Genomic DNA, 72,089 nt, shown 5'->3' on the forward strand with positions numbered 1-72,089 from the left:
GCCCTAGTTGTCCACAGGTAACACAGGTAACACAGTTGTCCACAGGTAACACACTCGCTCATGACGCCTGTATTGGCCAAGTTTCTGGTCCTGGTTCACTTGCTTGCTACTCACTCAGTGCTTTCTTCTGTTAACTCTAAAATACAACTATTTGAAATGAAATCCCCCCTCTCCTTTTTTTAGCCACATCAGTCAGTTTGTGGTATCTTAGTTTCCCCAACCAGGGATTGAACCTGGGACCCCAGCAGTGAAAGTGCAGAGTCCTAACCACTGGACCCTCAGGGAATTTTCTGAAATACAGTCCTTGACTCTGGGTCTGCTTAGGGAAAATCTAACCTAATATTTATCCTAGGACTAGTGGTCTCTCCTTTGATGGGTGGGCAGTACCTATCCCATTACTTTTTCTACATAAATAAAGCAGGATAGAAGATCAAAGACACCTTTGCTGGAGGTAAGAGTGAAGAAAAAGAAAGAACAAATTATGCTCTACTCCTCTTCCAAATGCCCCAATCTGATGAATTACTCTCTTACCTCCTGCTGAAGCAATTTCACTGAATTTCTGCACCTGTAGATACTATACTAACTTTTGATTTTTGTATCTCTGATAATGTTTGATTTTGCCCTCACATTCAAATAGTAGTCTATCTGGCTATAGAAATCTAGATTGATATTTATTTTGTCTATTTTTTTAAGCTATCAGGCTGCTGAATAATCACTTCAATTTTTTTTTTAAATAAGAAAACTGATTTAGGACAATTACTATTGTTTCTCTGTTATGTTTCCCTCTGCAGCAGATTGAATTTCTTGTGTGTCCTCCTCCCAGTTCATAATTTGAAGTCCTAAGACACAGTGCCATGGCATCTGGAGCTGCGGCATTGGCAGGCACTTAGAGTCAGATTTCATCCTGAAGGTGGGGGGTTCATAAGGGGGGACTAAATGCCCTTACTTAGACAGCATATTAAAAAGCAGAGACATTACTTTGCCAACAAAGGTCCGTGTAGTCAAGGCTATGCTTTCTCCAGTAGTCATGTATGGATGTGAGAGTTAGACTATAAAGAAAGCTGAGCGCTGAAGAATTGATGCTTTTGGACTGTGGTGTTGGAGAAGACTCTTGAGAGTCCCTTGGACTGCAAGGAGATCCAACCAGTCCATCCTAAAGGAGATCAGTCCTGAATGTTCATTGGAAGGACTGATATTGAAGCTGAAACTCCATTACTCTGGCCACCAGATGCGAAGAGCTGACTCACTGGAAAAGACCCTGATGCTGGGCAAGATTGAAGGTGGGAGGAGAAGGGGACAACAGAGGATGAGATGGTTGGATGGCATCACTGACTCAATGGACATGAGTTTGAGTAAACTCTGGGAGTTGGTAATAGACCGGGAGGCCTGGTGTGTTTCAGTTCATGGGGTCACAAAGAGTCGGACATGACTGAGCGACTGAACTGAACTGAACTGAAATGCCCTTAAAAAGAAAGGAAGAGACATTAAGAGCTCTCTTTCTTCACCATGTGAGGATGTAGCAAGTTGGTCATCTGTAAGACTAAAAGAATGCTCTTTTCAGATATAAATTGACCAGCTACTTGATCTTGGACTTCTCAGCTTTTGGAAGTGCAAGAGATAAATGTTTATTGTATAATCTATAGTATTTTATTATTTCAGTCTTAACTAGATATTTTCTCTAGCATCTAAAAAGTTTGATCTTTGTATTTATTTTTAATTTAATTTGAAAATAAAATTATATAAATGTAAGGTATAAACACAAAGATTTATTCTACATATAGTGAAATGATTATAGCAATAAAGATTACTAACACATCCCTATCCTATATTTATTGTATGACTACGTTTAACTGTCATTTATTATACTTTTCAACTCCAAATCTATTGGTTCCATTTATAATATCTTGTTGATATTCTCTATTTGTTGAAAAAGGATTCTCAATATTCCTTTAAACCTTTATTCTATATTTAATTAAATTCTTTTTTTTTAAATTTTATTTTATTTTTAAGCTTTACAATATTGTATTAGTTTTGCCAAATATCGAAATGAATCAGCCACAGGTATACCCGTGTTCCCCATCCTGAACCCTCCTCCCTCCTCCCTCCCCTACCCTCCCTCTGGGTCGTCCCAGTGCACCAGCCCCGAGCATCCAGTACCGTGCATCGAACCTGGACTGGCGACTTGTTTCATACATGATATTATACAGGTTTCAATGCTATTCTCCCAAATTTCCCCACCCTCTCCCTCTCCCACAGAGTCCATAAAACTGATCTATACATTGGTGTCTCTTTTGCTGTCTCGTACACAGGGTTATTGTTACCATCTTTCTAAATTCCATATATATGCATTAGTATACTGTACTGGTGTTTTTCTTTCTGGCTTACTTCACTCTGTATAATAGGTTCCAGTTTCATCCATCTCATTAGAACTGATTCAAATGTATTCTTTTTAATGGCTGAGTAATACTCCATTGTGTATATGTACCACTTCTTTCTTATCCATTCATCTGCTGATGGGCATCTAGGTTGCTTCCATTATATTATATATAATATATATTATACTGGCTATTATAAACAGTGCTGCGATGAACATTGGGATACACGTGTCTTTTTCCCTTCTGGTTTCCTCAGTGTGTATGCCCAGCAGTGGGATTGCTGGATCATAAGGCAGTTCTATTTCCAGTTTTTTAAGGAATCTCCACGCTGTTCTCCATAGTGGCTGTACTAGTTTGCATTCCCACCAACAGTGTAAGAGGGTTCCCTTTTCTCCACACCCTCTCTAGCATTTATTGCTTGTAGACTTATGGATTGCAGCTATTCTGATTGGCGTGAAATGGTACCTCATAGTGGTTTTGATTTGCATTTCTCTGATAATGAGTGATGTTGAGCATCTTTTCATGTGTTTGTTAGCCATCTGTATGTAATTAAATTCTTTAAGGATATTTAAGACAATTGATTTAAAATCTTTCACTAGTAAGTTCAATGTCTGTGCTTCTGTTAATTTCTATTTTTATGTAGATGCAACATACTTTCATGTTTTTTAAATGTCTTTTATTTTTTGGTTGAAAACTGGACTTTTAGAATATTATAGTGGGGTAACTCTAGAGACCAGAATCTTTCTCCTCCCAAAGTTGTTCTGTTGTTGTTGCTGCTTGCTATGGGTTGTAATCCTTTCACAGAGAGTTTTCTACACTATTTTTTAAGAGGTTATAGTTTGTTATGTGAAGTTTCAGAAGCCTCTGTTCCTTTGGCCTGAGGTCAGTTATGGGTTTGACATATACAAATTTTATTTTTGGGAGATCCAAAATCACTGCAGATGGTGACTGTGGTCATGAAATTAAAAGATGCTTCCTTCTTGGAAGAAAAGCTATGACCAACCTAGATAGCATATTAAAAACCAGAGACATTACTTTGCCAACAAAGGTCCATCTAGTCAAAGCTATGGTTTTCCCAGTGGTCATATATGGGTGTGAGAGTTAGACTATAAAGAAAGCTGAGCACCAAAGAATTGATGTTTTTGAACTGTGGTGTTGGAGAAGACTCTTGAGAGTCCCTTGGACTGCAAGGAGATCCAACCAGTCCATTCTAAAGGAGATCAATCCTGGGTGCTCTTTGGAAGGACTGATGCTGAAGCTAAAACTCCATTACTTTGGCCACCTGATATGAAAAGCTGACACATTGGAAAAGACCCTTATGCTGGGCAAGATTGAAGGTGGGAGGAGAAGGGGATGACAGAGGATGGGATGCTTGGAGGGCATCACCAAGTAGATGGACATGCATTTGAGCAAGCTCTGGGAGTTGGTGACGGACAGGGAAGCCTGGCGTGCTGCAGTCCACGGGGTAACAAAGACTTGGAAATGACTGACTGAGTGAACGGACTGAAACTCCATGATTAAGTCATGATTTTTATGATTTCAGTTCAGTTCAGTTCAGCCCCTCAGTCGTGTCCGACTCTTTGCGACCCCATGAATTGCAGCATGCCAGGCCTCCCTGTCCATCACCAATTCCTAGAATTCACTCAGACTCATGTCCATTGAGTCGGTGATGCCATCCAGCCATCTCATCCTCTGTCGTCCCCTTCTCCTCCTGCCCCCAATCCCTCCCAGCATCAGGGTCTTTTCCAATGAGTCAACTCTTCGCATGAGATGGCCAAAGTATTGGAGCTTCAGCTTTAGCATCAGTCCCTCCAATGAACACCCAAGACTGATCTCCTTTAGAATGGACTGGTTGGATCTCCTTGCAGTCCAAGGGACCCTCAAGAGTCTTCTCCAACACCACAGTTCAAAAGCATCAATTCTTTGGTGCTCAGCTTTCTTCACAGTCCAACTCTCACATCCATACATGACCACTGAAAAAACCACAGTGTTTGTTAATTGCTATAAACCTTTGAACACTTTTCAGAGTTATGACAAAAATTTGATTCTGAAGATTTCTGCTTGCTCTTTTGGTGTTTCTGTGCAATTCCTTAATTTGCCATTTTTCCTGCCTTATCTCTTTTAAGAACACTGGCTATTGCATTTAGGACCCACTGAATAATCTGGGTTAATTTCCCATGTAAATACTGTTAACTTAATCACAGCTGCAAAGTGTTTGTCACAGAAGATAACTGCATTAGTCAGCGTGGACTTCCATAACTTCATGCCGCAGGCTGGGTGACTTAACAATAGACACTACTTTTCTTACATTACTGGAGGCTGGGAATTGCAAGGTCAAAGTGCTGGGCAGTTCAATTCCTGGTGAGGACTCACTCTGTGGCTTGCAGATGCCAGTCTTTTCACTGTGCCCTCACGTGGTAGAGAAAGAGAGCTCTGATACTTTTTCCTCTACTTATAAGGCAGAAGTTATATTGGATTAAGGCCCAACTGTTGTGACCTTACATAATTTCATTACCTCTTTGTCATCCCTGTCTCTGAAACAGTCACATTAAGGGCTATATCTTCACTATGTTAAATTTGGGGAGGACGGACATGATTCAGTCCCTAACAGTAGCCATATAAAGGTCCAAGATATTAGGGGCTCATTTCTTTGGAGACATTATTCAGCCTCTCACAGATTTGCTTCTCAATATGCTACTATGTCCATTACAGTTTGCTTTGTGAAAAAGAGCACTTCTGAATGTGGTCACTAAACGATGTCGGTTAATGAGGGTGTCATCATCCACAGCAGCAAATTGAGCTACAAAATTGAGCCTCCTCAGTCTGTCAGGAGAAGAGACAACTAGTGTGTTAGGTATATGCTTTCACCCACCCTGACATGACGCGTTTTTCCAAAGTCCATCGTCTACAATTAGTAAATATCTCTGCTGAGTTGCAATGGAGCAGTCACATGTGAGGGAAAGCTAATTGAATGTTTGAGTACCAGTATATTTGTGAAACTTCCTATACCAAATGTTGAGAATAAGAAAAGAGTAATATTTAACCTTAAGGGACACCTGATATTCCTGGAAATTGTACTCCCCTTGGTATAGATGTCATCTCATGATCCTCCTAAAAATCTTTTGATGATTATGTGCTATCATCTCCCTCTTTACAGATGAGAAACTAGAGTTTGGAGGAGTTAAATAAATTACTTAAATTTAGGGTGACGCCATCTCCATGCATAGAACAAATGCGTGACCACTAGATTTGCTGCACTAAAAAATGTGTGATGTCTTTTGGTGGAGTGTGAGTGAGTGAAGCTGCTCAGTTGTGTCCAACTCTTTGTGATCCCATGGACTGTAGCCTACCAGGCTCCTCCCTCCATGGGATTCTCCAGGCAAGAGTACTGGAGTGGGTTGTGAGATCAGAGGCAAAAGGTCAGACGAAATCATGGATCTAATTCCTTTGTTGAAAGAAAGTTCCTAGGACAGAGCTGTGGTGGTAAGGCAAATGTGGATTTTAAAGAGGATTTTATGAGATTTCTTTGAGACATCTTTGTGAAAAAGCAAGAAAAGATATGAGACAAGAATTAAATTTTAAAACACAATAAAACACTGAGCCCTGGGAAAGATATAACACAAGTGGAATGCATTGCAGGTGGGAACCAGCTAGTTGAACAAATTCAGAAAACCGTTTGACGTTCTTTTTCAATTAAGTGTATATTTACTGTATGGCCAAGCTATCTTTCTCACAGATACTTACTTAAATGAAATAAAAACCTATATTTGCAGAAAAACTCTTTAGGGTATATGTTTAGATCAGCTTTATTCATAATCACCAAACACTAAACCAACATAATGCTCCTCAGCGGAGTAACAAACAATCTGTAATGTCCAAAAAATGGAGTACTGCTAAAAAATTATATACAGAAAACAATTAAGTAGTTTCCAGGGGCAGTGGCTAGGAGAAAGAGTGGACCACAAAGAACCGTGGGTTTCATTTACATGGTAGAATTGTTCTATAAATGGTTAGATAGCTATACATATTTAAATTATTGGAATAATACACACAAATTTGTGGATTTTGCAGTTTTGCAATTATGCATTTAAAGAAAAAAAAAAAGAATGGCAAGTAATACCAAAATATGCATGCACACTCATATGCAGTCAGGTCTCCACAGGGTGTTCAGTTACTTCTTCCCTGGGAAGGTGGGGTGAGGAGCTGCAGATGGTCCCATGAGGGCACTCCCGGAGAGCTCCATGTCTCTGTAACTCACTCCTGGTTCCCTTATACCAGCCTCTGAAATACCAACAACACTCCAAGCAACATCAATTTAGAGGGACTTGACTGCATGCCAAGCTCCTTGGTTATCATACACTCACCCGAATGTTAATCATTGTCCTTGCACACAGGTCTCCCTCCTACCTGAGGAATTGCTATGAGCCTACATTGTTGCCAAGGAAATCACCTCAAGATAAAAGTTATGTTGAATAACTCTAAAATGGTAACCCTCTCTACTGAGTTTTTCAGTAGACCTTCCCTTATTTGCTATTTACAGACACCATTCTGTAAGCTACACGGGAGGAGTAATTTCACATGTTTATTTTACAAACTAGGAGAAGGTGACACCTCCAAGAGCACAGCAAGAATTAATGGTGGATTTGGGACTTGAACCTGGGTTCTTGGGTCCCTGTTAGTCCTGGTTCCTGGGTCCTTGTTAGTGTTTCATCCTGATCTTTCACTGTCTTAAGGTCCTTGGAGTCGTTTGACCACTACCTACAGTTCAGCTTCTTTATCATTACTTAGGCATTATTTCATGGCTGAACTTCTGATTTCACACTCACTATTCAGGATTGACTGTCCCTTCTCTTCAAGAAGTGAGATAATTATTCCATAAACACTATTAGTGAAAAGTGTAATTCATGCAAAAACAATGGGAAACCTATACATACTATGAGTTTTTTGAGCATAGAAATGATGTTTTGAAACTTTTTTCCAAAACAGTGATTTGAGATTGGAGTCTTAATATCCAAATTTCCATTGGTGAGAAATTTAATGGTACTTATAAACCCTCCTGTTGCTTCCCTAAAGAAGAAGAATAAAAAATAAGACAGATGGTGCTCTGATTGAGCAGGTAGCGATGTTTTTTTCTTGTTCATTAACAGTTGGTCTCTCATTAAAGTTAAAGAAAAGATAAGTGTGAAGGGACTATTCTTTAAAGTACACAGAGAACAAAAGGAAATAAATAAATCAGCAAGATCTAGCAGCAATTTAACCTTTTACCAGCCTTATATTTATTGGTACCTTTATATGTGTTGACAGTGAGGTGACTAAAAGCCCCTGGATTTTGATTAGATGAAAATTAGGCTTCAGTCTTGAATTTTTAGACTAGCAATAGAATTGTAGAATATCATATAATCTCTCAAGTCTCTAACTCCTTTAATAGCAAAATAAAAATAATAGTACTACACATTGTACACATAAACACACACAGAAGCACACACATACTCACACACACAGTTACATGTGAAGCTCTTAATATTAGACCAGGATACTTTTGAAGTAGAAATTGCTAATGCTAATGCACTTAAATTTCATTGCAATGTCTTTTTTGCTTGTCACTTTCCCCCTTTATTCCTCACTACTGCAGTACCTCTCCTAATTCCCAAATAGCACTGGTGGAGACCAAGAGAGAGGTGACACAGGCCATCCTCCTTTGACTAAGAGTGCCCAGAACTGTAGGTCCTCCTGTTTATCATGTTTGCTATCGTTTACCCCATCCATGAGGTTGGAAACCTGGGAATGATCACACTGCTTCTCTTGGACTTTTGTCTGCACAATCCTACACATGTTTCTTCAGTAATCTGTCTTTGGCGAACTCTGGTTACTCCTCAGCTGTCACTCCTGTAGTAATGGCTGGATTACTCACTGGAGACAAGATCATCTCCTACAATGTCCGTGCTGCTCAAATCTTTTTTGTAGCCTCTGCAAGTGTGGAACCTTGCCTTTTGGCCTCAGTGGTTTATGACTGCCACACAGCATTACACAAGCCCTTGCATAACATCACCACCACGACAACACATGTGTGCGCACATCTGACCATGGGATCCTATGTCTGTAGTTTTCTGAATGCTTCTTTCCATGTTGGGGACATATTCGGTCCTTCTTTATGCAACTCCAACATAGCCCATCACTTTGTGATGTTCCAGATGTCCTGGCTCTCTCTAGGTCTGATAAGCACATTAGTGAAGTGGTTCTTGTTTTCATCATGAGCTTTAATGTCTCTTTTGCTCTTCTGATTATATTGATTTCCCTGTGTATTCAGTTCAGTTCAGTTCAGTCACTCAGTCGTGTCCGACTCTTTGTGACCCCATGAATCACAGCACGCCAGGCCTCCCTGTCCATCACCAACTCCCGGAGTTCACCCAGACTCACGTCCATTGAGTCAGTGATGCCATCCAGCCATCTCATCCTCTGTTGTCCCCTTCTCCTCCTGTCCCCAATCCCTCCCAGCATCAGGGTCTTTTCCAATGAGGTGGCCAAAGTACTGGAGTTTCAGCTTTAGCATCAGTCCTTCCAAAGAAATCCTAGGGCTGATCTCCTTCAGAATGGACTGGTTGGATCTCCTTGCAGTCCAAGGGACTCTCAAGAGTCTTCTCCAACACCACAGTTCAAAGGCATCAATTAACATTTGTAATCTTGAAGATGCACTCAGCTCAGGGGCACCAAAAGGCCTTTTCCACCTGTGCTTCCCACCTCACTGCTGTCTCCATCTTCTACGGGACCGTCATCTTCATGGACTTACAGCCCAGCTCCAGGCACTCCATAGACCCAGACAATGTGGCATCTGTGTTCTACTCTGTGCTCATCCCCATGCTGACCTCTGTGGGGTATAGTCTGGGGAACATGGAGGTTAAGGGTGCATTCAAGAAAGTCATTGAGAAGGCAACATTTTCTACAGATTCTGACATTGCAGTATGCCCAGTGTGTGTGCTCAGTGGCTCAGTCATGTCCACGGACTGCAGCCCACCAGGCTCCTCTGCCCACAGAATTTTCCAGGCAATAATACCGGAGTGGGTTGCCATTTCCTAAGATGGGATCTTCCTGACCCAGAGATTGAACTCACATCTCTGTTTCTTGCATTGGCAGGTGGATTCTTTATCACTAGCGCCACCTGGGAAGCCCAGTAAGTACTGCTGCTGCTGCTGCTGCTAAGTCGCCTCTGTCGTGTCCGACTCTGTGCGACCCCATAGACCGCAGCCCACCAGGCCCCGCTGTCCCTGGGACTCTCCAGGCAAGAACACTGGAGTGGGTTGCCATTTCCTCCTCCAATGCATGAAAGTGAAAAGTGAAAGTGAAGTCGCTCAGTCGTGTCCGACTCTTAGCGACCCCAGGGCCTGCAGCCTACCAGGCTCCTCCGTCCATGGGATTTTCCAGGCAAGAGTACTGGAGTGGGGTGTAAGTACAAGAACTTTTATTAATTCCTCTCAGATTTTCCCCATGCAATAAGTTATTTTTTTAATCCCCACACTGCATTTAAATTCCTGAGATGGCATCCTTATCTTTTCAAAAGTCTGATTTTGGTAAAAAGAAAACATATTCAGAAATTCAATATCTGAATGATGATAGCTAAGGAAAAGCATTAGAAAATTTGGGACCTGTTTGTCAAAACTTACTTCTGATATTTGATTCATCGTGTGGTAATGTACTAATTATGTACTGATGTATTTGATTTGTCATTATTATGGGCACGTGCACACTGGAATGGGAAATTTGTCAGAGGTAAACGGAGCATGGCTAGTTTTTGATAAAAATAATTTAAATTGTTAGTTGAGATATTCAGTATAAAATTGTGTCTAATAGCAATTATTCCTTTTGTGAAATAACTTTTAATATTCTGAATAGAAGGAAAAATTATAGTCTTTTAAATGAAAGTGTCTACTCTTTTGGAGCATTTTGTTGAGAGATACATAAATATATTTTAAATGAATCAGTGTTTCTGTCTTGACTGAGTCATTTTTGTTAAATCAACATGTTGCCATCAGAATTTTTAAAAAGATACAATAATTATCCAAATTCTATAGCTTGGCTTTCTCTGTGTGTTCTACACGCTATGGGTTTGGACACGCTGTTTGCTGTTTATTCGCTCAGTCGTGTCCGACTCCTTGCTACCCCATGGACTATAACCCGCCAGTTCTCCTCTGTCCATAGGATTCCCCAGGCGAGAATACTGGAGTGGGCTGCTGTTTCTTTCTCTAGTGGATTTGGACATATGCCTAGTCCAATTGAGAGCTTTCCAGGTGGCTCTAGTTCTAAAGAACCTGGCTGCCAATGCAGGAGATATAAGAGACGTGGGTTCCATCCCTGGATCAGGAAGATTCTCTGGAGAGGGCATGGCAACCCACTCCACTATTCTTGCCTGGAGAATCCCATGGACGGAGGAGCCTGGTAGGCTACAGTCCACGGGGTCACCAAGAGTTGGGCACGACTGAGCGACTTCACTTTCACTTTCACAATGCCTTAAGGGAGATAATGGAAGCCTGGTGTGTACCTCACCCCAGAGCCTGTCCTCCATGCACAACACTACGCCTTCCTCTCAGAGTCGCCTCTGTTGATGGACAGGCCCCCATTGAGCCAGTTCTTCTACACATGCTCTATGCACATATCTTTTACTTTCACATGAACCCTTGATGAGGTGAAGTTGAAAATTTTGTTAAATTAAATTTGATCTAAATATACTTAAAGCCAATCCACCCTGACTATTCATTGGAAGGACTGATGCTGAAGCTCCAATACACTGGCCACCTGATGAGGAGAGCTGACTCATTTGAAAAGACCCTGATGCTGGGAAAGATTATGGGCAGGGGGAGAAGGGGACAACAGAGGATGAGATGGTTGGATGGCATCACCGACTCAGTGGACATGAGTTTGAGCAAGCTCCGGGAGACGGTGAAGGACAAGGAAGCCTGGTGTGTTGCAGTTGGACATGACTGAGAGGCTGAACAACAATGCAGATCATAGTCTTAGGAACCACGCAATGTAGATTCAAGGGTTGTCTTGGGTCCAAGGCATGGCTTGACTATTAATACTCTTTATTTTATTCATTTTATTATTTTGCATTGAAGTACAGTTGATTTGCAATATTATATTAGTTTTGGGTATACAACAGTGATTCAATAGATTTCCAGATTATATTCAATTTAAAGTTATAAAATATTGGCTCTATTCCATGTGCTCTATATTGTATCCTAGTTCATACTTCTTAACCTCCTTCCTCTATCTTGCCCCTTTTCCTTGGCCTCTCCACACTAGTGACCAATAGTTTGGTCTCTGCATTTGTGAGTCTGTTTCAATTTTGTTACATTCATTTATTTGTTTTATTGTTTTATTCCACTTGTAATTGAAAATATGCAGTATTTGTCTTTCTTTCTCTGACTTATTTTACTTAGCATAATACCCTCTAGATCCATCCATGTTACAGTAAATGGCAAATTTTAATTCTCTTTATGGCTGAATAAACTAAACCAAATAAAAGCAAATACACAAATAGAGACAACAGACTAGTGGTTTTTAGAGGTGAAGAGGGCTAGGGGCAGGGTGAAATGGTTAAAAGAAGTACACTGTATGGTGATGAGTAGAAACTAAACTGTCAGTGATGAATGCACTGTACTGTATACAGAAGTGGAAATATAACATTGTACACACGAGACTTGGATTTCCCTGGTGGTTCCAGTGGTAAAGAATCCATCTGCCAATGCTGGAGATATGGGTGCTATCCCTGGGTCAGGAAGAACCCCTGGAGAAGGAAGTGGCAACCAACTCTAATGTTCTTGCCTGGGAAATCCCATGGACAGAGGAGCCTGGTGGGCCATATAGTCCACGGGGTTGCAAGAGTTGGACATGACCTAGTGACTAAACAGTAACAATGATATGAAACTTATATAAGACTATAAACCATTTAAAGGGAATTAATAAGCAGCATTGGCTTATTTTAAAGCAACTGCAAACAGAAAAATATACAATGTTATTGCTAGCTCAGTGCATTTTTTAAAAAAGGTGAATGTTGGTAGTCATGGATGAAAAATTTAAAAATTATTATATTATTTTCCCTCCATTTTCCTTGTACTATGGCTATTGTATCCTTTTGAAAACTGTGATGTGAAAATTCAGCTTAATAAAATGACTCAATCAAGACAATTATTAATTCACTTAAGATGGTATATTTATACATCTGTCAGTAAACTATGCCAACAAAATAAGCACATAGTTTCATCAAAAGTTTATTATTTTTTTCTCAGATGAAGACTTTTAGAACAGATATTCAGCTAAAGAAAGTCATATTAGATATAAATTTATATTTTAATCCACTAATTCACTATTCTCATTATTTTTAATACAAACAAACCCTCTCCGTCTACCTCTTGCTACTTTTCTTCCCCTACGCGCGTGTGTCTACAGGCCACAGGCGCCCTCCTGTCCACGGGCTTGCTTCTTTTCCTGCTTTGCCTGTGTGCTCTAGCACATGCCGTAGGTAAAATGCATGTTGAACATGTTAATGTCCTTAACAAGCTTTTTGACAAGCAGAACCACAATATTTTATGCTTCTCTTTGGCCACCCTCATTTAGTTGTTAGATTTCTGAACACGTTTCCTTATTCTAGACAATATACTTTAGAAAAAAATAAGGGTGTTATTCAGCACTTAATTTCTGCATGTGACTCAGTGAATGGGAAAAATGTGAGCAGAGTAAAACTGGATCATTTTGTATTCTAAAATGTTAAAATGACAATCTTAGAGACAATCTTGCCTTCTCAATCATCTTCTTGAAAGCACTCTTAACCTCCTTGTTCCTCAGACTATAGACCAAAGGGTTCAGCATGGGGATGATCATGGTATAGAACACAGACGCAATTTTGTCAGCGTCCATGGAATGACTGGAGCTGGGCTGTAAGTACATCGTGATAACCGTACTATAGAAGATGGAGACTGCTGTGAGGTGGGAGGCACAGGTGGATAAAGCCTTCTGGTATCCTGCAGAGGAGTGCATCTTCAGAATGGTAATAAATATGAATATGTATGATATTAAGATAACCAGGAGAGCAAAGAAGATGTTGAAACTGGCTACATAAACAAGAACCATTTCATCAACATACCTATCTGAGCAAGAGAGAACCATGACTGCTGGAACATCACAGAAAAAGTGGTGGGCCACATTGGGCCCACAGAAAGAGAGACTGAAGGTGATTCCAACATGGATGGAGGCATTCAGGAAGCCACAGACACAGGGGCCTGTGGACAGACCAGCACACACGCTTGTCGTCATAGTTGCGGTGTAACGGAGGGGCGTGCACACTGCTGCATAGCGGTCATAGGCCATTGCTGCCAAGAGGAAATTTTCCGTAGTGGCAAAGGCTGCAAAGAAGAACGTCTGAGCAGCACACACGTTATAGGAGATGACCCCGCGGCCTTTCAGGAATCCAGCCAGGACTGTGGGAATGACAGCTGTGGAGTAACCAAAGTCCACCAGAGACAGGTTACTGAGGAAAAAGTACATGGGCGTGTGGAGATGCGAGTCCAGGAGCACCAGCAGGATGATGCCCACGTTTCCAACCACATTGACCAAGTAAATGAGAATGAATATTATAAAGAGGGGAACTTGCAGATTTTTGGTGCTGGTTAGTCCTAGGAGAATGAACTGTGTCACTTCGGTCGTGTTCTCCATCCGGGTTACTTAAGAATCAGATGTCCAGAGCAAAGAGAAACAAAGGAACAGAGCGTCAAATTTAGCTAAGATTGCAGTAACAGCGAAACTGAAATGTTTATATCTCATGAACATTTTTTCGTTACAGAAATGATATGTGCTTCAAGATTCTCCACATCTAAAGCATGGACTTATGAGTGAAACTTAGTGTATTATTCATCTAGAATTCCAAACTATTGAATGAGGGATCGTAATGAATCATCTCTCCAGTTTTTAATTCTTTCAGATATGTCAAAACACGATCATTTTGGAGTTAATAACTCTGACAGTTCAGCTTTTCCTCGCCTATTAAATTCACACACTTCTCTGCTCTTTATATGCCAAGGCCCTTGTAGACACAAGAGGAGAGTAATTTGTATTTCCACAAATACTCACTGGCAAGTCAAATTCTGTTCTCAGATAAAGCGTTTCTCAAGTTTGATGTGTCTTTACCAAATTTAAATTAAACTGAATTTAGCTCTGTTTAAATTATGTATTGTCTTCATTGGTCCAAACTCAGTGTTAGAGGCTGCACAGAGAAGTAACTGAGACTTAGATGCATAGTGTATGTAGTGGGGTAACTGGAGGAGTGGGGGCATGTACAGCCAGCAGACGCAGTTCTCAAAGGAAGACATGGCATTAGATGGAGAGTTTGGACTCTGAGAAGAGCCCAAGTTAACAGCCTGAGTCTTTGGTCATCAACTGACATTCCTGAACCAGTTGTTCTCCAACTGAAAAATTAAGATAGTAAGGAGACCTAACTCAAGGTGTTATTGAGAATTAAGTTAGATAATACATGAAAAACAATGAGCAAAAAGCTGAGTGTTCAGCACAGTCTGAAGAAGATGCTATTACTGTTAAACATGAATAGTGGTTTTCTATGCTGGTTTGAGAAAGGTGGATGATGGTATGCAGGGCTTCAGGTGAGGATGAGTTTTGAGTCCTTGTAACCTCCTCTTCATTTTGCTTTTTGCTCACACACCACTTAGGTCCTTTCAATTTTTTGGTGCTTTCCAATATATCACCCTCTGTTCATGCTCTGCCTGTATAATTGTCTGCTCTGGTCTGTCCACGTGAGCCATTCTTTTGCTTAATTTTTTTTTAACTTGTATATCAGCTTAAGTTGAAATAGTCTCCTTTTCTTCTTTTTTCTTATTACTGTTTATCCAATAGTTGAATCACAGATGTAGAGGGTTGAAAGCTCACAGTTTGTGGGTTACCTTTAGTTTGTAGATCTATTTTGTTGGCAGGCTTTTTGTTTTAAATATTTTAAATTTAAATGTATATATGGACTATGGGTACTTACCTTACTCCTTGACAAAATAGGACAGTTAATCCTGAGTAGTAAGTTTGAAGTCAGAAATCTGGACATGAAATAATGCATAGATGCCGTTAGAGAAGTCACCTCTCAGGCAGCGGGAGGAACGTTCCAGAAGTCACCTCTCAGGCAGCGGCAGGAACGTTCCAGAAGTCACCTCTCAGGCAGCGGCAGGAACGTTCCAGAAGTCACCTCTCAGGCAGCGGCAGGAACGTTCCAGAAGTCACCTCTCAGGCAGCGGCAGGAACGTTCCAGAAGTCACCTCTCAGGCAGCGGCAGGAACGTTCCAGAAGTCACCTCTCAGGCAGCGGGAGGAACGTTCCAGAAGTCACCTCTCAGGCAGCGGGAGGAACGTTCCAGAAGTCACCTCTCAGGCAGCGGTAGGAACGTTCCAGAAGTCACCTCTCAGGCAGCGGCAGGAACGTTCCAGAAGTCACCTCTCAGGCAGCGGCAGGAACGTTCCAGAAGTCACCTCTCAGGCAGCGGTAGGAACGTTCCAGAAGTCACCTCTCAGGCAGCGGTAGGGACGTTCCAGAAGTCACCTCTCAGGCAGCGGCAGGAACGTTCCAAGGTCTCGAAGGGACGGAGGATGAGGGCGAGAACACTGCTATGTGGTCAGGCTCTGAATCTACCACGCATTCTTTCTGCACCCTTGGAGGAGCCACGTATGTCCTCCCTATTTGTAAAATAAATACAATTAAATTACTTCTCCCATATAATTCACAAAATTGCCTCTGTAAATGGCAAATAAAGGAAGGTCTGTAAAACACTAAGAGGTTATTATTTTAAGGTTGCTTAGTATAATTTTTCAGAGAAGGCAATGGCACCCCACTCCAGTACTCTTGCCTGGAAAATCCCATGGATGGAGGAGCCTGGTGGGCTGCAGTCCATGGGGTCGCTAAGAGTCGGACACGACTGAGCAATTTCATTTTCACGAATTGGAGAAGGAAATGGCGACCCACTCCAGTGTTCTCGCCTGGAGAATCCCAGGGACGGGGGAGCCTGGTGGGCTGCCGTCTATGGGGTCACACAGAGTCGGACACGACTGAAGTGACTTAGCAGCAGCAGCAACAGTATAATTTTTACCTTGGGGTATTTTCCCTGATGACTGAAGGCTCACAGCCAATCCTTAGGTCAGTTGAGGACCTGCCAGACTAACAACCCGCATTTATTAACGTGCAGATTAATAAACGGTGGTAACAGGGGCTCAGCGTGCAGTCTGCTCCCCTGAAATGATGTTGACTGGAACCAGGGTGGGATTTCAGAGACTAATGCGTGAGAACCAGCAGGGAATTACAGAGACATCCATCTCTCCAGGGATGACCTCCCGGGAGAGCAAGAGGGCGTCTACAGCTCATCATCCTACTTTCCAAAGGAGGAAGCGATGTGACTTTCTGTGGGGCTAAGCTGGATATTTTGAGGGTCAATACATTTGTTGGTATTACTTGTTATATTTCTTGTTATAGCCCCCATTTAAAATTGATGTATAACTTACAAACAGTAATATGCATACTTTTTAGTTTATGGTTTTAAGACTTTGGTCAAATGTAGAGTCACGTAGCCACTACCACAATCGTTGTTGCTAATTTGTTGTTGTTGATTTGCTAAGTCGTGTCCACAATTACTCATTATAAATTTTCCTAAACTTCTCTGTGGTCAGCCCTATCTCTGACCTAGTTCCCCTCATAGCCTCTTCTTGGAAGTAGCTTCTAGTGTCGTGCCACTGTGGCTGTGAAAGAAACCAGAAAAAAACATTAACACATGGAAGATAAGCAATGAGCTTCTAAATAACCAGTGAACCAACAAGGAAACTAGACAGGACATAAAAAAATACCTTGAGAGAAGTGGAAACGGAGACACAATGATCTAAAATCTACAGGCTGCAGCAAAAGCAGTTCTAAGAGGAGAATTTATAACAATACGGGCCTACCTCAGGACACAAAGAAAAATCTCAGAAAGATACTCTTAGTTTATACCTAAAGGAACTAGAGAAAGAAGAACAAGTAAAGCCCAAATTATAGAAGGGAGGAAATAAGATCAGAGCAAGGTAAATAAAGACTAAAAAAATAACAGAAAATAGCAATGAAAATAAAAGCTGGTTCTTCAGAAAGATAAACAAAATTGATAAACCTTTAGCAGGACTCATTAAGAAAAATAAAGGGCCCAAATAAATGAAATCAGAAATGAAAGAACGTTGCAACAGACAACACACAAATCCAAAGGATCCACAAAAGATTACTACCAACAATTATATGTCAAAATATTCATCAACCTGGAAGAAGTGAAAAATTCCAAGAAACATACAATATTCTAAGACTGAATCAGGAAGAAATAGAAAATCTGAAAAGACTGATCACTAGTAATGAAATTGAATGAATAATAAAAAAAATTCCCATCAGACAAAAGTCCAGGACCAGACAGCATTACAGATGAATTCTACCAAACATTTAAATAGAGTTAAATACCTATCTTTCTCTAACTACTCCAAAAAATTGAAGAGAAATAAATACTTCCAATCTCCTTAATCTCTGTCTCATTCCAGCATTACCCTGACACCAAAATTAGAAAATTTTGTATACATATTTTGTTCTGGAAAAAACAATGAAAAGACACTGCCAAGGAACAGGTTAATCGTGCAGCAGTCACTCTGTCTTCCTTAGATCCTGCCAACTTCTTTGACAACTCGGGGCCTTACCATAACTTTTCTCTTTTCTTGGGCAATCTTTGCCATGCTGCTTTACCCTTCAGGCATTGGCTGAGATGTTGATTCTCCTGAGAAAATATTCTGACCATTCAGTTCACAGTAGAATTTTACTGTTCACTGTCATATGGACACCTTTTCCATTTAAACTATATTCTTATTTGTGTGTTTGCTTCATGTTTGCCTTCTCCACTAAACTCAAGCACAGCAGACTAGTAAGACTAATATTGGAGTTTTGAATGAATATGTCTTCTTAGACTCCAAACTGTGGCTGATACTCACTTGGGATCAAGAAATAGTTGAATGAATGGATAATTCTTCACAGTGGTGTAAAGATTTAAGGAATGAGGGGTTGCGGTAAGTTTGGGATTCATTTTGCTTGTTTAATGTTAGAGCCTGTGTCTCTATACTCCCATGGTTATGTCAAATATGTGCCCTAGATGTAATGATGTAACTTGATTTTTACCAATGTGTTGTTAAGTCGCTAAGCTGCGTCTGACTCTTGCAACCCCACGGACTGTAGCCTGCTAGGCTCCTCTATCCATGAAATTTCCCAGGCAAAAATACTGGAGTGGGTTACCATTTCCTTCTTGAGGGGATCTTCCTGACCCAGGGATTGAACCTGCTTCTCCTGCTTTGCAGTTGAATTCTTTACTGCTGAGCCAACAGGGAAGCCTTTTTAGCAATGTACCAATAGCTTAATTTTTTTTATAGATGTTTTAAAGAACAGTTTTAGGTTCAGAGCTGTATTTAGCAGGAGGTAGAGAGATTTTCCATTCACCCCCGGCTCACACAGCAGAGTACTAATATTATCATGGGTTCTTAAAACTACTTGCTATAATTTTTGGACATGATGGATACTCTTTAAGGCATAGTGATGGCTTTTCTCCCAATGATACAGATTCCCAAGTTAGCGAGAACAAATAGTTTCCAATTTCAAGCTAATTGTGAATCCCAAATTCATTGCTTCTGGCAGGATGATATTAGTGCTTTCCTTTGAACCCATCCATTACAGTGCAGTGATGCTGACCAATAATCTTGACAGTTTTGACTTAGGGAATGGGATTAGGGCTTTATTCTGGGAGGATGTTGAAATGCAAAGTGCTGGGGAAGAGGCCTTGCTACCTATGCTGCAGCAACGTTGCCTGCTTTTACATTCTGGCAATTTACTTGAAATTTGGAACTGTGATCCCACGCTTTTTTTTTCCATGGAATGATTTTCCCCACACTGGTTCTTTGTCATTTTTAGGCCTGGCTGACATGTTAATATTCCCTTAGAAAGCATTCTGTCCAGTCAGATTTCTTCTTGTCTCTTTTATTTTTCCACGTACAATTACTTGCTTATCCTGTACATAATGTTACATATATATACATATACACAAAATTATATATGCTATATAAATACATGTTTTTCTATATATATTCATAGGCTTAGGTTATTTCCTTGTTTGATGCCTATCTTCTTCACTAAGTGTAAGCATCGTATATGCAACAATGATTTAATTTTGCATGGGTATATAGTCCCATGTCTCACAGTTATAGTTTATATCCATCTGGGATTAGTAAACAGTTTAATGAGCTGATATTTCTTCTCATTGTACAAACATTTAAGGTGAATTAAGTGAACTGTTAATTCCATGGGTCCACTATGTCTTATTTAATGACAGAGCCTGTGTCTCTGTCCCCCAATATTTATGTCAAATTGCAGCTCTGGAGGTTGAATTAGTGCAATATCAGAAAGAATTGAGGACAGGAGGAGAAGGGGGTGACAGAGGATGAGATGGTTGGATGGCATCACCAACTCAATGGACATGAGTTTGAGCAAACTCCGGAAAGCCATGGGGTCATAAAGTGTCAGACACGGCTTTGCAACTGATAAACAACAGCAAAGAGAATTACTGCAAATAGTGAACATACACTCACTATCTCCCTCAACAGACAGAGCTGGATCCCCTTAGACAGGTCAATCACGTGTTCCCTAGTTAGGTGAGATAACAAGATTTATAGCCCTCATAGGGTATTTGTCCTCTGAGAATTCCATGTCTACATAACTCCCTCCTGGTTCCCACATGACTCTAATTGTCCTCGTATTAGAATGTGCAGCCCAAGAATCTGAGTTACTTTGGCCATTTATTTTTCTTTTGATGTGTTAATAGTTGTCCAGTAGCAACAATGACGTAGCAACAATGACCTTCCCCCAAATTGTGATATTGCTAAGAGCAGTAACAATGTCCAGGGAAGAAAAGTCCTAAATAACACTGATAATGACTATGATTGTGATGACCACCCCTTACCAAGTATGAAGTATTGTAGGGATTTTCTTATCATAGCAGTAGTCCTCAGGCAAGATGTTGTTGGGACTGCCTTTTTATTATTTCTATTTTATAGATAAAGATACTGAAGCTCAAAGAGGTTAAGTGACTTATTTAGGAAGAGTGAGGACCAGACCCAGGAGTAGAACTCTTGTTCACTGCTTCCAAGGCTAAAACCGCTTTTTTCCCTCCAGTTTCTTTCTGCAGCTAGGGAACTTTAAACCTTTTGGTCAAACACTAAAGAAAAGCATCACAACAGAATGTTTACTTGCTTTAATTAGCTGAGTTTTTGATTTGAGGTCAACTCACGTATGAAGGTACTGGATTTGCATGTTGCATTGTTCAGGCAGTCAGGTAAGCCTACAAATCAACTGGATGAAAGTGCATAAATTTGCATAAATAGACATAGTCAAGAAAATGTATCAAGGAAGCCATTTATCCCTTGATTTATTCAGAGCTGGGGCTTAAGTTCTCTGAATATTTCTTTTATCTGTTTTATACAATTGAAAGTTTTTTGCCTAAACACTATACAGGTCCTATTAGAACTTCTATATATTTATGTTGTATGTTTTATATATTTATATCTATATATTTACAAAGTATATTTATCATGGGACACTGAGAAAAGCACAGGAAGACCTTGAGTCTCTGCTTGGCTAAGTATAAGCTTGCTTGACTTTGAACAAGTTATTTAAACTATTCCAATCTCAGTTTTCCCTTTTAGGGAACATGATCATAGTAGTCATCTTGACTAACAAGCTTTATCTTTATTTTTCCTCCAGGAGAATTGTACTAAAACCTAAGACTTCTCATGTGCAGGAGAAAGTGGGTGGGGAGTTTTATATTGATTCCTAGAACAAATTTTGTTTCCAGGATTTGAGAAATTTGTATCTACACTATTACTCAAGTGAGCAGTATTTAAGGAATCAACAGGATATCCTAGTCACCCTGCTCTGTATAAATGACTCTCATACCACTAACCTCAGGAGTGACCTTTGCCCAGAAATCTTCATGCTTCGGTCATGACCCTCGCCTGTTTAATTACCTTCCAACCGCTATTTTCACCTTGAGACCAGAGGACTCACCTTATTGTTACATTCATTGCTGTCACTCAGCACGAAGCTCAGGGTTGTCATATCAGCCCTCAACTCCTACGAAATCATGCCCACACATCTCTGTATCTCTCCTTTACTGATCCCAGCTCCACTCCTGCTCAACTTCTGATATCATTCCACTCTGGAATTTACAGTCAACTACCAGCATAACCCAATACACACTTAACTTTTCCTTCAAAGGTTCTCTACCTCCCTTGTGTAACCAAAAATCTCTCTGTGTCCTGGGACAGGTCAGCTATCTCAGGAGGCAGTAACCTCCTCTCCCATATTCCCTTTGCTACTAAATCTCTTTATTTTTTAGACCTTATGAGCAATCTAGTATTAGTCTGTCCAAACACTTTCTTTGATACTTTTAAGAACTTTTATTTATTTATTTATCTTTGGCTGTGCTGGGTCTTCGTTGCTGTGTGGGCTTTCTCCAGTTGTGGTGAGCAGGGGCTACTCCAGTTGCAGTTCAAGGGCTTCTCATTGAGGTGGTGTCTCTTGCTGCAGAGCATGTGCTCTAGGGGGCTCTGGCTTCAGTACTGTGGCATGTGGGCTCAGTATCGTGGCTCCTAGGTTCTAGAGCACAGGCTCAGCAGTTGGGGTACATGGGCTTAGTTGCTCAGCAACATGTGGGCTCTTTCTGGGTCAGGGATTAAACTCATGTCTCCTGCATTGACAGGCAGGTTTTTTTTTTTTTTTTTTTTTACCACTGACTCACCAGGGAAGCGCCTTTGGTGTTTTAATGTGTTGGATTTAATATTACATATGTATGCTGAGCCATCAGAAATTTCCAAGAGGTTTCATGGTGGTGGTTTAGCTGCTAAGTTGTGTCCGACTCTTGTGACACAATGGTTTGTAGCCCACCAGGTTCCTCTGTCCAAGGGATTTTCCAGGCAAGAATACAGGAGTTGGGTTGCCATTTCCTTCTCCAGGGAATTTTCCTAACCCAGAGATCAAACCCAAGTCTTTGGCATTGCAGGAGATCTCCTATATTGCAGGTGGATTCTTTACCAACTGAGCCACTAGAGAAGCCTGCTGCTGCTAAGTTGCTTCAGTTGTGTCTGACTCTGTGCGACCCCATAGATGGCAGCCCACCAGGCTCCGCCGTCCCTGGGATTCTCCAGTCAAGAACACTGAAGTGGGTTGCCATTTCCTTCTCCAATGCATGAAAGTGAAAAGTGAAAGGGAAGTCACTCAGTCGTGTCTGACTCTTTGCGACCCCATGGATTGCAGCCTACCAGGCTCCTCCATCCATGGGATTTTCCAGGCAAGAGTACTGGAGTGGGTTGCCATTGCCTTCTCCAGGGAAGCCTAAGAAAGTTAAAATTAATCTAATTTGAGACTTTTTCTCTCTAGGAGGAGAAGGGGATGACAGAGGATGAAATGGTTGGATGGCATCACCGACTCAATGGACATGAGCTTGAGCAAACTCTGGGAGTTGGTGGTGGACAGGGAAGCCTGGCGTGCTGCAGACCATGGGGTCACAAAGAGTCAGACACAACTGAGTGACTGAACTGAACTAAACTGAGGTATCTGGCCATCTCTTCTGAGCTCCAGACTGCTGTATCAGAGCTGTTGATGCAATACTTTTACTCGGATGGCCAAAAGGAATCTCAGACTTAGTGATGATTTCTTTTTCTCTTTGTCCCAAAGAGAAAAATCTGCTCCTTTCCCACCATTCTTTGTATCACTATTCAAAAACAGGAGTCAGGGCTGACCCCTCTCTCTACCATCAATATGCAGTGTATCAGTAAATCCAGTCAGCTCTATTTTTGAAATATATCCAAAATTGAACAGCTTTTTATTATCTCTCTCACTACGAGCTTGGTCTAAACAATCATCTTCTCTTACCTGGAATAATATAATAACCTATAATTTCTTTTGCAACTTTCATCTTTATCTTGCTAAATACAAGTACCTACAGACCTACCAGAGTGATTCTATTCAAAGAATTCAGATGAGGTCCCTTTGGGTTCAAATCCTATGATGCTTTCCAATCTCTTTCAGAATAAAAGTTAACTTAAATTAACTTAAAGAAGTGTGTGAAGTCTTCTTTGCTTCACACTGCTGTACTTCTCTCACCTTCCAACTGCAGCCTTATTGGTTTTCTTGCTGTTCCTGGAACAATCTTGGCATGTTTAAATCCCAGTGCCACGTATTTGCTGTTTCCTCTGCTTGGGTTATGGGCTTCCTTTGTGGCTCAGAGGGTAAAGAATCTGCCTGCAATGCAGGAGACCCGGGTTTGATCCCTGGGTTGGGAAGATCCCTTGGAGAACGTCCCCACTCCAGGACTCTTGCCTGGAGAATTCCATGGACAGAGGAGCCTGACAGACTGCAGTCCTTGGGGTTGCAAAGAGAGGGACAGAACTGAGTGACTAACATTTTCATTTTCAGTGCCTGGGCTGTGCTCTTCCCCCACGTATACTCAAGGCCTGCTCCCCTACTCCGTTCAGGCATTTGCTAAAAACTCTCATTTTGGTGAATGAGTCTATCCCAGACCACCATATTTAAAATCATTTAGTAGAAGGAATTTGCAGGGAAAACGACATGAATGATGCTATCCGTCCCTTGATTTCACCCTTATTGGCAAGTCATATCTTAGGCCATCCACCTCTCCAGTACAGATAGATCAAACCCGCTGTTTGAATTATAATATCTAGCAACTGACAGAGTTTGAGTTTGCGTTACCAACCTAGTTGGCTGCTGGGAAAAATTGATGGGATAATTGACAGCCAAGTGATGTTGCATGCCACCAGAAAAGAAGTTCATCAGTTCTGTACATGGTGATGCTGGAAGTTGCATCTTTTAATATGGCTATAACATGAATCCAGATCAGGAACATTTGAATGCAGAAGTTAAAAGCTGCATGAATTTAGTAAAAGTTAAAAACTGTTATTTTATAGATGTCTTTATTCCCTGGGCACGAATTTCTACTGTTTTCTACTATGGGGTAAATTATATACCCTATTTATTGTACAGTATAGTGAGAACATTTTAGGCTATATACAACACTGTTCTTGACACAATGGAAAGCCAAAAAAAGTAAGCTGAAGTAAAATTAATCCAATTTCATATGTATTTTACTAAGTTTAGTTTAGTTTAAAGAATAATTTTTGTTTTTGTTTTGGAAACTTTGAATTGGGAGCCAGAGCTGTTCTAGTTAGCAACCAATCTGATGAAATAGCATAAATTCTTTCTTTTCTTGCCTTTAACTTAATTCAGTCTTCTATAAAGTTAAGATGGAGAAGGAAATGGCAACCCACTCCAGTATTCTTGCCTGGAGAATCCCATGGACAGAGGAGCCTGGTCGGCTAATGTTCATGGGGTCACAGAGTTGGACACAGCTGAGTGACAAATGAAGTTAGGAGGTTGGGATGCATTACCTCCAAATCCTTTTAACTGGGATACTCTATGACCTTTAAATAACATAATTTAGCTGTTGTGGTCAGGCTTTAAATCTAAACACTCCTGGAAGCAAGTTATTTTAATACTGAAATAAAGCACAGAGTGATCATGATAATTGACTTCAATGGAGCCTTCCTTTCATTTATTATTTTCATTCTATTTTCCCATTGCTACAGAGCAGGCACACAATTCCCAGTTGATCTCCATGGAAAACACTACAGAGGTGACTGAGTTCCTCCTTGTGGGGTTATCCGATGACCCGCAAGTGCAGATCCTGCTCTTCATCACTTTCTCTCTCATCTACCTCCTCACCCTGGTTGGGAACCTGGGGATGACCGAGCTGATCCTGCTGGACTCTCGTCTCCACACGCCCATGTACTTCTTTCTCAGCCAACTCTCGCTGGTGGACTTTGGTTACTCCTCAGCTGTCACTCCCAAAGTGATGGCTGGATTCCTCACAGGAGACAAAACCATTTCCTACGAGGCTTGTGTCACCCAGTTCTTCTTCTTCGTAGCCTTTATCACCGTAGAAAGTTTCCTCTTGGCCGCAATGGCTTATGACCGCTATGCCGCCATGTGCAAACCCCTGCACTACACCACGGCCATGACGACCAAAGCGTGCGCACGTCTGCTCATAGGCTGCTACTGCTGTGGCTTCCTGAATGCCTCCGTCCACACTGGGAACGTTTTCAGGCTCTCCTTCTGTAGGGCCAACGTGGTCAATCACTTCTTTTGTGACGCTCCTCCTCTGCTGGCTCTCTCATGCTCAGACAACTACGTCAGTGAGATGGTTATTTTCTTTGTGGTGGGTTTCAACGCTCTTTTTTCTGTCCTTGTCATCTTCATCTCCTACCTGTTTCTATTTATCACCATTCTGAGGATGCGCTCTTCTGAAGGACGCCAGAAGGCCTTTTCCACCTGTGCTTCCCACCTCACTGCTGTCTCCATCTTCTACGGGACTGTCATCTTCATGTACTTACAGCCCAGCTCCAGCCACTCCATGAGCGCAGACAAAATGGCGTCCGTGTTCTATGCCATGGTCATCCCCATGCTGAATCCACTGGTCTACAGCCTGAGGAACAAGGAGGTCAAGAGTGCCTTTAAGACGGCTGTGGGGAAGGCAAAGTCTTCTATAGGATTCATACTTTAAAAACCTTGAATTTACAGTAAGGCACTGTCCATCCACTTTGGATTCATCTGAGAAAAATATGTAACTGTTTATTTCCAATTTTCTAATTTCTTATAGTAGTTTCGCCAACTGTTGATTAAGTCTACAAACCCAAAATCGTAAAAATAAAATCAGACCTAGGAGTAATAAGTTAAGAAAAATCACTCATGAACATGGAGTTCATGTTACAAAAATTCTTCTTAATAAGCATGTTCACCTACACTCTCACAAGAACATGTATATTCACATGCATATGTTAGCATATGCACACATGCATGTCATTCATGAGAAACTCATGAAACCCAAACAACTACAGATGGAAAAACTTAAGACAGACATGAGACAGATCTACCATTATAGTATGTGGAACTATATTTTGGTGTCTGAGAATATAGTGTTAATATAAATATTTTGACTTATGGAAATAGACTATGTTAGTATATATAATGTATATAAATATTACCTATTTAGTTTTTTAAAATTATATTTCACCTTGTCCTTTCACATATGAAAATGCAGCAGGTTTTATATTTGTTGTTGTTGTTGTTGTTGTTTTTCCCTAAATTCTATTTTATTTATTTATTTTTTCTTTCTTTCTTTCTTTTTTTTTTTTACTTTACAATATTGTACTGGTTTTGCCATACATTGACATGAATCTGCCACGGGTGTACATGTGTTCCCCATCCTGAATCCCCCTCCCACCTTCGTCCCTATACCATCCCTCTGGGTCATCCCAGTGCACCAGCCCCGAGCATCCTGTATCATGCATTGAACCTAGACTGGTGACATTTCACATAGGATAATACACATATTTCAATGCCATTCTCCCAAATCATCCCACCCTCGCCCTCTCCCACAGAGTCCAAAAGACTGTTCTATACATCTGTGTCTCTTTTGCTGTCTCGCATACAGGGTTATCATTACCATCTTTCTAAATTCCATATATATGCGTTAGTATACTGTACTGGTGTTTTTCTTTCTGGCTTACTTCACTCTGTATAACAGGCTCCAGTTTCATCCACCTTGTTAGAATTGATTCAAATGTATTCTTTTTAATGGCTGAGTAATACTCCATTGTGTATATGTACCACAGCGTTCTTATCCATTCATCTGCTGATGGACATCTAGGTTGCTTCCATGTCCTGGCTATTGTAAACAGAGCAGCGATGAACATTGGGGTACACGTGTCTCTTTCAATTCTGGTTTTCTCAGTGTGAAAGCCCAGAAGTGGGATTGCTGGGTTTTATGGCAGTTCTGTTTCCAATTTTTTAAGGAATCTCCACACTGTTCTCCATAGTGGCTGTACTAGTTTGCATTCTTACCAACAGTGTAAGAGGGTCCCCTTTTCTCCACACCCTCTCCAGCATTTATTGCTTATAGACTTTTGGATAGCAGCCATTCTGACTGGCGTGAAATGGTACCTCATTGTGGTTTTATATTTTAAAAAATTAACCTTTATGAAAATAGTTCCAAAGATCTGAGTATTGCTTTCTTATTGCCTTTTTGTTCTTGTTTTTAATAAAATTTCTTTTCTTTTTAATTTATATTTTTATTGAAGGATAATTGCTGTACAGAATTTTGTTGTTTTCTGTCAAACTCAACATGAATCAGCCATAGGTACACATATATCCCCTCCCTTTTGAACCTCCCTCCTATCTCCCTCCCCATTCCACCCCTCTAGGTTAATACAGAGCCCCTGTTTGAGTTTCCTGAGCCATACAGCAAATTCCCGTTGGCTATCTATTTTACATATGGTAATATAAGATTCCATGTTGCTCTTTCCATACATCTCACTCTCTCCTCCCCTCTCCCCATGTCCGTAAGTCTATTCTCTATGTCTGTTTCTCCATTGCTGCCCTGTAAATAAATTCCTCAGAACCATTTTCCTAGATTCCATATATGTGCATTGTAATGTGATGTTTACCTTTCTCTTTCTGACTCAATTCACTCTGTATAATAGGTTCTAGGTTCATCCACCTCATCAGAACTGACTCACGTGTGTTCCTTTTTATGGCTGAGTAATATTCCATTGTGTATATGTACCACAACATCTTTATCAATTCATGTATCGATGGACATCTAGGCTGCTTCCATATTCTAGCTGTTGTTAATAGTGCTGCAATGAACAATGGAATACATGTGTCATTTTCAATCCTGGTTTCCTCAGGGTATATGCCTAGGAGTAGGATTGCTGGGTCATATGGTGGTGTTATTCCTAGTTTTTAAAGGAATCTCCATATCGTCTTCCATAATGGCGGTATCAGTTTACATTCCCACTAACAGTGCAAGAGTGTTCCCTTTTCTCCACACTTTCTCCAGCATTTATTGTTTGTAGACTTTTTGATGATGGCCATTCTGACTGATGTGAGGTGATATCTCTTTGTGGTTTTGATTTGCATTTCTCTAAAATGAGTGACGTTGAGCATTTTTTTCAAGTGTTTGTGAATCATCTGTATGTCTTCTTTGGAGAAATGTCTGTTTAGGTCTTTTCCCCACTTTTTGATTGGATTGTTTGTTTTTCTGGTATTGAGTTATATGAAGTGCTTGTATATTTTGGAAATAAATCCTTTGTTAGTTGTTTCATTAGCTGTCATTTTCTCCCATTCTGAGGGTTGTCTTTTCACCTTGCTTGTAGTTTCCTTTGCTGTGCAAGAGTTTTTAAATTTAATCACGTCCCACTTGTTTACTTTTGTTTTTATTTCCATTACTTTAAGAGGTGGGTCATAGAGGATCTTGCTTTGATTTATGTCATTGAGAGTTCTGCTTATGGTTTCCTCTAAGGATTTTATAGTTTCTGGTCTTTCACTTAAGTCTTTAATCCATTTTGAGTTTATCTTTGTGTATGTTGTTAGGAAGTGTTCTAATTTCATTCTTTTACATGTAGCTGTCCAGTTTTCCAGCACCATTTATTGAAGAGGCTATCTTTGCCCCATTGTATATTCCTGCCTCCTTTGTGAAAAATAAGGTACCCGTAGGTTGCATGGATTTATTTATGGACTTTCTATCTTGTTCCCTTGGTCTGTATTTCCGTTTTTGTGCCAGTACCATGTGGTCTTGATGACTGTAGCTTTGTAGTGTAATCTGAAGTCAGGAAGTTGATTCCTTCAGTTCCATTCTTCTTTCTCAAGACTGCTTTGGCTATTTGGTGTCTTTTATGTTTTCATATAAAATGTGACATTTTTTGTTCTAGTTCTGTGAAAGATGCCATTGGTAATTTGATAGGGATCACATTGAATCGGTAGGTTGCATTTGGTAGTATAGTCATTTTCACAATATTGATTCTTCCTACCCAGGAACATGGAATATCTCTCCATCTGTTTATGTCATCTTTGATTTCTTTCATCAGTGTCTTATAATTTTCTGTGTACAGTTCTTTTGTCTCCTTAGGTGAGTTTATTCCAAGATATTTAATTCTTTTTGTTACAATGGTGAATGGGATTGATTCCTTAATTTCTCTTTCTGATTTTTCATTGTTAGTATATAGAAATGCAGGTGATTTCTGTGCATTGATTCTGTATCCTGCAAGTTTGCTAAATTCACTGATTAGCTCTAGTAGTTTTCTGATACTATCTTTAGGGATTTCTATGTACAGTATCATGTCATCTGCAAACAGTGAGAGCTTTACTTCTTTTCCAATCTGGATTCCTTTTATTTATTTTTCTTCTCTGATTGCTGTAGCTAGAACTTTCAGAACTATGTTGAATAATAGTAGTGAAAGTGGACGCTCTTGTCTTGTTCCTGATCTTAGAGGGAATGCTTTCAGTTTTTCACCGTTAAGAATAATGTTTGCTGTAGGCTTATCATATATGGCGTTTACTATGTTGAGGTAGGTTCCTTCTATGCCCATTTTGGGGAAAGTTTTAGTCATAAATGGGTGCTGAATTTTGTCAAAGGCTTTTTCTGCATCTATTGAGATGATCACATGGTTTTTGTCTTTCAATTTGTTGATATGGTGTATCACATTGATTGATTTCTGTATATTGAAGAATCCTTGTATTCCTGGAATAAACCCAACTTGATCATGGTGTATGAGCTTTTTGATGTGTTGCTGAATTCTGTTTGCTAAAATTTTGTTGAGGATTTTTGCATCTATGTTCATAAATGATATTGGCCTGTAGTTTTCTTTTTTAGTGTTGTGTTTGTCTGGTTTTGGTATCAGGGTGGCCTCGTAGAATGCATTTGGAAGTGTTCCTTCCTCTGCAATTTTTTGAAAGAGTTTTAGAAGGATAGGCACTAGCTCTTCTATATATGTTTGATAGAATTCTCCTGTGAAGCCATCTGGTTCTGGGCTTCTGTTTTTTGGGGAGATTTTTGATCACAGCTTCAATTTCAGTGCTTGTAATTGGGTTGTTCATAATTTCTATTTCTTCCTGGTTCAGTCTTGGAAGATTTAACTTTTCTAAAAATCTGTCCATTTCTTCCAGGTTATCCATTTTATTGCCATAGAATTGTTCATAATAGTTTCACATAATCCTTTGTATTTCTGCATTGTCTGTTGTAACCACTCCTTTTTCATTTTTAATTTTGTTGATTTGATTCTTCTTTTTCTCTTGATGAGTCTAGCTAAAGGTTTGCCAATTTTGTTTACCTTCTCAAAGAACCAGCTTTTAGTTTATTAATCTTTACTATTATTTCTTTCATTTCTTTTTCACTTACTTCTGCTCTGACCTTTATGGTTTCTTTCCTTATATTAATTTTTTTTTTTTTTTGTTCTTGTTTTTCCAGTTGTTTTAGGTGTAATATTAGGCTGTCTATTCAATGTTTTTCTTGTTTCTTGAGGTCGGATTGTATTGCTATAAACTTCCCTCGTAGGACTGCTTTTGCTGCATCCCATAAATTTTGAGTTGTCATGTTTTCATTGTCATTTGTTTCTAGATATTTTTTTATTTCCCTTTTGATTTCTTCAGTAACCTGTTGGTTATTTAGAAGTGTGTTGCTTAATCTACATGTGTTTGTGTTTCTTACAGTTTTTTTTTTCCTTGTAATTGATATCTAGTCTCATAGCATTGTGGTTGGAGAAGATGCTTGATATGATTTCAATTTTCTTAAATTTACTGAGGCTTGATTTGTGACCCAAGATGTGGTCTATCCTGGAGAATGTTCCATGTGCACTTGAGAAGAAGGTATATTCTTCTGCATTTGGATGGAATGCCCTGAAGATATCAATGAGATCCATCTCATCTAATGTATTATTTAGGACTTGGGTTTCCTTATTAATTTCCTGTTTTGATGATCTGTCCATGGTGTGATTGGGGTGTTAAAGTCTCCTACTATTATTGTGCTACTGTTAATTTCTCCTTTTATGTCTGTTAGTGTTTGTCTTATGTATTGAAGTATTTCTGTGTTGGGTGCATAGATATTTACAATTGTTATATCTTCCTCTTGGATTGATCCCTTGATCATTATGCAATGTCCTTCCTTATCTCTAATAGTCTTTATTTTAAGGTCTATTTTGTCTGATATGAGGATTGCTACTCCAGTTTTCTTTTGCTTCCCATTTGCATGGAGTATATTTTTCCATGCTCTCACTTTCAGTCTATATGTGTCTTGAGGTCTGAAGCGGGTTTCTTGTAGACAGCATATATATGGGTCTTATTTTTGTATCCATCAACCAGTCTGTGACTTTTGGTTGGGGCATTTAATCCATTTGCATTTAAAGTAATTATTGATATATATATTCTTATTGCCATTTTTTTAATTGTTTGGGATTAATTTTGTAGATATTTTTTCTTCTCTTGTATTTCTTGACTATATAGGTCCTTTTAACATTTGTTGTGAAGCTGGTTTGGTGGTACTGAATTCTCTTAACTTTTGCTTGTCTGAAAATCTTTTTATTTCTCCATCAATTTTGAATGAGATCCTTGCCAGGTACAGTAATCTTGGTTGTAAATTTTTCCTTTTCAGTACTTTAAATATATACTGCCATTCCCTTTTGGCCTGCAGAGCTTCTGCTGAAAGATCAGCTGTTAAGCATATGGGGCTTCCCTTGTATGTTACTTGTTGCTTCTCCCTTGCTGCTTTCAATATTCTTTGTGTTTAGTCTTTGTTAGTTTGATTATGTGTGTGTCTTGGTGTGTTTCTCCTTGGATTTATCCTGCATGGGACTCTTTGTGCCTCTTGGACTTGATTGACTATTTCCTTTTCCATGTTGGGGAAATTTTCAACTATAATCTCTTCAAAAATTTTCTCATATCCTTTCTTTTTCTCTTCTACTTCTGGGACCCCTATAATTCGAACCTTGGTGTGTTTGATATTGTCCCAGATGTCTCTGAGACCATCCTCAGTTCTTTTCATTCTTTTTACTTTATTCTGCTCTTCAGAAGTTATTTCCACCATTTTATCTTCCAGCTCACTGATTCACTCTGCTTCAGATATTTTACTGTTGATTCCTTCTAGAGGACTTTTTAATGTCAGTAATTGTGTTGTTTGTCTCTGAATGTTTATTCTTTAATTCTTTTAGGTCTTTGTTAGTTGATTGTTGCATTTTCTCCATTTTGCTTTCAAGGTTTTTGACCATCTTTACTATCATTATTCTGAATTCTTTTTCAGGTAGTCTGCCTATTTCCTCTTCATTTATTTGGACTTCCGTGTTTCTAGTTTGTTCCTTCATTTGTGTAGCATTTCTCTGCCTTTTCTTATTTTTTTAACTTATTGTATTTGAGGTCTCCTTTTCCCATGCTTCAAGGCTGAATTCTGTCTTCCTTTTGGTTTCTGCCCTCTAAGGTTGGTCCACTGGTTTGTGTAAGCTTCTTATAGGGTGAGATTTGTGCTGAGTCCACGGGGTGGCAAAGAATCGGACACGACTGAGTGACTTCACTTTCACTTTGTTTATTTGTTTGTTTTTCCTCTGATGGGCAAGGCTCAGTGAGGTAGTACTCCTGCCTGCTGATGACTGGGTTTGTATTTTTGTTTTGTTTGTTGTTTAGATGAAGTGTCCTGCGCAGGCTGTTATTGGTGGTTGGGTGATGCTGGGTCTTGTATTCCAGTGGTTTCCTTTGTGTGAGTTCTCACTATTTGATACACCCTAGGGTTAGTTCTCTGGTAGTCTAGGGTCTTGGAGTCAGTGCTCCTACTCCGAAGGCTCAGGGCTTGATCTCGAGTTTTGCGTGGGTCTATATATTCTTTTCTGCTGGTCAGTTACTCCTGTCTGCTCTCAGCTGGCGTTCTGCATGCACTTCTGTGTCTGAAGGTGTATTCCTGATGTGTCTGTGGAGAGAGATGTATTCCACATCCACCTACTCCTCCGCCATCTTGTTCCTCTTAGAGCAGTTTTATTTTTGATAGAAATAAAACCTAAGAAATAAACAAAAGCCTAGTCCATGTCACTGCAGGTCTCCCTATCAGCCAAGGCCTGGCTGCTGCAGTACAGCCAGACTGTGTGTGCCTGCTCCCACAGCGCTGGGTGGGCAGGCCTAAAATTATATTTCTTTCCATGCTTTACATGTTTCCTCAGTTAAAATTATCATGTAAAATATATTACTTTTAGATAATTTATTAAGATGGAAATTTAGTTAGGAAAATAAATGCCTGTGTAAAGCAATGTAATCTTGTAAGAAGAAAAAAAAGAATGATTAATATGATCAGATCAGATCAGATAGGAAGAGTTGAAGGCATACTTTAATGGACTTAAATATATAATGTTTGATTTAAAACTTTTAAGCACCAAGAATTACAAGGTGATGTGCTATGCGTAGTGGCTCAGTCATGTCCAACTCTTTGCAACCCCCTGGACTGCAGCCTGCCAGGTCCCTCTGTCCATGGGGATTCTCCAAGCAAGAATACTGGAATGCATTGCCATACCCTCCTCCAGGGAATCTTCCCAACCCAGGGATCAAACCCATGTCTCTCGCATTGCAGGTGGATTTTTAATCAACTGAGCCACCAGGGAAGCCCAAGAGTACTGCAGTGGGTAGCCTATCCCTTCTCCAGGGGATCTTCCCAACCCAGAAAATGAACTGGGGTCTCCTGCATTGTAGGTGGATTCTTGAAGCAATAACAGATTATATGTAATGTTATAAATATGTTAATAATTTTGTCATTAATATTTTAAGTCTCACTTGGCTAAAATATCTGAATCTATATATATTTCATTCTTTCCTCAGACTTGGGAACATTTTGGGCATCACTTCTTCAAATATTCTGTTTGCAGTTTCTCTCTTCTTTTAAGATCCCCCATTATACATATATTGGTACTCTTGATAGCATCCTGTTTGTCTCAGAGACTGTTTAATTTTCTTCATTACTTTTGAATTTTTGTTCCTCAGACTGGCTATCTTAAAACTCTTTAATTTTTTATTCTGTCAGCTTAAATTTGTTACTAATCAACTTTGGTAAATTTTATATTTCATTTATTTTCAACTTAAAATTTCTATTTGGTTTTTGAAATAATTTGTATATTTATATTGATGTTCTCTGTTTGGTGAGACATTGTTCTCACATTTTCCTTTGAATTTTCAGACTTCGTATCCTTTAGTTCTTTGACCAGATTTGTGTTATCTAATTTAAATTTTTTCTTGTTAGAGTAACATCTGGTTTTCCTCAGGGATAGCTTCTACTGTTAGGTTTTCTATCTCTTTATTGAGATTTCCATTTTGTTCACATGTTGTTTTCTTGACTTTTTGCACATCTTCCTTCAGTTCTTTGAGCATTTTAAAGACAGCTGTTTTAATGTTTTTGTTTAGTAATCTAAAATCAGGTCTTTTTCAGAGACAGTTTCTGTTTATTTTTTTCCCTTTGAATCAGACAGACTTTCTTGTTTGTTTGTTTGCCTAGTGATTTGTTGTTACTGTTTAAAACTAAGCAATTTAATCTACAATTCTGGACATAAGATTCTCTTCTTTCCCTAGGGTTTGATGCTTTCTGTTATTGCTTTTGTTACTTGTTTTTGCTTTTTTATTGTTGTAGGATGCCAACAATCAGCCTGGAATGTAAACTTAAAGTCTTTTCAGATCTTTTCTGAACTTTTCCTGGGTAATTGTGGTCACTTTCCAATGTCTCCATATATGTAGTCATTTTTGAATGTCCTAGATTTTAATTTAGGGCTCACAAAGAGGGGAAAAAGAGAAAAATAATGTGATCAAATGAAAAGAGCACTGTATTTTTAAATGCAGCTCTTTGGTGGCTCAGATGGTAAAGAGTCCACCTGCAATGCAGAAGACCCAAGTTCAATCCCTAGAGTGAGAAGATCCCCAAGAGAAGAGAATGGCAACTCACTCCAGTATTCTTGCCTGGAGAATCCCATGGACAGAGGATCCTGGTGGGCTACAGTCCATGAGGTCACATAGAGTCGAACATGACTGAGTGACTAACACACACACATCTTTTTTAAATTTCCTGGAAATCACTTAAGCTGAAGGGGGTTGTCACTCAGTCGTGTCTGACTTTTTGCAACCCCGTGGACTACAGCATGCCAGTCTTCTCTGTTCTTCACCATCTCCTGGAGTTTACTCAAACTCATGTCCATCAAGTCAGTGATGTCATTCTACCATCTCATTTTCTGCCTTCCCTCTCCTCCTACCTTCAATCTTTCCCCATTGGCATCTTTTCCAATGAGTCAGTTCTTTGCATCAGGTGGCCAAAGTATTGGAGTTTCAGCTTCAGCATCAGTTCTTCCAATGAATATTCAGGGTTGATTTCCATTAAGATTGACTGGTTGGATCTCCTTGCAGTCCAAGGGACTCTCAAGAGTCTTCTCCAACACCACAGTCCAAAAGCATCAGTTCTTCAGTGCTCAGCCTTCTTTATGGTTCAGTTCTCACATCCATACATGACCACTGGAAGAACCATAGCCTTGACTAGATAGCTCTGTGTTAGCAAAGTGATGTCTCCACTTTTTAATATAATTTCTAGGTTGGTCATAACTTTTCTTCCAAGCAAGCATCTTTTAATTTCATGGCTGCAGTCACCATCTGCAGTGATTTTGGATCCCAAGAAAATAAAGTCTGTCATTGTTTCCATTGTTTCCCCATCTGTTTGCCTTGAAGTGATGGAACCGCATGCCATGATCTTAGTTTTTTGAATGTTGAGTTTTAAGCCAACTTTTTCACTCTTCTGTTTTAACTTCATCAAGAGGCTCTTTAGTTTCTCTTCTTTTTCTGCCATAAAGGTGGTGTTATCTGCATATGTGAGGTTACTGATATTTCTCCCAGCGATCTTTATTCCAGCTTGTGCTTAATCCAGCCAAGCATTTCTCGTGATGTACTCTGCACATAAGTTAAATAAGCACGGTAACAATATACAGCCTTGACGTACTCCTTTCCCAATTTGGAACCAGTCCATTGTTCTAATTGTTGCTTCTTGACCTGCATATAGATTTCTCAGAAGGCTGGTATGGTGGTCTGGAATTCCCATCTCTTGAAAAATTTTCGTTAGTTTGTTAGGATTCACAGAGTCAAAAGCTTTAGCATAGTCAATGAAGAAGAAGTAGATGTTTTTCTGGAATCCTCTTGCTTTTTCTGTGATCCGATGGATGTTGGCAATTTGATCTCTGGTTTGTCTGCTTTTTCTAAATCCATCTTGAACATCTGGGAGTTATCGGATCATGTACTGTTGAAGCCTAGCTTGGAGAATTTTGAGAATTGCTTTGCTAGTGTGTGAAATGAGTGCAATTGTGTGGTAGTTTGAACATTCTTTGGCATTGCCTTTCTTTGGGACTGAAATGAAAACTGACCTTTTCCAGTTCTGTGGCCACTGCTAAGTTTTCCAGATTTGCTGGCATACTGAGTGTAGCACTTTCACAGCATCATCTTTTAGGATTTTTAATAGCCCAGCTGGAATTTCATCACCTCCACTAGCCTTGTTCATAGTGATGCTTCCTAAGGCACACTTGGCTTTGCACTCGAAGATGTCTGGCTCTAGGTTACTGATCACACCATCATGGTTATCTGGGTCATTGAAATCTTTTCTGTATAGTTCTGTGTATTCTGGGCTTCACTGGTAGCTCAACTGGTAAAGAATCCACCTGCAATGCAGGAGTCCCTGGTTCAATTCCTGGGTCAGGAAGAGCTGCTGGAGAAGGGATAGGCTACCCACTCCAGTATTCTTGGATTTCCCTTGTGGCTCAGACAGTAAAGAATCTGCCTGCAATGAGGGAGACGTGGGTCCTATCCCTAGGTTGGAAAGATCCCCTGGGGAAGGGAACAGCTACTCACTCCAGTATTCTGGCCTGGAGAGTTCCATGGACTGTATAGTCATGGAGTCACAAAGAGTTGGACATGACTGAGCGACTTTCATTTCATTTCAGTTCCGTGTATTCTTGCTACCTCTTAATCTCTTTTGCTTCTGTTAGAGCCATACTATTTCTGTCCTTTATAGTGCTATCTTTGCATGGAATGTTCCCTTGGTATCTCTAATTTTCTTGAGGAGATCTCTATTGCAGCAAAAATGGCTGCCTATCTCTTTGCAACTTTGTGATTAGAAGCAACGATCAGAAAGCAGGGCACAAGTTCCCCATATTGGGAAGATGAGAGTCCTTTTTGCCACTCTGGCTGCTGAAAGCTGCTCTAGGAACACAAACACAGCTGTCTATAACACCACGAGGGGTGGGGAATGGGTTTCTAAGAGCTGAAATCAAGCAAAATTTATCATCGAAATCTTCCTCTGAAGGTTGCAAGTCTTCAGAGTCCAGAGTTCCCAAATGTTTACATTAGACAGATTCTGCCTGTGCAGTTGTTATTTAGATAAGCACCCATATCCCCGGTCTTTCTGCATTCTCTTCCTGCATTTTCCCAGAATCCTATCCTCTCTAACTCCTTCCTATAATAATACATGGGATTTCCTTAGGGTTTAGGATACAAAGAGATAATTCAGGATAACCTCTCAAATTAAAATTCTTAATAGTCATTCTACATAGTCATTTTTCTTGCCATATAAATTAGTATTCACAGATTCCAGTAATTAAGCCTTGGATCTTTAGGCAGGCTATTTTCAGCCTGCCACAATATTACATAGAAGCATTTGGTTCTATTTTTGATAATTTTATGTAATCTAAAATAGTTCTTAAATTAAAGGACCATTTAAAATAATAATTAGAAATGGTTCCAAGATGAGAAACATGCTGACAGATATGTCATGTTTATATTTATATGAACATTCAGAATAATTTCAGTCAATTATAACTTATATGCAGTGATTTTCTAATTAAAAATGTTTTTATTTTTTCTCTCCATTCTTATTGGACTCTGGCTCTTCTATTCTTTTGGAAAATTTAATGTGAACGTGTTGATTGTATAAAATGACTCAGTCAACTCATAAAAATTAAGTTAATGTGCTATACTTATGAATCTACACATAAAAGTGCTGGTGAAAAAGGCAATACTTTTATTTAAAATTTGTCATTTTATTTTCAATTTTAGGACACATAACATTTATAAGTGCTATAACACTTATGAAATTCAACAAAAAATAAGTAGCATTAAAGTTAAATTGATGTTTTAATACTGCAATTAATTACTTGAATTATTTAAAGAAACCAGACACATTCCATCATATATGGCAAATTTCACATGCCCATATGCATGCATCCATGTGAGACACATACATGGACCTCGGTTCACGGGCTCACCTGTGCCTCTGTTCCACACGTATCTTTAGAGTGGCGTGTGGTAGAGGACATGCATATAGAATGAGTTATTTAGTCAAAAATCTCCTTGACAAAGCTTTTGACAAGTGGGACACAGATATGTTGTGCTTCATCTTAGCCATTTGCATTCAGGTTTTATTATTCTGGACATAAATTTTCCTTGAGAAGGATATCCCTTCAGGAATTTAATTCAGTGTGGCCTTTAAATGTGATTGCGTACATGGAGAAGACCTGAGAAAAATAAAACAAGGTTGACATGAATCCTATGACATAAAAAATCACAAACCTAGAGACAGTTTTGCCTCTAAAGAACCTTCTTGAAGGCACTCTTGACTTCCTTGTTCCTCAGGCTAGAGACCACAGAATTGATCTTGGGGATGACCCTACTGTAGAACACAGATGCCATTTGTCAGTGTCCATCGAATGGCTGGAGCTGGGCTCTAAGTACATGAAAATGAATGCCCCATAGAAGATGGAGACTGCAGTGAGGTGGGAGGCACAGGTGGATAAAGCCTTCTGGTACCTTGCAGAGGAGTGCATCTTTAGGATGGTGATAAATATGAATATGTAGGCTATGAAGATAACCAAGAGAACAAAAAAGATGTTGAAGCTGGCTACATAAACAGGAACCCTCTCCCTTACATGCCTGTCAGAACAAGACAGAGCCATGATGGCTGGAATAGCCCAGAAAGTGATGGACCACATTGGGTCTACAGATAGAGAGACAGAATGTATTCCCAACATGGATGGAGGCTTTCAGGAAGCCACAAACATAGCCCATGATCAGACGTGCACACACACGTGGTGTCATGGTGGTGGTATAATTTAGGGGCTTACACACTGCTGTGTAGTGAACACAGGCTACTGGGGTAAAAAAGTAATTCACCAGAGTGGCAAAGGCTGCAAAAAAGAACATCTGAGCAGCACAAGCATTATAGGAGATGACCTTGTAAACTGCAAAGAGGGCTTCCTTGATGGCTCAGACAGTAAAGAATCTGCCTGCAATGCAGGAGACCTGGGTCAAAACCTGGACTAGAAAGATCCTCTGGAGAAGGGAATGGTGACCCACTCCAGTATTCTTGCCTGGAGACTCCCATGGACAGAGGAGCCTGGCGGGCGACAGTCCCTGTGGTTGCAGAGCTGGACATGAGGACACATTGGGTCACTTCCATCCTGTTGTCCATTGATGTTCTTTGGGAATTGTGAGATGTCCTGTAGCAAGTGAAAGTAAGGACAAGAGTGTTAAGTGGAATAAAAATGCAGTGAAACTGAAATGTTTATATAAGTTCAGCTCAGTTCAGTCGCTCAGTCATGTATGACTCTTTGCAACCCCATGGACTGCAGCACGCCAGGCCTTCCTGTCCATCACCAACTCCCAGAGTTTACTCAAACTCATGTCCATTGAGTCAGTGATGCCATCCAGCCATCTCATCCTCTGTCATATATACCACATGCTTATTTCATTATAGCTAATACATATTTCATGCAGATGACACCACTCTTATGGCAGAAAGTGAAGAGGAACTAAAAAGCCTCTTGATGAAAGTGAAAGTGGAGAGTGAAAAAGTTGGGTTAAAGCTCAACATTCAGAAAACTAAGATCATGGCATCTGGTCCCATCACTTCATGGCAAGTAGATGGGGAAACAGTGGAAATAGTGTCAGACTTTATTTTTGGGGGCTCCAAAATCACTGCAGATGGTGACTGCAGCCATGAAATTCAAAGACGCTTACTCCTTGGAAGGAAAGTTATGACCAACCTAGATAGCATATTGAAAAGCAGAGATATTACTTTGCCAACAAAGGTCTGTCTAGTCAGGCTATGGTTTTTCCAGTGATCATGTACGGATGTGAGAGTTGGACTGTGAAGAAAGCTGAGCACCAAAGAATTGATGCTTTTGAACTGTGGTGTTGGAGAAAACTCTTGCAAGTCTCTTGGACTGCAAGGAGATCCAACTAGTCCATCCTAAAGGAGACCAGTCCTGGGTGTTCATTGCAAGGACTGATGCTGAAGCTGAAACTCCAATACTTTGGCCACCTCATGCGAAGGGTTGACTCATCGGAAAAGGCTCTGATGCTGAGAGGGATTAGGGGGAAGGAGCAGAAGGGGAAGACAGAGGATGAGATGGCTGGATGGCATTATCGACTCGATGAACATGAGTTTGGGTGAACTCTGGGAGTTAGTGATGGACAGGGAGGCCTGGTATCCTGCAATTCATGGGATCGCAAAGAGTTAGACACGACTGAGTGACTGAACTGAACTGAATACATATTTCAAGGTTGTTGATATCAAATTACAAAATTTAATACATTAATTATCTAGATTTAAAAAATTATTAAATTGTAAACTTTCCCAAACCAACAGAGACCCTATCTCTCTAGTTTTAAAATTTTGTATATTTGCAAACTGAGATTTGGAAATTTTAATGATTTGTCCAAGATAACATATCTGGGATACTCTGTCTCTGCTAATTCAGTTTGTTCTATCTTAGTAAAAGCTTACACTATTACATTACTCAACTGCCACAATAGCTCTAGACACTTTGCATATATATCCATTCATGATTCATCTCAGCAATTTCTAGAGGTTGGTTAGTTTTTATTTTCATTTAAATAGTGAGGAACAAGATGGTGAGTAATTTATTCATATTTTGTTGTTGTCATTGTTGTTCAATTTTGCTAAGTTGTGTCCAACTCCTTGTGACCCCATGGACCACAGCATGCCAGGCTCCCCTGTCCTTCACTATCTCCTGGAATTTGTTCAGATTCATGCCCATTGAATCTGTGATATTATATAACATTCTCATCCTTTCCCACCCCCTTTTCCTTTTGCCTTCAATCTTTCCCAGAGTTAGTCTTTTCCAGTTAGTCAAATCTTCACACCAGGTAGTCAAAGTATTGGAGCTTCAACTTCAGCATCAGCCCTTCCAATGAATATTCGGGGTTGATTTCCTTTAGGACTGACTGATTTGATTCATATTTATGTAAGTATTGATGGCAAGCCAAGTTTCTGGTCCAAATAGAGTGATTGCTAAGCAAAATGGTCTTAATTGAATTTAAATCAAGTTGTTGTTCAGTCGTGTCCGACTCTTTGCAACCCCATGGACCACAGCTCACCCGGTTTCCCTGCCCTTCATCATCTTTCTGAGTTCACTCAGACTCATGTCCGTCAACTCGGTGATGTCATCCAACCATCTCATCCTCTGTCGTCCCCTTCTCCTCCTGCCTTCTGTCTTTCCCAGCGTCAAGGTCCTTTCCAATGAGTCAGCTCTTCACATCAGGTGGCCAAAGTATTAACTGTAAATAAGTAAATTTAACTGTAATTAAATTGAATTTAAATCAAATTAAATTTAACTTAGTTTAAAATTGCTCATTCGTTCCATTGGTTCAAATCCTGTGTTTGGAGTTCCCCAGTGTAGTTACTGAGACTTATATACATAGTGTAAGTGGTGGGACAACCCGAGCAGTAGGGACTTATACAGCTAGTGATTCTGTAGGGAAAGCATAACATCACATGTAGAGCTTGGACTCTGGGATGAGGTGCAGATCAGCCCTACTGTTTGCTGTCCAGAAATCATGAATCCTAACATAAGTCCCCTGAACCTAAAGTTTTCCATTTACAAAATAAAAATAGTAATGAGATCTAACTCAAGATGTTATCGAATAATTAAATGAGATATTGCGTTAAAAACCAATGAGTAAGCCTGTTATCATGGCCTGCTTAGTGTCAGCTATAATATTGTTAGGAGAGAATGATGGTTTCTGCATTGATTTGGCAGGGTGGGTGCAATATGTGGTGCTTTATGTGTGAGCTGTGAAATCTTGAAGCTTCTTCTTCAATTTGCCTTTTGTCGCACCATAAAGTCACTGTAAGTTTCACTCTGTTCCTGCTCCACTCATACAATTGCTTGGTTTGGTACTTTCATGTGGCTAGTTTTCTTAAAAAAAAAATATTTCTTGAAATACATATTTTAACTTGTGTTTAAAGAGTCTCCTTTTGCTGCTGCTGCTGCTGCTAAGTCGCTTCAGTTGTGTCTGACTCTGTGCAACCCCAGAGACAGCAGCCCACCAGGCTCCCCTGTCCCTGGGATTCTCCAGGCAAGAACACTGGAGTGGGTTGCCATTTCCTCCTCCAATGCAGGAAAGTGAAATCGATCAGTCGTGTCTGACTCTTAGTGACCTTATGGACTGCAGCCTACCAGGCTCCTCTGTCCATGGGATTTTCCAGGCAAGAGTACTGGAGTGGGTTGCCATTGCGTTCTCTGCTCCTTTCCTTAAACTCATTCTTTATTCAGTACAATAATCCCATATTTGCACCACAGATGGAAGGTGAATAATTATTTGTGGCTTGCCTTTACCCTGCAGGTCTGTTTTAGCGGCAAACCCCAAGTTGTTAAATATTTTATGTGAATCTGTTCTTGTGTAGGAACAATATTTTAATTCCTTTTATTTGAATCAGAACCCTCTGGACAGACAGCCATCCGATGCTGTCTCCTATTCTCTATCAGTTTCCACCTAAACCTTTGGCAACTGCACTTTACAAGCCTAGCCTGTGAAGGCTTTATGCTTGCCAAACTTAACGTACACATCATGTTATTATGTACTATGTTCTGAAACAAATGCTAAGAGCGTAAGACATAAAAGTGTGTTTGTGTGCAAGGTAGGTAGCATTCTTATTCTTATTTTACTGTTGGAGAATTGAGGATTTCTGAAGGAATGTGGTGCTCTACAAGTACACAGCTGATATGAGGATGATTCAAGATTTAAACCCATTTAAAACCTAATCAAAAGCCTATACTTTTATCCACATCACTGCCAACATGGATAGCTATGCTAGAAATATTAAAAATAAAATTCTGGGAAAATATTAAAATGAAATTTGGATCTTACTAACTTGCTTTGGTCTCTTCTGTAATTTAAAGAAGGGTCATATAACTCTCCTTTTTTTTTTCTTTGCCTCTAATAAAAGACTCACATATAGTGAACAAGATGAAATTAGTACCTAATCAGAGCATCACCTAGACTATTTTTTTCAATAATGTTTTTAGAGGAACATCATGATAATGTTTCTAAGTATCACCTAACTTCCTACTGATATTTAATATTTAATATGCTGCTTCTTAAAAGAAAACTCCTCCGTGTTTAAAATTTTTTTTGAAATATCTGTTAACGTATCTGTGCTTAGTAAATCACTGGGTGTAGCTGCCACACTGCTTTTGCATGAATTACGGTTTTCCCTGAAAGTGTGTAATGCAGTAAAGAATCTGCCTGACAGTGCAGGAGATATGAGTTCAATCCCTGGGTTGGGAAGGTTCCCCGGAGAAGGGAATGGCAGCCCACTCCAGTATTCTTGCCTGGAAAATCCCATGGACAGAGGAGCCTGGTGGGCTACAGTCTGTGAGGTTGCAAAGAATTGGATGCAATTAGTTACTAAACAATAGCAATTGAGTATAGAAGCTTATTTGGCTGCTTAAGCAGCAGCCAATCCTGAAGAGTTGTTTGGAATAAATAATTCAGCCATGGAATAATGCATAAATACTGTTCGAGAAGCTCTCTCAAGTGCTGTTCAAAGATTTCAAGGTCTCTAAGTCAGGGAATAATAGTGGAAACTATGTTAATATGGGTTCAAGTTCAGATTTCTCCATGCATTCTTTATGTGCTCTTGGAGAAATCATTTACCTCTTTATTTGTAAAATAAATGTAATAGAATTACTTTCCCCCCCAAATCCACAGAATTGTGTTTATAAACAGCAAATAAAGAAATGTCTATAAAATAACTTGAGAGGAGGGTTTATAGTTTTAATATAATTAAATTATACAAAATATAAGTAAAGCTTATTATATTTACTCAATGTCATTTTTACCTTGGAGTATTTCCTCGGCTATGGCTGCAGAGTCATAGGAAATCCTAACAGCCAGAAGAGGACCTGTAGGTACAAACAACTATTGACATTTAGATGAACACAGAGTGATCACAGAGCCTAGGACCACAGTCTGGTCCCTCTAAAGGGAGGCCATCAAGAGTCGTGTTGGATTTCAGAAGCTAGTGCATGGGAACCAGGAGTGACTTACAGAGACGTGATGCCCGCAAGGGCTGTCTCCATGAGAACGTCCACAGTATTTCTTCCTACTTTTCTAGGAAGAAGTAATTAGACTATCTGTGGGGACCACATTGGATATTTTGAGTGTGTACATGTTTTTTTTGTTACTTTATATTATTTTCATTTTTAATTGGCACATAATTTTCAAACAGTAAGATGCATACTTTTTACTGTATAACTCTAAGAATCTGATCAAATGCAGAGTCAGGTAACCACTACCACAGTCACCCACTGTAAATTTCCCTGAGTTTCTTTGCAGTTAACCCAGTCACCAACCCATTGCCCCTCGTAGCCCATAATTTTTCCATATAATTTTGCCTTTGCGAATGTGTCCTTAACTAGAATCATGGAATAGGCAGTCCTTGTGATGTCTTCTGCTTAGAATAATTCAGTTTGAGGTGCACCTATATTGTTACTTGGTATCTATAGTAGAATATTTAAATTGCAGAGTACCATTCTGTAACGTACATTTTATGCAGTGGTTTTCTCGTCGTTGCTGTGGTTGTTGTTCCTTTCCTCATGTGAGGACCTTTGTGCTGTTTCTGATGCTTGGTGATTATAAAGAAAGCTGACCTAAAGATGGGCTAAATTTTTGTATGTGTGAACAAAGGCTTTGTTTTGGTGAATTCCCTCACTCATGGCTCACACTGTGGCGGAGCTAGGGGAAAGTTCTGGGTTCCCCAGGAAACCATCTAGACCTGCCACAGGATGAGCCCTGAGCGAGGGCATCTACTGAGTGATGGTGGAGGGAGGGAGACCATTGGTGGAGGGAGGGAGTGCCAGCTACAGACAGGAGGACAGCAGTATTTTCTGATGACATTTTTGAGTTAATTTTGCAGGAGATCAAGACTTGCCACTGCCCTGGGAGGGTCTCAACAAGGATGATATTCACCCTCAAGAGGGTAAAAGTCCTTCGGGGGTGAAAACATCAGACATTTTCATTGTTTGTGCCTTTCCAAACCTCAACCCTGTCTGACAAAATCTTATGTCATCGTGTTTGATTTCATGGGAGATTGTGAGAAGTGAGACTAAAGGATCTATAAAGGCTCCTTAAGGACGTGCCTGGGCAACAATGGGTAAAAGAACGAGAAGCCTTGCTCTAGACTAAATGGGCTTGAGCTTCCCTTCTCAGAGTATGTTCATTGTTTGGCAAAAATTATACCAGAGAGCTAGAGATAATGAGAGGATGTGAATAGATATGAGTAGCACAAGAGATGGATGGTCTTGGACACAAGGCTTATATTGCCTTCGTCTTTCTTGGCATAGTTCCCCTGTGGAACTCTGCCATCTTTTTCCAAGCTCTCTCACTGGCTGACACCCACATTAAGCCTATATGCTTATGCAGAGCTTCCCTCAGCTTCTGGACTCCAATAGCCTTCTCGTGGAATTTGATTCCTGACTTCCTGTGTGGCCACCAGGGGGACAGGTGAGGCAACTTGCAAGTTCGAGATTGTCAGGTCCCCATGGGATGGACGTTGGCTGATGGGAAGCAAGAGACGAAAAGGAACAGGGCACATAAGTATCCATTTCCTCTCTCCCTGGACTGATCCCAGCTAGGATTTCTCCTTCCAAGGAGTATGTTGATTGAATATATCTAAGGAGACCACTCTCCTGGTGAACAATCACCCTCGCAACAGTGTCTTTCATTGCACTGTGTTGCATCTAGCCTAGCCTCTGCATCCTCTACTGTCCTCCTCCTTAAACCCCTGGGATTTCATCTGCCCAATAAAATATCAGGATTTAAATTCTTCCTTCAGGCTTTAGAAATGAGAAGACCTGTGATGAGATAGAAGTTATCATAGTCCCTCTGGGCTGCTATAACAAAATAAATTGGGTGGCTTATAAACAACAGAAATTTATTGCTTACAGTCCTGGAGGCTAGAAGTCCAAGACCAAGACTCTAGCAATTCAGTGTCTGGTGAGAGTCTGCCTCCTGGTTTATGGACTGCCATTTTTTGATTATATCATCACAAAGTGGAAGGGCAAAGGGAGCTTTTTCAGACCTCATTTATAAGGATGCTAATCCCATTCCTGAGGGCTCTGTCCCCATGACCTAAATCAACTTCCAAGACTATACCTCCTAATGCCATCAGCTGGGGTCATGTTTCAGCATATTAATTTTCAGATCAGATCAGATCAGTCGCTCAGTCGTGTCCGACTCTTTGCGACCCCATGAATTACAGCACACCAGGCCTCCCTGTCCATCACCAACTCCCGGAGTTCACTCAGACTCATGTCCATCGAGTCAGTGATGCCATCCAGCCATCTCATCCTCTGTCGTCCCCTTCTCCTCTTGCCCCCAATCCCTCCCAGCATCAGAGTCTTTTCCAATGAGTCAACTCTTTGCATGAGGTGGCCAAAGTACTGGAGTTTCAGCTTTAGCATCATTCCTTCCAAAGAAATCCCAGGGCTGATCTCCTTTAGAATGAACTGGTTGGATCTCCTTGCAGTCCAAGGGACTCTCAAGAGTCTTCTCCAACACCACAGTTCAAAAGCATCAATTCTTCGGTGCTCAGCCTTCTTCACAGTCCAACTCTCACATTCATACATGACCACTGGAAAAACCATAGCCTTGACTAGATGGACCTTTGTTGGCAAAGTAATGTCTCTACTTTTGAATATGCTATCTAGGTTGGTCATAACTTTCCTTCCAAGGAGTAAGCGTCTTTTAATTTCATGGCTGCAGTCACCATCTGCAGTGATTTTGGAGCCCAGAAAAATAAAGTCTGACACTGTTTCCACTGTTTCCCCATCTATTTCCCATGAAGTGATGGGACCGGATGCCATGATCTTTGTTTTCTGAATGTTGAGCTTTAAGTCAACTCTTTCACTCTCCACTTTCACCTTCATCAAGAGGCTTTTTAGTTCCTCTTCACTTTCTGCCATAAGGGTGGTGTCATCTGCATATCTGAGGTTATTGATATTTCTCCCGGCAATCTTGATTCCAGCTTGTGTTTCTTCCAGTCCAGCGTTTCTCATGATGTACTCTGCATATAAGTTAAATAAACAGGGTGACAATATACAGCCTTGACGTACTCCTTTTCCTATTTGGAACCAGTATGTCGTTCCATGTCCAAGGGGACACAAATATTCAGACCATAGCAGTAGTAGGAGAAGGAACTCAAAAATATGCCTCATGGTCAAGTTATAGAAATAAGGATTCTGGCTCCACACACATTTTTTTCCTAGTCATGACCAGGCAGATAGAATAATTTGCCTTTTTTTCTCCATTACTCAGTTATTTTAAATATTAGTCACAAATATCTATACAGTTAGTCCATAGGTTACACTGATTTCTGTTGAGGAGGAGATGACTGTTCTTGGTTTGGGTGAGAAGTAACCAAACTAGATTATGAAGCACGTGCAGTGATTAGAAGTAGTTGTCTTTCTAGCTATATGAGCTCCCCTGGTGGCTCAGATGGTAAAGAATCTGCCTGCAATGCAGGACACCCAGGTTCAATCCCTGGGTCAGGAAGATGTCCTGGAGAAGGGAATGGTAGTTCCCTACTCACGTACTCCAGTATTCTTGCCTGGAGAATTCCATGGATGGAGTAGCCTGGTGGGCTACAGTCCATGGGGTTGCAAAAAGTCGGACACAACTGAGCAATTTTCACTTTCACTGTATATGCAGCCTTCCGTTTTCCTGTCTATTTCAGGTCTATCTTTCCAGCCTTCCCAGTGTATCTGTGAACAACCGAATATCATTGCAATATGTTTCCTTTCAACATTAAAAACCCAGAGTTTATTTCTTTAGTTTGCAACTACGAGCCCCAAGGGCCAAATCACTGGGTCCCTAGATTCCCTTCCAACACTGACATTCATTCAAGTGGGAAGGAGACTGTAGCCTACCTGCTTCCACGAGACATGGCGTCTCTTTGGAGTCATAATCCCTAGTGCAGGAATTACAGTTGGCTCTTGAGGTGTTTACTGTTTTCCCTCTACTTGGCACTAGTGAGAAAGCAGAGAAGGAACTCTCAAAATTCTTACCATCTATCTCACTAGGAACATAAGACATGCAGCAAACAATTCACTTGCTACCAAAGGTAATAAGCGACTAAGTTACAAACCTGGAATCACAGGTGGGAAGAGGCATCTGAAGGCAAACAAACAAAAAAACCGAGCAGCCCGTCTATTCCCTGTATACCTCACTGAGCCTGGGGTGTGAAAACAACCATCTGTCCTGAGGAAAGCCTTCAGGGACACTGTCCCCAGGGATTTACAAGTAGCTGACTGTCCCATGTGAGCCCGGCACCGTGACTTTATCAGTTCTGTGCTTGGGGAAAGAGCCTGGTTCTGAGAAGTACATGAGACCTGCTCTCTGTCTCCCCACTGCAGCCCTGTCATCAACAAGCTATGCTGCTGGGTCTAGAGCCCAGCGACTTCCTGAGGTCCTAGCGTCTTTCAGAGGTGAGCCCGTTTAGACTGTAGCACCTCGGCTCTCAGCTAGTTAGGCAGGGGCCCCAGGGACTCGGGCGAGTTTTGCAGGACTTCTGGTGGCAGGACAGGAAAGGCAGGAAGGTGAGACTGTCACTCAAAATACACACTTGCTCATGCTAGTCGATCCCGAACCAGTCCAGGGCTTAACCCTCACAGGACCCTCGAAGGCTGCTCCGTGTCTGGCCCTGAGGTTAGATGTCTGGTCTGTGTCTGGCCTGCTTGTTTCTTTGTCTCTCTTTATTTTTGCCTTGGCACCTCCACTCTAAGCTTCTCTCTCTGTCTCTCTCTGAGTCTGTAAGCCATGCTTCATGGGGGCAAAGAGACCCCAGACCTCCTACTCCAGTCTTCACTGCCTTCAGTTTTCCAGAATCCTGGGGTTGAGAATTGATTTTCTTCTGACTCCTTCATGGAAAGAAAACCTACATGAAGACTTGGCTCTCTCTTTAATCTTTGAGGGATGAAGATTTTGGAGATAATAGAAGAGAGAGAAAAAATGAGAGGGAGACAATACTATGAGAGCAGAGGATGAGACCCGAACCTCTTGGCTCTCAAGCCAGTGTTCTTCCCAAGGAAAACCATACTCAGTCCAATACCCCTGCCCCGGGTAACACCTTGGGAGGTTCTCATCATTTTCTGATCACTTTTACTATTTAAAAATAAGTTTTACCTTAGAACTAAAGGCTCACTTCCAGGTGGCCGAAAGCCTGGCCCAATTAGAAACTTCAGTTTCACATCCTTCGCAGTCTGTGTCCTCCCTTCTGAGCTGAGTCTGCTCTGCAGTGTGGGGGTGTATCGAGCTGAGTCTGCTCTGCAGTGTGGGGGTGTATCGCAGGGAGCCGCAAGGAGAAGGCTGGCAGTGGAAAGGGACATCTTCTGTCTGCTGCCATGGGATACTAGGGGGCAGTGAGTTGCAGGTGGCAGGACTGCTCCACCGTAAGAACACTTGGGATTCTTCAGAGGCCTTTCAGGGACTGGTCCATGAAGCATTTCCTTGACAAAGGCGATGAGCTTTCTCCCTGATCTCTCTATGACTGCCCGTTTCCTAAGACAGCCCCTCCCTGATCCCTTATTCTATAACTTCCTCTTCCCCAAAAGGCTTCTTCCTGGTTGGAGTCCCAACAAGGAAGCTTGAGCTCAACGACCTCCTGCAGCCACCACTTGGCCTGTGGGCAACTCGAGCTGTGTCCCCTGTGAGGATGCAGGACGGTCCTGCCGTATCAGTAGTGAGCTGATGCACTGTGCCTCCCATCTTCCGACAGAGAGGAAAACACAAGACTTTAGGCTCTTACGTGTCCCCTAAACTTTCTCCATTCACCTAACATCTAACCATAAATGAAGTAATTGTCTGGTCTCCCTTTCTTGTACACCTTCTCCGAGAACAGTTCTTTTGGGATTGTCCCTTGAATTTGAGTGGGAAGAAGAACCCACATATAGTGTATTCTCACGAGCACACCTAACACTCAGTTGGCTACTCCCAAACTCTTCACTTTAATGACTCTTCAAAAGGATGCAGGTGAGTGGTGGGGAAGGTCTTGGGACCGGTTAGTTCATTTTTAAGTAATTCCTTCAGAGCTATCTCACATCTTTAGAGAATGGAACATACCTCATATATTGTCCTCAGTTCAGGGCTTGTCACTAATTTGGAGCCAACTGTAAAAATCACATTCAGAACCATGTTAGAGCTTAAAACATACTCATCGAGAAGTATCTATCATGTCCCTGTCTTTTCTTTCTAAGGCATTTCCTGAGTCTCTGCACAGCTGAAATAGTTCCCTTATTAAGTAACCTTTTTCCACCCTTCATTCCCCTTCAGGCTTCCCCGTGACCCCAGTTGAATAGTACCACATTGGGTTTCCTTGTGGGGGTGAAGACTTTGCGGTCCTTTCTCCAGATCAGCAGAAATATGCATCTAGGAAACCAAACGAGCGTCTCCGAATTCCTCCTCCTGGGACTCTCCACCCAACCTGAGCAGCAGGAGCTCCTCTTTGCGCTTTTCCTGGCTATGTACCTGGCCACCGTGGTGGGGAACGGGCTCATCATTCTGGCCATCGGCTTGGACTCTTACCTTCACACCCCCATGTACCTCTTCCTCGCCAACCTAGCCTTTGCTGATATTTCCTCCATTTCCACCTCAGTCCCCAAAATGCTGATGAATATTCAGACCAAGAGTCCATCCATCTCCTATGAGAGCTGCGTCACACAGATGTATTTTTCTATTGTCTTTGTTGTCATTGACAACTTCCTCTTGGGGGTCATGGCCTGTGACCGCTTTGTGGCTATCTGCCACCCTCTGAACTACACGGCCATCATGGGACCCAGGCTCTGCCTTTGGCTGACCGCCATCCCCTGGGTCCTCAGTAATGCTGTCGCCCTGACACACACCCTTCTGCTCCTTCGACTGGTCTTCTGTGATGGCAATGCTCTCCCGCACTTCTTCTGTGACCTGGCCCCGCTGCTCAGGCTGTCCTGCTCAGACACGACGGCCAATGAGCTCGTGCTCTTTGTCGTGGGCTCGTGGGTCGTCACCCTGCCCTTCGCCCTCACCCTCATCTCCTATGTCTGCGTCGTCAGGGCTGTCCTGAGACTCTCACCCACAGAGGGGCAGTGGAAAGCCTTCTCCACCTGTGGCTCTCACCTGACAGTCGTGTTCCTCTTCTACGGGACCATCGCAGGGGTCTACTTCTTCCCTTCATCCTCTGACCCTGACAACAGAGACAAGATTGGGGCGGTGCTGTTCACTGTGGTGATCCCCATGATGAACCCCTTCATCTACAGCCTGAGGAACAAGGACATGAAAGGGGCCCTGAGGAGACTCCTCCATGGGAGAAGGGCTCTCTCTGTGATGCCCTGAGCATCTGAATTCCTTTGTCCCCATTGCAGAATGGATGATTCTGCTCAGAGTTCATGGCATAGATGCGATGGTTTAACTTTTAGTGGACTTTCAGAAATCTGCTTCCTATTCCAGTCACTGCGGGGCTGGGGCTTTTCCACACAGCACTGGTCTTGGAAACAAAGTGCCTGATGCCCATGGTGACTCACAACAGTAACATACATACTGATTATAATCTATGCAACTAGAGAATTCTGTGAAAATTGTTCATGACTTAGACAGTAAGACGTGCATGTAGTACCTATAGTTTAGCTAGTGCATTTTTGAGGACAGTTGTTACCAATTCCTTCAAACTACATTACTAAAAAGCAGGTGTAAAATCCACCTGCTTTTCTATAGGTTACCAAACATCCTCTTAACATCCTTCCTCGAGTACCTCAATATCCACCTTATCCCATAGCTCCAACAGGAACTGTCACTTGACCTCTGCTTTCTTTATTCCACGTGGATCAACATGAGACCTAGATTTTTCCTCAAGGGGCTTCGGATCTGGCCCAAGTCTGCTGCTAACTCTGTGTGACGAGACATATTACTAACCTGCAATGTAACTGCTGCTGCTGCTAAGTCGCTTCAGTCGTGTCCAACTCTGTGTGACCCCATAGACGGCAGCCCACCAGGCTCCCCCGTCCCTGGGATTCTCCGGGCAAGAACACTGGAGTGGGTTGCCATTTCCTTCTCCAGTGCATGAAAGTGAAAAGTGAAAGTGAAAGTGAATTAACTCAGTTGTGTCCGACTCTTAGCCCACCAGGCTCCTCCATCCATGGGATTTTCCAGGCAAGAGTACTGGAGTTGCCATGTAACAAGGGATCTAATAACAGCAAATAAGGTTTTATAATGGTGTGCATCATTAAAATCCACTTATGTAAAACAGAATATGCAGAAGGAGATGCTTGGGAGGAGTCAGCAAAATATTAACAGTGGCCATGGCAGGTTATGTTTTCCAAGAATGGACGCAGCAACATTTCCGTCCCACATGCTTTTGAAGGACTTGCCACTTCCTCATCAAGAGGTGGAGTCTGAGGCCCTTCCCCTGAACCTGGAGGACTGTGGGGGTGGCTTTGACCAACAGAGGATCCCAGAGTGGTGCTGCATGATCCCTGAGGCTCTTAGAAAACCCTGTACACTTTCCTGTAGCACTGTCTCAAGAATGCACTCTGGGGCCTGAATTAGCATGGAAGTAGTCCCTCTACTCTGAGGTCGCCCTGCTGGAGAGACCACAGAGAGTCAGAGAGAGACGCACAAGGTATCCCGGGTGTTTCAGCCAACAAGCCTCTGAGTCTCCTGCCAGGCACCCGCCACAGGAGGGAGTGAGACTGTGGCTGATATCCTAGCCTCAACACTGATGGCAAAAATGTCACGTTTCACAGCTCTAAGTGAAAATTGCCTGGTTGTCTTCAGTCAATTCCTAGAACTCTGAGACACAACAATCAAATGACTACTATTATTTTAAGCCCCTTACATTTGGGGTTTGTTATACAGCAGCATGTAACCAAAATGGTGGTTTTGTTTCATGGGTAAAGTGATTAATACTATATCTATTAATACTATGATATTAATAATATCATTTTAACATTTTACAGTGACTATCACTCTAGGAAGAAATAGAGCACTTTTTAAATTTAATTTTAAGGAATAAAGGCTGTCTTGCGTACTAAACCATCATGCCAGAATCTTCTAGGTTGCATAAACATCAGTTAGGCAGAGATATAAGTTTCTCTCTTTATTGTGATTCCATTAAGCCCATATTTGATGGAATAAGAACAGTGATGATCAGATCTTGCTCATTTGGTTTGAATTGTGCCTCATCCCTGTGGACCTGTCCTGGACCTCTGTTACTTCTGTCTTATAGATCCTACAGAAGGTGTATTCATTCTAAGATATCGCTCCATCTGCAGTGAGTAATGGGGAAGTTGGCTGGTTAGAAATAGATTTAAGTGCAGGTTGGGAGTTTTTTGAGAAATTAAATTAAGATCAAGTTTAGGACACAAAAGACAACTAATTAAGAAGATAAGGAATCACAAACTTTTATGAAAACCTTGACAATTTTTACAGAAGAAAGACATAAATCTGTACTTAAATTCTTATATTTCCCTGAATCATTCCTCTGTCATTTTCAGGGAACATCTATTATAAACCTTCTATTCACCAGGCTCTAAGTCTGGCCCTGGGACTAAAAGAATGAATAATTCACAGTCTCTGTCTTTAATGCACTCACAAACTAAATAGAGAAACTGAAAAAAAAATTAAGGATTTTTAAGACTTGAGAAGCAAAGATGGCATTTAATCAATAATTCATCTCATTAGATTTAGAAAACATAAATATTTTGTGCAAGAGACAGACAACCAAATTTTATAACATTCTTGTTCTTTTGTGTTCACTATCCCTGAGAAAACCAAATTTAATCTTTCTGAATAAATTAATAGAAAACCTTGCCATCTAAGTGTAAGTAACACAATTGCAAGAGAAATATCTGGGGGAAAAAAATCGATACATTGAGTAGAAATGATTTGTAAAACTTAATGCATAAAGTGTCAGGAAATATTTGTTATTTCTTCACCAAACAAATGTTTTTTGAGTACATAGTGAGTCAAAGGGAAATGGCAGCAGCGTTGCTTTCCTGGCTGTTGCTTCGTTGTACATGAGCTAGATGATGGGCTCACAGTGCTGGCTTTCATACGCAGGGACAGGAAGGCCTGTGACAGGAAAAGTGAGGTCAGGCGACAGACAGTGTCACAGGTGGAAACAGCTATTTTAAGTAAGGAAGTTCAGGGGTTGAGGAAGGCTTGTTTCAGGTATTTGAGCTGAGAATTGAATAAAATTAGGGAGTGGCCATGACAAGATCTGGAAAAACACATTCCAAGAAAAGGGAAGAGCAGATCCTTTAATAAATAAATAAAGATCCTGATATGAGACCACGTCTGATATATTGAAGGGATTGTGAGTGCGTAGGACTAGGGGGAAGGGGAGGTAAGTATAGTCCTGGAGGCAGTTGGTGCCCAACCTGGTTGAATTTTGGAGGTCATGACAAAGAGTCTGAATTTTATTCAGATACCTCAAGCACTTAAAGCCATGAGATGAGATGAAACTACCCAAGGAGTGGCCTCAGAGGGAGAGTAGGGCCTATGACTAAGTCCTGGATGCCTCTGATATTCAGAAATAAGGAGCCAGCAAAGGAGGCTGAGGACAGCAGCCCAGGAGGCAGGAGACAGAACAGAGTCGGGAAGATGGAGGAAGGAAGTGAGAGCTCTTCCAAAGAAAGGGGGGATCAACTGTTTCAAATACCACAGGGGCCACTATCACTCCCGAAACCACACATCCTCATCTGCCCTCTTCAGTCCATGCTGCCCTCATCCTTAGCCATCTCCCCACCACATCTACATCCTCAGGGTTGAATTCAGATTGGGAATGCCCCCTTCAGAACATATTTCTCAGAAGATGGAAACATCTCAGATTTCTCATTTGCCTCTGTCTTCCTTCCATGGCTTATGTCTCTCTCTGTAGTCTCTTTTTAACAGACGAATTTAGATGACTCAGAACGACAAATCCCATTTAAAACTGGCCTATGGCTCTAGGCAATACCCTTGGTGACCATTTTTAACCAGCCAAGAATACTCAGGAACATCCTCTGCTTTCTTTGACAATAAAAGTATTAGTACACTGCAATAAGTATGGTTTCTCTCAGAGAAAATTAACACTATTTACATTTCAAAAGCAATCCATTTGATTTACCACATTAATAAGCAAAAAATTAAACTGTTTGATCATTCTAGTGGATGCAGAAATTGATTTTGGACAAAACCTAGTATTCATCCCTGATTTCAGGGGGAAAAAAACAACAACTCTTAACGAACTAAGAATCAGAAGGAACTCCCTTAACCTGGTAAAAAGTCATCTGTGCATAATGAAAGCCGAGAGACTGAAGATTTCCCTAAGGTCAAGAACAGGAAAGGGATTTTCATTCTCATCACTTCTCTTCGATACTTTATTAGAAGTGAATAAGTCAGCCAGAGAAAGACAAATATTATCTGATCTCACTTATAAGTAGAATCTAAAAAACTCAAACTCACGGAAATAGATATTTGTGGCTTCCAGAGGCAAGGGATAGAGGGTGGGGGCACTGGAGGTGAGGATGAAGGGTGGGGGAACTGGGGTGGGGGTGGTCAAAAGGCACAGGCTTCCAGTTGTAAGACAAATAAGTCCTGGGATGTAATGCGCAACATGTTGACTACAGTTAGCGATACTGTTCTGTATATTTGAAAGTTGCTAGTAGACTACATCTTACACATTCTCATCACAAGGAAAAACTTTTGTAACTATGTCAGGTGATGGATGTTAAGTAATTGTAGCAATCATTTCACTATATACACACATATCAAATCATTTTGTACACTTTAAATTGTTGTCATGTGTCAGTTACATCTCGATAAAACTATAAAAATTAAGTAAATAAATAAAAATATTAACTAAGACATGTAAGACAAAATAATATCCCAGAGGCTCAGAAAGAAGTACCCAAGGAGAACTCATGGTAGCAAACTTGGATTAAGTTCAGTTCAGTCACTGAGTCATTTATGACTCTTTCGACCCCCATGGACTACAGCATGTGAGGCTTCCCTGTCCATCACCAACTCCTGGAGCTTGCTCAAACTCATGTCCATCGAGTCTGTGATGCCATCCAATCATCTCATCCTCTGTCATCCCCTTCTCCTCCTTCTTTCATTCTTTCCCAGCATCAGGGTCTTTTCCAAGGAGTCAATTCTTCACATCAGGTGGGCAAATTTGGAATAAAAAACAAATAAACCTGGTATTGATGGTTCAAGCCAGTACAATAAGGCAAGAAAAAGAAAACAAAGGCTGATTTGTGAATCCCAATCTCTTGGCCACCAGTGTGATTTTTCTCAACATTTTTTCTTAGACACATCCAAGCAACACTTTTCTAAAATTTTTATGTCCTCAAAATGAAAGTTTCTAGAGTTCAAAAGATACTATCCATTTAATCTAGGAGCTTCATTTTCTCACATACAACTACGAATATGTGAGTTGCATGTGCTGCACACGTTACAAAGTGCCAGCACATCAGGGCTGCAAAATACGTGGTGTTGACGGCTTCCTGTCTCTACAGATTGAACTTTTATCTTTTCTTTACTACGTAAAAGGAAAAAGAAAAATGGAATAGCAGTAAATGTCAGATTGAGTGATTATATAGGTTAGGTAGGAGATCATAGCAAGAGATTGTGTTTATGACAATGAAGCACTCAGGCATGGAGCCCCACTCTAACATGTCCTTGCCAACCTTGGGACAATCACTCAACTACTGTTTACAGGTAGATGAGGCACTCAAGTCCCAGGTGCCTCATCTGCCTGTAAACAGGGATAATAGTAGAACATGCCTCACAGAGTTCTGGAGAGTGTCAAATGAGATAAGTCCTATAGCAAATACCAAGCATGAGCTTCCATGGTGGCTCAGTGGTAAAGAATCTGCCTGTGAGTGCAGGAGATGTGGGTTCAATCCCTGGGTCAGGAGGACCCCTTGGAGAAGAAAGTGGCAACCCACTCTAGTATTCTTGCCTGGAAAGCCCCATAGACAGAGGAACCTGGGGGCTAAACAGTCCCTGGGGAGCAAAAGGTCAGACGTGACCTAGCGACCAAACAGCAACAACGAGAAACGGCAAATGTCACAATTCCTGGAAGGCAAAGACTGCCTAACGAATACGCTGTCTATCTAAATCTATCCATCTATCTGCCTGTGTCTCTACCTAATCCTCATCATCATTAATATTATTCTTATTATTCAAAATCCACAGACACATGGCAAAACCAATACAATATTGTAAAGTTAAAAAATAAAATAAAATTTAAAAAAATCCACAGACACAATAAGAAAAATGATGACAACATAAATGATAAACTTTGGAAAATTTCTTTGGATCAAGACAGTAGTTGTATCTGTAGATAGATGTTTGGTTTTCCAGATATTTTTGCTTCATGTGTCAAATATTTGTTGTGACAGGCAATGCCAATTTATTACAAAATTTGAAGTCATTATCAAGTGATTTTAGGGTGCCTTCTCTCTCTTGAGGTTTATAGAGTTTTTATGGCTTACTTCCACCAACACAACTTGAAATTTAATGAATTGTTAATGCTAAACAAAATGACTTTTAATTTAAGATTCAAAGTTTTATTTCCAGTTACATTACTAGATTAAGCTAGAGCTCACAGGGAGCTTCCGTTCAAGTTGAGGGATATAGATGAACAGGTGAACAAATAAAAAAACTGAGTGTTGATGGCAACTATGAAGAATGAAGCAGGCTGAGGAAGAAGCCTTGGAGTGAGGCGACTATTTTATAAAGTAGTCCAGGGAAGGCCTACATGACTTCCCTAAACAGATACCATCTAACACGCGATCTGAAATGACTTGAGAAGTATTCCAGGCAGAGAAAAGGGCAAATACAAAGCTTCTGAGCCAGGGGCATGCATGGCACTGTCAAGGAAAGCAAGAAATCAGTGTGAGTAAAGGGGGTGAGTGGGTAGGAGGGTGATAAGACAAGGTAACAGCTCAACTTAGGTATTATGGTGAAATCAGCCACTTCAAAGCATTTCTGAAAAAAAGAAAAGATGGAAGAAAATAGCCTTAATAATATCACTGCACTATTTTTTAACATAATGTAGAGAGATGGTAGTCTTAAAATTAATGTAAAAAAAGTCTTAATATTCTTTCCAATTTTAGTCTAACGTGACTATTTATCTTTTGGAAATTGTCATTTCTCTTACCAAAACCCTCAGTAACAACTCAAACTTTAACTTCTAAGATGATATTATTTAATCTTATTAAAATGTGTCAAAACCCACATTTACTTCATTAAAATATTTTATTCAAAATGATTATCATATTTCTGCATTTTGAACGCTTGGACCTGTTCCAAAACTAAAGAAATAAACAAAATTTGACAAAATTTTATGTTCAAGTCCCTACATGGCTGTGAACATTGAGTTATGACATAGAGTAGGTCTAAGAGAGATGAAATAACTTCTGTGCATTTCACACCATTAAAAGGTTAAACCTAGAGAACACTTTGCCTTCTCAATAACCTTCTTGAAAGCATTCTTGACTTCTCTGTTCCTTAGGCTGTAGACCACAGGGTTCAGCATGGGGATGAGTATTGTATAGAACACAGATGCAATTTTGTCTCTGTCCATGGAGTGGCTGGAGCTGGGCTGTAAGTACATGAAGATGACGGTCCCATAAAATATGGAGACTGCAACAAGGTGGGAAGCACAGGTGGATAAAGCCTTCTGGTATCCTTCACCTGACTGCAACTTCAAAATGGTGATAAATATGAGCAAGTAGGAAATCAGAATAACAAGAAGTGCGAAAAAGATATTAAAGCTCGAAATAAGAAAAAGAATCAGCTCATTAATGCCTTTATCTGAACAAGTCAGGGACATGACTGCTGGAATATCACAGAAAAAGTGATGGATGACATTGGACGTACAAAAAGAGAGACAGAATGTGTCCCCAGCATCGAGAGCAGCAGTCAGAAGACCAAAGATATGAGAGCCTATGGCCAGACGTGCACACACACTTGTGGTCATGGTGGTGGTATAATGCAGGGGTTTGCACACTGCTGCGTAGCGGTCATAAGCCATTGAGGCCAACAGGTAATTTTCTACAGTGGCAAAGGCTACAAAAAAGAACATCTGAGCAGCACATGCATGGTAGGACATGGTCTTGTCTCCTATAAGGAGCCCAGCCATCACCTTTGGGGTGATGGTGGTGGAGTAACAAAAGTCCACCAGAGACAGGTTACTGAGGAAAAAGTACATAGGGATGTGGAGACGAGAGTCGAGCAGGATCAACGTGGTCATCCCCAGGTTCCCAATCAGAGTGAGGAGGTAAACGAAGGTGAAGGCTATGAAGAGAGGGACCTGCAGCTGCGGGTCATCTGTGAGTCCGAGCAGGATGAAATCAGCTCTCTCTGTATTGTTTTCCATGAATGTGATTTGAGAGTCACAAGATGCTCTGTGGCAAAGAGAAATAATGGGACACATGGATGAACAAATAGCAGTTGCACAGAAGCTGAAATGCACAGTATTATTTTATTAGAACAATCAGTTTTTCATCAGTATTTACCATTTTTGTAACATGGGCATGACAGCGCAGTGTAGTGATATCTTATTTGTACAGTAGCAGACATTTGAAGAGGAAGGGTCTTTATGGATCGCCTTCTCAAGTTCTTGTTTTTGTATGTGAGTAAACTGGGTTGCAGCTAGAACTAAAGTTTTCTAAGTTCATATGCCGACAGTGAATCCATCTCCTAAATCAGTTATTTTGAGTCTTCTAATAGTTTACACTTCTCTAGTGCTCACTTATTTGATGCTTAATGTGTACATATTCATTTAATTCTCTTATCAGTTCTATGATTGATTATTTATTTTTCTCATTGGTGCATGTGGCAAGTTGACAACAAAGAGACGGAATAATTTACTCAAGGTTATCCAGATATTACACTATTAATGAATGAAGCCAAGCTTTAGACCCTGAGTGGTTCTCAACCTAAATGCCATTAAAAAATTTGAATTGCCATTTTGTCTTTGAAATTTTTGTTGCCAAGAAAGGCAAGACTACATTTTTTTTCCTTCCAGATTGAGTTGTTGTAGTGTATTCTTGGTTATCAAAATACACATAGCTTTGGGACTTTGAAATGGTAAATATTCATGATGTGTGAAACAGCATGATACATAACTGTATGGTCTTAATTACATAAAAATGGATGCTTAGTTGTGAAGATACACAAATGAGACCTAGAAGGACACGTCACGGTAAACTGCTTGTGATTATGAATGACTTCGTTTTTTGCTTCTTGTGCTTTTTGGTTTCCTATTATGCACATGTTAACTTTTAAGAAATAAATGTTATTTTAAAAACCTTAAAAAAAATTTGAATTGATTTTCCCTTCATTCAGTTTACATTTAGTTATCTTTATTGTCCTGAATTTAATGCATAGAGTCATATGGTTGATTTACACACAAATAAATGCACAGTAGATAAGCCCATTTAGATGTGGGCTAAATGCAGCATTAGAGGTATCTGCAACAAACAAAGCCAGGTCTGAAGAGAAGATACAGCATTGGGCAGGGAAGCTTTACTCTGAGAAAACATGTGTTAGACAGAGCAGACCTACCATTTACTGCCTAGGAGACACTGGTCCTAACTTATCCCTGCATCTCATTTTATCTGTCAGAAAATGAAGGTGGTGTTGAGACCTACCTTAATGGATTATTGTAAAAGTGAAAAGAACTCATGCATGAAAACAGCACCATGTGGGTCTGAAACACTTCTGATGAGTGCTAGCTATAATATTATGGATTAGCGTAGATCAGTGGGTCTCTAGGTTGGTTTAGGAAATTCAGGTGACAGACGCAGATGGGTGGGCTTTGAACTCCGATAACCTTCATCTCGGAGAAGGCAATGGCACCCCACTCCAGCACTCTTGCCTGGAAAATCCCATGGACGGAGGAGCCTGGTAGGCTGCAGTCCATGGGGTCACTAAGAGTCGGACACGACTGAGCGACTTCACCTTCACTTTTCACTTTCATGCACTGGAGAAGGAAATGGCAACCCACTCCAGTGTTCTTGCCTGGAGACTCCCAGGGACTGGGGAGCCTGGTGGGCAGCCGTCTACGGGGTCACACAGAGTTGGACACGACTGAAGTGACTTAGCAGCAGCAGCAGCAGCAACCTTAATCTTTAATATGCCTTTTCCTACATACTGTCCACTCGGATACTTTGCTTCACCCTGTATTTCTCAGTCTGTCCTCTTGGCTGGGTCAATCATTTTGGGTGAGAACTCAGGCATCTTCAGAGCCTCTTTTTGTTCATGTCTTTCTTGAGATCCACAGTTTGGCTTGTGTTGAAAGTGCCCTCCTAGCTTAGACTCAGTCTTGCTGTCATTCCTAACAACAGTTAGCTGGAAAACAGGTACTGAGGTGTGGAGGGTTGAAAAGTCATAGTGTGGAGGGTGATACTAACCTGCGTATCTATTTGTGAGCAAGCATAAATCTTTGCATTCTAAAAGGAGATTGGAGAAAGGAACACATTCTTGGTAACCACCATTCTCTACCATTTTCCTTTCAGCCCTGAAAAACATTACTTTACGTGTCTGCCCCTTAAATTATTTGTGTTTGTCAAAACCTCACCCACACAGTAAGATAAGATGTATAGATACAGACGTAGATCTCCATATCTACACACACATATAAACCGCTGTGTTCTGTGATGGCCAACAGGTCTCCTGAAGTTAGCGAACAGCTTAAATTTACTACTTACTTGTAGTTTGTCTCATAGATGGAGAGATAGATATACAGATAACAGATGGTACTGATAATAGATGATAGATAAATAAATAGAAATTAGCAGAGAGATGCAGACTACATGCACACACACACACACTCACACACACACGGTCACACACACACGGTCACACACACACATGCTCACACACACACACTCACACACACACACGCTCACACACGCTCACACACACACACGCTCACACACACACACTCTCACACACACACTCTCACACACACACGCTCACACACACACAGTCACACACCCACACACACACTCACACACACACATGCTCACACACACACGCTCACACACACACATGCTCACACACACACACACTCACACACACACATGCTCACACACACGCTCACACACACACACTCACACACACACACACTCACACACACACAATCTAATTGCAGTTAAAATGTGGCTTCTTGAAATTTTACAAATAGTATGAGCTATCCAAGATACAAACTCAAGTCAACTGATCCCAATGCCTGTACACTTAATCACTGCATTGACAGATTTTTTTCTACATAAGCAAGTAGTGAAAGGATGAGATTGTGGGGAAATGATACTGAAAATGCAGTAAGAATCTTGGTACTTTCATGACGTACCAAAAACTTTCTGGTTTTTAAAGAAGTGCCATCGCACCCTGTTTGGCTATCTGTCCCTTCAGTGACAAGTTAACATGTGATAAACAAAAAGAATTTGCAACCCACTCAGTCAGCTGATCATCTACTGTAGGTCTTTGCATGAGTGCTTGCTCAGTGGCTTCAGTTGTGTCTGACTCTTTGAGAGCCTATGGACTGTAGCCCGTCAGGCTCCTCTGTCCATGGGATTTTCCAGGCAAGTATACTGCAGTGGGTTGTCATGACCTTCTCCAGGGGATCTTCCCCAGTCAGGGGTGGAAACCACATCTCCTGAGTCTCCTGTATAGCAGGAGGCTTATTTATGGCACAGCCACTCGTAGGTCTGTCCACTTAAGGAAAGCAGCCTGGAGGAGGGCATGGCAACCTCTGCCAATATTCTTGCCTGGAGAATCCCCACGGACAGAGGTACCTGGTGGGCTACAATCCATGAGGTCGCAAAGAGTCGGATACAACTGAGTGACTAAGCCCAGTACAGCACAAGGAAAGCAGCATGGAATTTAATAAATATTAATATTCTCTGCTGGTTAAAATGCTATGCATTTAAATTCTACACTTTTACCAGTGTTTCAGAAAAGGTGCTCAAACAACCAGATACGAGGTCAAAGACTCAGACCATGTAGGTTTTCCACTGCTTCTGCATCAGTTGCATTTTTCATTAGAAGCATATATTGAATATAGACCCTTACCTTGCTGTTGAAAAGAAGGAAAAGACAATACTGAAATGTAGATCTGAAATCAGAAATTCAACCTTAGAAGAATGTGTAAATAATACAGGAGAAAGTCTTTTTTATGTAATGGTCAAAAAATTCCAAGTTCCTTGAAGCTGAAGAGATGAAGGAAAGATCATTATCCCTGAGCTAGAAGCCTGGATTTAAGGATTACATCTACTGCGGATTTTTCTGGGTACTCAAAACTATTTACTGTCTGTGGATCTTAATTTTATTTGTGATATAGAGATAATAAAATTCTCTCCCCTATACACTTTGGAACTTTTTTTTCCTGTAACAGATGAAAGTAAATTTTATAAAATATCTTAAGAAGGGTTTAACTTTTTCAACATGAATAAATTTAACTTTTATCTTACAGTGTTTTCCTTGCCTGTGGTTTCAGACTCACTGCAAATATTCAGTTTGGGAAGAAGCTGGTATATACTAAAAGTATAAACATTCATTTCAATCAGTGATGACCAAGTGGGATCTGCCTACAGTCTGGTCCTTTTAAGACAATGTCAAGTGGAGTCAAGATGGGATTTCAGAGACTAATGAATGAGAAAAAGAAGAAAACTGTACAGGCACGTGTCTCTCAGGAGAATAGGGCACCTGTGAGGGCCCAGCTGTGTGCAATCCCTTCTCCTCACCCCACTTGATATAAAGAAGAAACAATTAAACTTTGTGCAGGGACATAATTTGATATGTTGAATAGCACATGCATGTATTTGCAATCTTGGTATCTTTTCTTCTCCCACTTAAAAAATTAAGATCAAGAGTACAAAAATTACATTTAGTTTGATTTTTGATACTTGAAATATATTTCTAAAAATTAATTTCTTTCTTATCTGTCACATTTTTATTATGTTTGTGTCCTTTCCATTCTTTTATGTGCTACAACTAAATGTTAGGCTACTAGAAATGTTAAGAAGTTGATAAATATTATCTGTGTTTTCCCAAGTTTACCAAGGGCAGACAAATAGGATGCGTGTCAGAGAGAGAATATATTGTGCCTTAATTCTGATAAGTCAATGGGAAAGTTAGATCTATAGTCAGATGGACTTCTTTTCTCCTCCAAATCACCCTCCTGGAGGTTCTCTGATGGTACTCCTCTTGGCTCCCATTGTTGCTGTACAGACCAGTGCACTGGATTGAAAATGTTTCAAAGGAAATTCTAGAAGTTTCCAAACAGCTAAATGAATTTGTCAGATGACAGCAACTATTTACATTGCATTTGCATTGTATTAGATATTTTAAATAATCTAAATATGATTTAAAGTAAATGAAAGAATGTACACGTGCAAATGCTACACTGTTTTACATAAGGGACTTGAGTCTCTGTGTATTTTGGTATCTGAGTGATCCTTAGAACCAATCCCCTGTTGAGATGTAAGGATGATTGTGTTTCATTTTTGGGGTGCTAATATAAAAAATCTTGCACTTTAAATTTAAAATTCCACTTGCTCATTGCCAGTACGTAGAAAAGTGATAACATTTTGCATCTCAACCTTGCATCTTATAGTCTTGCTAATCATTTATTAGTCCCGAGAGCTTTTTGTCTATTCTTTCTGATTTTCTACATAAATGATCACATTATCTGTGAACAAAGACAGTTTCTATTTCTTCCTTCCCAATCTCTCTCCCTTTTATATCACTTTCTTACCATATTACATTAGCTAGGACTTCCAGTACAGTGCTAAAAGAAATGGTATAAAAGGGCATTCCTGATCCTAGTGAGAAATCTATTTTCTCACCATTAGGTACAATGCTAGCTACAGACATTTTGTAGGTAGTCTTTATCAAGTTGAGTTGGCTAAACTTTTTTATTTTGTTGTTGTTAAGTTGCTCTGTCATGTCCGACTTTATGTGCGTGGACTGCAGTACACCAGGCCTCCCTGTTCTTCACTATCTCCTGGAGTTTGCTCAAACTCAAGTCTATTAGGTCGATGATGCCATCCAACCATCTCATCCTCTGTCACCCCCTTCTCCTCCTGCCTTTAATCTTTCCCAGCATCAGGGGCTTCTCCAATGAGTCGACTCTTCCTATCAGGTGGCCAAAGTATTCTGTTCTTATTTACTGAGACTTTTTCATCATGAGCGGATATTGGATTTTGTCAAAAGCTTTTTATCTATTGATATGATAATGCACTTTAAGCTTCTTTATTTGATGGATTACATTAATTGATTTTCAAATGATAGACAATCTTGCATGCCTGTGATAAATCCCAGGTGGCTATGATGTATAACTCTTTTTACCCATTGACTTTGATCTGTTAATATCTTTTGAGGATTTTTACATCTATGTTTATGAAAGATATTGGTCTTTTTTGGTTGTAATACTCTTGTTTGGTTTTGTTATTAGGTTATTGTTGGATTCATAGAATGAGTTAAGAAACATTCCCTCTGCTTCTACCCTCTGAAAAAGATTGCAAAGGATTGGTATAATTTTTTTTAAATGTTTGGTAGAATTCAATAAACTGGACTGAAAATTTATGTTCTGAAAAATTGTTAATTGCTAGTTCAACTTCTTTAATACATATAGGCCTATTGAGATTGTCTATGTCTTCTTGTGTGATTTTGGCAAACTGTGGCTTTCAAGGAATTAATCAGTTTCATCTAGGTAACTAAATCTGTATGCACAGAGTTCTTCCTACTATTCTTTTATTATCATTCTAATGCCCATGGAATCTGAAATGATATCCCAGCTTTCATTTCTGATGTGAATAATTTGTGTCCTCTTTCTTTGTGTTTTAGTAAGTCTGGTTTGATGCTTATTGATTTTATCAATCTTTTCTAAGAAATAGCTTTTAGTTTCTCTTATTGACTTCTCTTCTCTTGATTTTCTCTTATTGACTTCCTGTTTTCACTTTCATTGATTTCTGCTCTGAAAGTGTTAGTCACTCGGTCGTGTCTGACTCTTTGTGGCCCCATAGACTGTAGCACACCAGGATCCTCTGCCCATGGGATTCTCCAGGCAAGAATACTGGAGTGTGTTGCCACTTCTTTCTCCAGGGGATCTTCCTGACCCAGGGATTGAAGCTGGGTCTCCTGCATTGCAGGCAGATTCTTTACCATCTGAACCACCAGATTTCTGCTCTAATTCTTATTATTTATTTTTGTCTAACTACTTTGGATTTAATTTGTTCTTCTTTTCTTGTTTCCTAAGGTGGAAGCTTAGATTATGCATTTTAAATCTTTCTTTTATTTCACAGTATATACACTCAATGCTGTAAATCTCCTTCTAAATACTACTTCTTCTGTATCCCACAAATTCTGATAAGCTGTGTTATCAGTTTCATTTAGCCCAAAATATCTTAAAATCTCTCTTGAGATTTATTCTTTGATCCATTTTTTAAAAGTATTTCTTTAATCTCTGCATATTTTATTAATGTGTATTTTATTTTGAAGATTTCTTGGTTTCCTTTTCATATTGTGTGTTGCTAAATGATAACCACTGATTTTTCTTTCATTTATTTCCAGCTCTCAAATGATGTTAGAATACATGCAGAATTGTCTAAATTGTATAAAATCCATAATCTTAATTGTCCTTTTAAATATGCAGTTCAAATTAAATAATTTTTCTGAGAGTCACTTTTCTCATCCAAACAATCAGAATAATAACATTTTCCCCACTTAAATTAGATGAGTGGAGTAAATTAAGCCATAGTAGTATAGAAATCTACTATTCTTCATAGTACTGCTGTTATTATTAGTACTATTAATGCTCTTAGAACTAACATAGCAGACAATGGATTGCTGGGAGCCAGCGTGAGGAGCTCTGCCTGTGGCAAAGGTCATGAGGAAGGAGGCTCGGCATACGCAAAGGCGGGATCGAGCCTCAGGAGTCCCCCTGGAAATTCCCGAGTATCTACCCCCAAAACCAGAGTCTGCCTACTTTCTGCTTTGTGCTCTCACCTACACCTCTGACTTTATGGGGCGGGGGGGGGGGGGCTGTGCCCCACTACCTCTCTCTGAAAAAAGAGTTAGCTTACAGCTCCAGTTAATAATTCCTGGGTGTGACAGTGTTTCAACCTACAAACTCCTTTGGAAGTCCTCTAGCCTGCCTGAATAGGTTCTTCCAGCCACATGTGATTGCTCAGAGCCTCCCAACTGTGAGAGGCATGAGATGTTCTAAACTGTGTAAATACAGATTCCTTTGATCAGTTAAAAGATTGATTAGAAATTGTATTGGTGAAGGGTTTTTCACTTGTTGGGCCGATGTTTGCTGCTAAGTTTCCATATCCCTTACCTGCTATGTCCCTGGCAGTGAATTGATTAATATAATTGGTGTAAGTAGTAGCTTTAATGTTTGTAACCTTGGACCCTTGAGTTAATTCTTTTTCTTGTTATAGCCCACCACACCTTTGCCCTATAGGAATGCAACTTTATCTAATGCTTTTGGAGGCTGGCGCCTGACTAATCACCTTTAGAGAAAAATAAGTTTTCTGAAGAAAGGATCTTAAAATGTTAACAGGCCTCCGGGCCAGAAGATGATGCAAATCACCTAAACTTTTGCATATGATAAGTTTGCTGGAAGAAAGCCTGGCTTACTGCATGACTCTACCCCTTCCCCCATTATCCTCTATGCATAACTTAAGGTATAAAAACTACTTTGGAAAATAAAGTGCGGGCCTTGTTCACCGAAACTTGGTCTCCCCATGTCATTCTTTCTCTCACCTTCTGGCTGAATTATTCAGCCTCTTTTCTCCACTAAATTTTCTCACTGAGCTATCCTTATTCTATTAGTCTTTATATCTTTAATTAACGTTTAATTAAGCAGTTGTTTCCTGATCTTCGCCAACGCCGTCCCCGCTTCGAATTCCCTGGATCCACTGGGGCTGGACCCCGGCAATGGATTGTATTGATAAAAGTATAAAGTAATAAAAATGCTATAAATATAAAATTTGATAATATTATAGTACTAACAAAGTATAAGTCAATCAAAAACTCATTTAAAGATTGAATGAGGGAATGAGAGAGAGAAGAGGGAGAGAGACAAAAGAGAGATAAAGTGAGAAAATATGGTAACTTAGAAGAATTAGAAGGAACAATTTGTCTGATTATAAGTGTAGTATAATCATTTAGGAGAAGATACCCAGAGACTATTTACCCAAGGGTACTGCATGGACTTTAGTAATTTTCCTGGATTATACAGATAAGTGTGACCAATTAGCAACTTAGATGGAGTTGGTTTTGGGAATATTATTTGCCAGTCCTTGAATCCTAGTTTCATTCCTGTTAAAAGTCCTGTCCATATAATATCCAGTATACTTATTTACCAAAGCTATAAATATTAAATTTAAGCTTACATAGAAAACTTCTAATACAATGACAGATAACAAGAAAAATTGTCATCATAAGTTTCCTTCCTTTGCCTTTCATTCTCCTCCAGCTATCTCTGCACATATGTCAAAATTTAGAACAATTGTTCACTTTATAGTAAAAATGTATATGTATAGAGCTTCTCCATCTTTGGCTGCACAGAATATAATCTATCTGATTTTGGTATTGACCATCTGGTGATGTCCATGTGTAGAGTCTTCTCTTGTGTTGTTGGAAGAGGTTGTTTGGTATGACCAGTACGTTCTCTTGGCAAAACTCTATTAAGCCTTTGCCATGCTTCATTCTATATTCCAAGGCAAAATTTGCCTGTTTTTCCAGGTATTTCTTGACTTCCTACTTTTGCATTCCAGGAACTATTTCAAATTCTAAAAGATAATGCTGTGAAAGTGCTGCACTCAATATGCGAGCAAATTTGGAAAACTCAACAGTGGCCACAGGACTGGAAAAGGTCAGTTTTCATTCCAATTCCAAAAAAAGGTAATGCCAAAGAATGCTCAAACTATGGCACAATTTCACTCATCTCATATGCTAGCAAAGTAATGCTCAAAATTCTCCAAGCCAGGCATTAATAGTATGTGAACTGTGAACTTCCAGATGTCCAAACTGGATTTGGAAAAGGCAGAGGAACCAGAGATCAAATTGCCAAAATCTGCTGGATTATCGAAAAAGCGAGAGAGTTCCAGAAAAACATCTACTTCTGCTTTATTGACTATGCCAAAGTTTTTGACTGTGTGGATCACAACAAACTATGGAAAATTCTTAAAGAGATGGGAATGCCAGACCACCTGGCCTGCCTCTTGAGAAATCTGTATGAAGGTCAGGATGCAACAGTTAGAACCAGACATGGAACAATGGACTCATTCTATGGGTTTGTTAAAACCCATAGAACTATGCTTAGCATAGAGTGAAATTTAATCTATACAAATTTAAAAGCATTGGCCAGGAGCACAGGAGAATCACAGGAGTGAACACAGATTGTTAAAAAAATTAATTGTACTACAAGTGACTTAGCCTCATTGAAGAGAAGGGAAAAAATAAGCTAATGTTGGAAAACAGTGTGTTCATAGGGAGTTGCAAGGGAAAAAATGAAAAAAAGATCTATAAAATACTGTTCTTTAATTACTCAAGTTGTTCCTCAAGAGAGTATAGATCAGCAATTTTTGAACTGCGTTTCTTTTAAATTGGAGTCACACGAGTAAATTAATGAATGGAAATTGTTGGGAGTCAAATTCCTCACTGTCAGAGATGGAAGTTACAGATAAGAAAGGGGATGAAATAGATTAGAGTCAGAGATATCAGTAAGCACTCATGTTTAATTGATGTGGGTATGATGGATAGGTAGAGAAATAAGTGTAAGTATGAGTATGTACTTTGGCCTCCTGATGCAAAGAAATGACTCATTGAAAAAGACCCTGATGCTGGGAAAGATTGAAGGCAGGAGGAGAAGGGGATGTGAGAGGATGAGATGGTTGGGTGGCATCACCAACTCAATAGACATGAGTTTGAGCGAGCCCCAGGAGTTGGCGATGAGCAGGGAAGTGTGGCATGATGCAGTCCATGGGGTTGCAAGGCATCAGACACAACTGAGCGACTGAACTGAACTGATGAATACATACAAGCCATGTGTGTGTACACTTCCTACCTCTGCAGAAAGAGGGTCTAGAATTGAAACTCTAATATAAGAAGCATATTCAGCATCAAAATCTTGTGTTTAAGGGACTTCTCTGCTGGTCCAGTGGTTAAGAATCTGCCTTACAATGCAGGGGATGTGGGTTTGATCCATGGTCAGGGACCTAAATCCCAAATGCCACAGGACAACTAAACCCACATGCCACAACTACCGATCCCGTGCACCACAACCAAAGATCCAGAGACTGCAACTAAGACCCAAAACTAAGCCAAATAAGTAAGTAAATATTTCAAAAAAAATCTCGGGTTTAAAATGCTTTTCATTTTCTCCATTTTTCTTACACTCTGGCTACATTATCCTTTGAAAATTGTAAAAATGAGCATGTTGGTTCTATCAAATGACTCAGTCAAGATGGAAATATTAATGTATTTAAGATGCTTTATTTATCTCTTGATAATATGTGCTCCCCCAAATGGTATACTTGTATTTAATAGTACAACATTTTATTTTCAAATTTAACGTTTAAATTAAATGCTGATAAGAGTTTAGCATTTAACCAAAGAAATAGAAATCTATTATACATGTATGTATATTCTAATACATGAATTAAATATTTTAGTTAAAAACGCATGCAGGATAAATGAATAAACCAATGTCCTTAATAAGGTTTTAAATTAGTCAGAGACAAGACATCTTAGCCATTCTTATTTAGGTATTATATTTCTGGATCTAGTGTTTCTTTTTTTTTTTCAGGACAAGAGACCTTTTATTGGTCAGGATATCATTTTACATTGTTGAAATCATAATCCTAGGGACAATTTTGCCTCTACAACAAGCTTCATAAATGCACTCTTGACCTCCCTGTTTCTCAGGCTGTAGACCACAGGGTTCAGCAATGGAATGATCATAGCATAGAACACAGAGGCCGTTTTGTCCATGTCCATGGAGTGACTGGAGCTGGGCTGTGAGTACATGAAGATAATCGTTCCACAGTAGATGGATACGGCAGTGAAGTGGGAAGCACAGGTGGACAAAGCCTTCTGGTGCCCTGCAGATGACGGCATCTTTAGGATGGTGATAAATATGAATATACAGGATATCAAGGTAACCAGGAGAGCAAAAAAGACATTGATGCTCACTACATAAACTAGAACCGGTTCACTAACATGTCTATCAGAACGAGAGAGAAGCATGACGGCTGGAACATCACAGTGACGGGCCACACTGAACGTATAGAAGGAGAGACTGAAGGTGTCTCCAGCGGGTGTCTCCAGAAGGTGTCTCCAGAGCCTCCA

General features: G+C 40.3%; 5 protein-coding genes and 2 pseudogenes across 5 annotated transcripts in view; 3 read left to right on the plus strand and 4 right to left on the minus strand.

Moving 5' to 3' along the window:
- The first annotated feature begins 8,159 nt into the window (after positions 1–8,159).
- LOC147358810 (olfactory receptor 5B2-like) lies at positions 8,160–12,888 on the plus strand (annotated as a pseudogene).
- A 245-nt stretch (positions 12,889–13,133) lies between these two features.
- Positions 13,134–17,488, minus strand: LOC147358811 (olfactory receptor 5B3-like). The gene has a single exon (XM_086338738.1). The coding sequence runs from the start codon at positions 14,076–14,078 to the stop codon at positions 13,134–13,136; it is 945 nt and encodes a 314-aa protein (XP_086194864.1). The 5' UTR covers positions 14,079–17,488.
- Positions 17,489–25,053: 7,565 nt separating this feature from the next.
- On the plus strand, positions 25,054–26,247 carry LOC147358812 (olfactory receptor 5B12-like). The gene has a single exon (XM_086338739.1). It carries the CDS (start codon positions 25,057–25,059, stop codon positions 26,080–26,082), a length of 1,026 nt encoding a protein of 341 aa, XP_086194865.1. The 5' UTR covers positions 25,054–25,056; the 3' UTR covers positions 26,083–26,247.
- Positions 26,248–38,984: 12,737 nt separating this feature from the next.
- Positions 38,985–48,645, minus strand: LOC147358813 (olfactory receptor 5B3-like; annotated as a pseudogene).
- A 2,474-nt stretch (positions 48,646–51,119) lies between these two features.
- Positions 51,120–52,067, plus strand: LOC147358814 (olfactory receptor 1S1-like). Its single transcript, XM_086338227.1, has one exon. The coding sequence runs from the start codon at positions 51,120–51,122 to the stop codon at positions 52,065–52,067; it is 948 nt and encodes a 315-aa protein (XP_086194353.1).
- Positions 52,068–59,154: 7,087 nt separating this feature from the next.
- Positions 59,155–60,102, minus strand: LOC147358815 (olfactory receptor 5B3-like). Its single transcript, XM_086342147.1, has one exon. The coding sequence runs from the start codon at positions 60,097–60,099 to the stop codon at positions 59,155–59,157; it is 945 nt and encodes a 314-aa protein (XP_086198273.1). The 5' UTR covers positions 60,100–60,102.
- Positions 60,103–71,594: 11,492 nt separating this feature from the next.
- LOC147358816 (olfactory receptor 5B2-like) overlaps positions 71,595–72,089 on the minus strand; it is a 10,082-nt gene continuing 9,587 nt past the window's right edge. Inside the window, exon 2 of the mRNA XM_086342148.1 lies at positions 71,595–71,651. Within this exon, the coding sequence (XP_086198274.1) occupies positions 71,595–71,651 (57 nt within the window). The remainder of the gene's footprint in view (positions 71,652–72,089) is intronic.

The sequence above is a fragment of the Bos grunniens genome, chromosome 15, assembly GCF_055505025.1.
Source record: "Bos grunniens cultivar Pamir isolate PY7600 chromosome 15, Bosgru_T2T1.0, whole genome shotgun sequence".
Taxonomy (NCBI): Eukaryota; Metazoa; Chordata; class Mammalia; order Artiodactyla; family Bovidae; genus Bos; species Bos grunniens.

Bases quoted from the DNA above. Each gene is read 5' to 3' on its own strand.
- LOC147358811 (XM_086338738.1), bottom strand. From the start codon at position 14,078: ATGGAGAACACGACCGAAGTGACACAGTTCATTCTCCTAGGACTAACC.
- LOC147358814 (XM_086338227.1), top strand. From the start codon at position 51,120: ATGCATCTAGGAAACCAAACGAGCGTCTCCGAATTCCTCCTCCTGGGA.
- LOC147358815 (XM_086342147.1), bottom strand. From the start codon at position 60,099: ATGGAAAACAATACAGAGAGAGCTGATTTCATCCTGCTCGGACTCACA.
- LOC147358812 (XM_086338739.1), top strand. From the start codon at position 25,057: ATGGAGCCTTCCTTTCATTTATTATTTTCATTCTATTTTCCCATTGCT.